Consider the following 72,089-nt stretch of genomic DNA (forward strand, 5'->3'; position numbering starts at 1 on the left):
AGCCGTCCGCCATTGGGGCCTCTGCGACACTTCCTGCCCTCTCAGACACGCGGCAGGACGCCGCCATCTTGGGTGTGGTCGCAGCCGAACAGCGGGAAGCCGCCATCTTGTAGCCACCACGGCGGGAAGCCACCATCTTGTCGCCGCCATGGCAGGAAGCCGCAATCTTGTCGCTGCCGCATGGGACACCTGCATCGGAAGACAGCAGCTCGGGGACTCGCAGCCATCGCCTGACGACGATTAAAGAATTCTCAGTTGGAGGAGATTGGAGCGCATTTGCGTGGCGTTTTGAGTCGGCCGTCCGATCCGCCAAGTGGACGGATGCGGAGGCCTTGGAAGTTCTGCCGACGCTCCTGGATGACAAGTCTTTGAAATTCTTCCGCTCCATCGTGGCCGCAAAAAAGGCGACGCTAAAAGGGGCGTTCGACGAAATGGCGAAAGCGTACGAGCCTCCGGATGACGCACACCACAGATTCGTCCAGAGGCAACGGGCGCCGGAGGAATCGCCTGTGGCCCTCCGGGGTGCTGTGCTTGAGCTGGCCATGGCCGTGTATCCAGAGACGGAGCCCGACTTGTTGGAGCCCTTGATACTGGGTAAGATGTTGGAGCTGTCCAAGGACTTGGGCATTCCGCTGCCGGTGTGCGGCCATGAGCAGCTAACCTCCCGGATGGCAGCCAAGTGCCTCGACGCGCAGTTCAACTTGCGCCGTTGGGGGCAGATGACCACCTGGATGGGGAGCCCGACCGTGGAGGGAGACGCCGTCGGGTGGACTCCGTCAAAGGCCGTCTTTGTGCCGGACGAGAGAGGGCCTGGCGATCTCACTGCGGCGGCGGGCCAGTGGGTTCCTCGAGGGGGAGCGGTGTCACGCTCCGGGCCACCGCCGACGGATCGCCGGGACGCCAGGGGAGCCGGGTGGCGGGCCGACTTGGCGTGTTACCGCTGCGGACGTCTTGGACATTTCGTGCGTGACTGCCGGAGTCGCCCTCGTTCGCCTCTTCAGCCGGAGTCCCCGACCAGGGATGTGCCATCAACGCCGGAGAGTCAACCATGTCAGGCAAGTCGGTACGCATCAGACACCCGGCAAGGCCTGTCATCTCATGCATCACCGTCGGTATGCGTTTCGGGGGCCTGTTCTAACGGGGGAACTCTAAGGGATCCGCGTCGCTCGCTGACACAGTGGCGGAAATTGGCTCGGAGGGTGGTCGCAGCCGCTACTGGGTCGTCGACCGTGCCGGGTTCGATACAGGGGATTGACGTGCGGATTTTGGTCGATTCGGGCGCGTCCGCAACTATCATCTCAGATGTGATATTCCATCTCCTGTCCATTCCGCCGTCGCGGGTACGACCGGTTTTCGATTCATGTGTTGCTGCTAACGGGGGGAGTATGGGCATTGTGGGTCAGGTGGAGGCACGTATTTCGGTTGGGGATGTGTCGGCTTCGGGGACGGTGTTAATCTCCAGGTCCCTCGCTGTGCTGTGCTTATTGGGGACCGATTTCCTGGCAAAGATGCCCATTCAGATAAGGGTAGATCAGGACTTGTATTGAGTTACCGGCGGGCCAGAAGATTTTCTTTTTGCCGTCGCCGTGGGGCCGGTCCGCCCCGGACCGCCAGGTGCAGGCGCTGTCCGACGTTTCGGTCGACATTCCACATGGCTCGCAGATGCTCATTCCACTGCATTATCGGAAGCCCGTGCCTGGGGTTGAGGGGGCGGTGGGGATGTTGTTGTTCCTGTTCAACGCGGTTACGGGTGGCCTGGCGCTGGTCGCGGCACGGACAATTGTTCGGCCGGGTCAGCCTCCGTTTTTGCAAGTGTTGAATGGAGGCGCGGACAATGTCGTCATGCCGGCCGGCACAGTTCTGGCCCATGCCACGACCGCCTTCACGGCCCATGACGATCCGGCCCACTGGGGCCTCGTAGCGGGGGTTTCGGCCTCGACGTCGCAGGACGATCGATGGATCGCCGGGTTGTGTCAGGAAAACGCGTCCCTGACTACGTACCAGTGGTCCGCGCTTCGCGCGCTGCTGGCAAAATATTCTGACGTCTTTAGCAAAGATGATTTTAATCTGGGACGCACCTCATTGCTCTCCCACCACATTGATACCGGGGATGCTAGTCCCATTCGGATGAATCCGCATCGGTTGAGCCCGGCGGAGAGGGATCATGTACGCGGCGCGGTGGATGATATGCTAGCCGCTGACATTATCTCTCCGTCCAACAGCCCATGGGGCGCTCCGGTGGTCCTGGTGAAGAAAAAGGATGGTAATCTGCGGTTTTGTGCTGATATTCGGAGGTTAAACAAGGTGTCGGTTGCGGACGCTTACCCCCTGCTGCGTATGGATGATTCCCTCGATGAATTGTCTGGGGCGAAATTTGTTTCCACTCTTGACCTCTCTTCGGGGTTCTGGCAGCTCCCTCTGGACAAATCATCGAGGGAAAAGACGGCTTTCCATATGCCGCAGGGCCTGTTTCAGTTTAATTGTCTCCCCATGGGGTTGAACGCCGCCCCTGCTACATTCCAGAGGTTGATGGAACTCGTGTTGACCGGTTTGCAGTGGGACACGTGCCTGATATAATTGGACGATGTTATTGTGTTCAGCCGCACGTTTGAGGAGCATCTTCAGAGATTGGATGCTGTTTTTGATATGGTGCGTTCCGCCAATTTGAAATTTAAGCCCAAGAAGTGTTACCTTTTGCAATGATCCGTGCGCTATTTGGGCCACATTGTCAGCTCTGACGGTGTGGCCACGGACCCCGAGAAAACGGCGTGCGTTCGGGACTGGCCAACTTCCGCCACGGTGGGTGACGTGCGTCGATTTGTCGGGTTCACTTCCTATTATCGCAGGTTCGTTCCAAATTTTGCTATGATCACTAGGCCGCTGCACCTCCTTACGGCAAAGAACCGGAGATTCAGTTGGGGGCCGGCGGAGGAGGTGGCTTTTCACGGCCTACGCGATCGCTTGGCGTCAGCACCGACGCTGGACTACCCTGATTTCACTCTGCCTTTTATTCTAGATACCGACGCTAGTGACACGGGGATTGGTGCCATTATATCGCAGTTTAAGGGTGGCGACGAGTGCGTTGCGGCTTTCGGGAGCCGCGTTCCATCTCCGGCGGAGACCCGCTACTGCGTTACCCACCGGGAATTGTTGGCTATTGTGCATTTTGTCCGTCAATACCGGCCGTATTGTATGGCCGCAAATTCATTGTGCGCACGGACCATGCGGCTTTGCAATATTCCCTGAAAGTTGACCAGCCGTCTGGCCAATTGGCGCGATGGCTGGAAACTTTGCAGGAGTTCTCGTTTGAGATTCAATAGCATTAAGGGGTCTCGTCACGCTAATGCGGACGTGCTCTCCCACTTGCCGCAGGGATCCACCTGCGCCTGTGCCTCTGGCACAAATAGGTGCACGCGGGTTCCACAGCCCCCGCATCCTGTCATGTCTGCTGTGGAGATGCCCGGGGCTTCCACGTGTCTGGAACCAGCCGACGGAGTTTTAAATTTGCCGCGTTCCGTGTGGGTTCGAGAACAATTGCTCGATGATTCGCTGGGGGCCTTACGGAGTCGGGCTGCGAAGGAGAGGGGATATCCGTCGTCTGATGGGATGCCGGGAGCGGCTCTCCGTGACGGTTTGTTGATGTGGAGGGAAGGCTTGCACGATCGCTGGCGTCTTGTTGTGCCGTCGTTGTTGCGATATGAGTTGATTCGGATTCTGCACGCTGAGAAGTTGTTACATCTCGGAGGGCAGAAAACCTTGTTGACGTTGCAGCGAGATTATTTCTGGCACGGCATGACGACTGACGTCGTCGGGCATATTTGGGCGTGCTTCGACTGTGCCCGGCGGAAGCCACCCAAGCAACCGTATGTTCCCCCAGTGCAGTCGATACAAGTGTCGCAGGTTAACGAGTTGGTGGCATTGGATATTCTGGGGCCCTATCCCCCATCCGCTCGGGGGAATACATTTTTGTTGGTCGGGGTTGAAGATCTTTCCCACTGGCCGATGGCCTGGCCTTTGCCCGACCAGTCGGCAGCGTCTATCACGGAGGCATTTCTGTTCGGATATGTGATGGACAAGAGGGCGCCGGAAAGGTTGCTTACAGACCAAGGGCAAAATTTTTATTCCAACCTATTGCGGGATGTGTGCGACACACTGGGGACTAAGAAGGTTCGGACGTCTCCCTACCATCCACAAACTGATGGGATGGTTGAACGGTTGAACCGGACCCTGTCGGCCATGCTCTGTCATACGGTTAGCGAGAAGCAGGCCGATTGGGATTTGCATATCCCTGGGGTGCTCTCCGCTTACCGGATGGCGCCACATGCGTCAAAGGGGTACTCACCCTTCTTTTTGATGTACGGCCGCGAGAATGTGCCGCCGGTGGAAGTGCAACTTGGCACGCGGGCGAGGGGTCCTGTTAAGCCCCTCCCCGAGTATATTTGTGACGCTGCTCGACGCGTGGCGGAGGCGTGGGAGGCGGCCCGATTGGCTACGGCCAGGACCCATGCCCGGAACGAACATTGCGCCCGGCGCTCTCATCGTGGGTCCCCCTGGCGAGTGGGGGACATGGCCTGGCTCCACTGCCCACAGGTACCGGTGGGGACCTCCCCTAAGTTGCACAAACCCTGGCAGGGGCCGGTTGTGCTTATTCAGGTCCCTAGCCCGCAGTCCGCGCGTGTTCGGGTCGGATCGCGACGTTGGTACGTTTACACGTCCCGATTGAAACCCTACGTGGCCCCGCGAGTGGATGCGTCATCTCCTAACGTTGCCTTGCCGGTGTCTGTCGCATCCGACGCGCCACTGACTTTGCCTGTTCAACCTGCAAGCGCGCCTGTCGTGCCTCCTGTAGACGGGGCGGCTGTGATCCTGCCAGACACAGGGATTCCTGCACCGGGTGGGCCTACCACAGCGATGGGGACACTTGGCCCCGCTGCCCCTCCAACCCCGCCGCGGTTGCAGTTGCAGGGGGCCCCAACTACGGACCTCTCTGGGGAACGGGGTGCTGGGACGGACAGGCCTCCACCAGTGGCGGATGGTTCCGGTTCCGCCGCTCCTAAAACCCTGTCAAGACTGCGACCTTTGAGGGCGCCGCTTCTTGTGAAGGACGTGCCGGCGACCCGCACTCGTTCCAAATCCCTTCCCTTTCGTTAAGTGTGTTGTTGTTATACTCTGCGTTGTGTCTGGTGATTCCTGATTGTGATGCTGTCGCTCGCATTATTTTGTCCTATCGCAGCCGGGACGGCTGGCTTTTTCATCAGGGGGGGAGGGTCATGTATGCGAGCGTAAATGGGGTTGTTGCTGGGCTCTGGTCCAATCACACGGCCCAGGGTATTGGGGGGCGGAGCCTGGTCTGCGGGGCGTGTGGGAAGGGCCACCGTTCACCTCGGCTCCAATGGGAGGCGAGGTGAATGAGGGCGGAGCCAGCGGGGTAGTATGGGAAAGCCGGATCTAACGATCCGGAAGGGGAGGAGTCAGGGTCACGTGGGGGGAATGGATATAAGTGAGAGCCGGGAAGAGATCGGGGCAGTCGGGGAAGTTAAGAGTCTGAGCCACGTTGGGTGGTGAGAGAGATCCGCGCCATCGGCCACGTGGCCGAAGGACCTCAGCACGCCGTCGGCCAGCGGTGTGCGGAGTGTGGGAGTAGAGGAGCTAATGGAGGAGCATGCGTGGCACGCGAGAGGGAGCGTACGCGGCACGCGGAAGGAGACGACGCTGGTCCGAGGAGGAGATCAGCGGGGTGCGGAGAAGAACCTGAATAAAAGACAAGCGGAGACCAGCAGTGCCTGACGGAGTCTTTTATTACACCTATATAGCCTCTTGATATACTGGTAGGAACCTCCTGGTTACACCAGCCCACAGGGGATTATTGTGTCCGTCCGTCCGTCGTGCAGGAGGGGCTGGGTGGGGAGGGTGGGGCTGGGTGGGGGGTGGGAGGGGTGGGACTGGGAGGGGAGGGGCTGGTCACCCCGTGGTGCCCTTATAAAACTCAACGTTTAACCTACTCACGCCGGTTTGTGCCCGCCCTCACCATGCCGCCGTTGACCCTGGACATTGACCGAGCAACCCAACAACGTTCCTACCAGCTCCCTCCGCAGCAGGAATGTGTTTACTAGCAGCCCTTTTGCCCACTTCAGCAATTGTTTCTTGCTGTGGTTGTCCCACCTGATGACGGACGCTTGTGTTGCACCCAAAACGTCGTGATTTAATTTCGTATATTTTCTACCCACGTAAATTTACCGACAAAACCAAAGAGTTTACACTGCCAGCATAAACAATCACGCAACCTTCTGCTGTCTCGTTCCTCAGTCAGAAAGTTCTACGTCCAAATGCGGTTCGATGCCGATGCAAATGTCTCCCTGCTGGACGCCAAGATGCAGATCACAAACCTGGTGAGATCACAATCCTGGTGAGATCGCAATCCTGGTGAGATCACAATCCTGGTGAGATCACAATCCTTGTGAGGTCACAATTCTGGTGAGATCACAATCCTGGTGAGATCACAATCCTGGTGAGATCACAATACTGGTGATGGGGGTGGTGGTAGTGGTGGTGATGGTGGTGATGGTGGTGGTGGGGGTGGTGGTGGTGGTGGTGGGGGTGGTGGTGGTGGTAGTAGTGGTGGTGATGGTGGTGGGGGTGGAGGTGGTGGAGATGGTGGTGGTGGTGGTGATGGTGCTGGTGGTGGTGATGGTAGTGGTAGGGGTGGTGGTGGTGTTCGCCAACGTCCTCCAACGTGACCTCTCTCTGTGTCTCTGTGTCTCTGTGTCTCTCTCTGTCTCTCTGTGTTTCTGTGTCTCTGTGTCTCTCTGTGTCTCTCTCTGTCTCTCTCTCTGTCTCTGTGTCTCTCTATCTCTGTCTCTCTGTGTCTCTGTCTCTCTGTCTCTGTCTCTCTGTCTCTGTGTCTCTGTCTCACTCTGTCTCTCTGTGTCTATGTGTCTCTCTGTCTCTCTGTCTCTCTGTCTCTGTCTCTCTGTGTCTCTGTGTCTCTCTATCTCTGTGACTCTGTCTCTCTCTGTCTCTGTGTCGCTCTATCTCTGTCTCTCTGTGTTTCCGTGTCTCTGTGTCTCTCTATGTCTCTCTCTGTCTCTCTGTGTCTCTCTGTGTCTCTGTGTCTCTCTGTTTTTGTCTCTCTGTGTCTCTGTTGTAGATGAAGACGCTTCAAGGCTCCCTGAACGTCACTCTCCCCGGAGCGCTGCTCACGCGCGTCAACGTCACCGTCGTCTTGTGAAGGAGGCGTGGCCTCGTGTACGTGTGTGTGTACGTGTGTGTGTACGTGTATGTGTGTGTGTAATAAAGCTCGTTGAGACGACTTCTGGAATCCGCCTTTTGTTCAACTTATGTTACATTTACTTCACGCTGCTGATAGGCAGCGTGAGAGGGACAGATAGAGAGAGAAACGCACTGCCACGTGGCAACTCGGAGCCCCGATCCCGCGTGGTCCCCTTCCTCTGTTCGTTCCCGTTCTGACCACGTGTCGTTCGTCTCCACCCCTATTTAAATCCCAACTCACGTGGTACGGTTCCACCAATCCTCGTTAGCCTGCATGGAAACTTCCAGGCTCCCTCGTCAGCTCCCGGGACCACGCCCCTGACTCATCTCCCCATTGGCTGTGGCTAAAGCCAGCAGAACCAATCCTTATAGCTGTCACCTTTCCATCACGTCAGGGCCATGCCCCCAGGCTTCCCCCCATTGGCTGTAAACCAGGACTGGCAGAGCCAATCACCATGACGAGTTGTGATACGTCAGTGAGCCGGATATATCCTCATATAACATCACCCCCCCCCCCCCCCCCCCCCCTGGTGTAAAAAGTCAGCCGTCTCGGCTGGGAAAAGGGTGACAAGCCAAATCCAATTTAGATAAATATTAGGGCGTCTGAGATGCATTAACAAGGTAAGGGGGGGAGTAGGCATCTACGCGCCGAGGAATTCAAAACATTAAACAACAGACATACATTAGGGCGCCCCTGTAGCGCAGTAACAACAGGGTAACAGACCGCAAGGCAATCATTACTAACGAAACGGAAGAGATTTCGACCGCGTACGCGATGCAGGACCCTCTTCGTTTTTCGCGCATGGTCGCCTCGCCGCCCGATCTGCAGGAGGTGGTTGCTGTGGAGAAGAATAAGTTTCGGTTTCGGTCATATCTGGGATAGGTCCCGTTGGAGGAGGGACGTCCGGGGTCTCGTCCCTCAAAACCTGTTCATCTGCGGGGGGTACAACACAGCCCCGCTGGGGATCAACGGGCGAGGCAAGTGGCACATTCGGCACGCCAGACCCCGGCAGGTCAACAAGTGGAGATGAGGGGCCAGCACGCGGGTCAACGTAGGGTTTGAGTCGCGACGAATGGACATACCAACGACGTTGGCCGTACTGGATGCGAACACTCTGGGGGTTCCGAATGTCCACCAGCCTCACAGCCCCCCGCCAAGGCCTGTGCAGTTTAGGGGACGTTCCCACTGGTACCTGAGGGCAATGGAGCCATGCCAGATCGTCCACCGACCAAGGCATGTCAGTTCGCGATCGACGCGCATACCTCTCGTTCCTTGCCTGCGTACGGGCTGTCGCACATCTGGTGGCCTCTCGCGCCTCTGTAAGCCATTTAAGCGAGTCCCGTACGTGATCAGACAAGGAAGGGGACGGTTGTTTACCCGCCGTACCCAGTTTCACATTAATCGGGGGTACATGCTCACGGCCATACATCAGGAAAAATGTCGAATATCCTGTGGACGCGTGCGGAACCATGCGGTATGCCGCCAGGATGCCCGGTATGTGCAAGTCCCAATTGGTTTGTTTTTCACTTACCGTGTGACACGGCATGACCGAAAGGGTGTGGTTAAACCATTCCACCATGCCATCCGTTTGCGGATGGTAAGGGGAAGTGCGGATTTTCTTTGTGCCCAGCGCAGTGCATACATCCTTGAGCAATTTGGAGGAGAAGTTATGTCCCTGATCCGTGAGCAGCCCTTCGGGTGCTCCTTTATCCATGACGTAAGCATTCAAGAAAGCCTCGGTGATGGACGCGGCCGTTTGGTCAGGCAGAGGGAAGGCCATAGGCCATCGAGAAAAATATTCGACCCCGACCAAAAGGTATTTGTTTCCCCTAGCTGATGGAGGAAACGGGCCCAGAATGTCCAGAGCAACTAGTTCATTGATACGAGATACCTCAATCGAACGTAGTGGCGGAACATAATGTTGCCGAGGCGGCTTCCTCTTCGCACAATCATGGCATGACCAGACAAAGTCAGTGACATCTGCCGTCATGCCGGGCCAAAAGAAATCCGGCTGCATCGTGGCCAACGTTTTCTGCACGCCGAGGTGCATCAATTTGTCAGTGTGCAGAGCGCGGAGCAGGTCGTGGCGAAGGGATGTCGGCACGACCAGGCGTGAACGGTCAGACAATCCATCCGTACACATCAATAGTCCCGCCTGGCCCTGGAACATATGCCATTTCCATCCCGCCAAATGAGCTCTCGGTTTCCCGATCAGTTTCCGCAGCGGAGCCAGAGAGGCATCGGCCTCCTGCTCGCGTAGCCACACCGAGTGCGGCAAACGCAGTGTATCGTCGGCGCCAACGGGTACATCCTGGCCTTCATCGTTCGACATTGCCCCCATAACCGGACAAGGCGAGGTAGGCAGCGGTGCGTACCCGTCAGACAGGCGTAGGGAGGAGTGGGTGGCAACCTGGAGAGAGCGTCCGCGTTGCCATGGCGAGTACCCTTGCGGTACGTGATATCGAAGGAAAATTCCTGTAACGATTCCAACCACCGAGCTAATTGCCCGATGGTTGGCCCAATTTCAGCTAATATTGCAAGGCCGCGTGGTCAGTGCGCACGAGGAATTTCCTTCCATACAGGTACGGCCAGTACTGGCGAACAAAGTGTACGATCGCTAACAGTTCCCGTCGCGTCACGCAATATCGCGTTTCGGCAGGGGACAGAACCCTGCTGCCGTATGCCACCACCCGCTCGACTCCGTCTTTCAGTTGCAACAAAACGGCTCCTATGCCGATATCACTAGCATCCGTGTCAAGGATGAATGGCTGGGAAAAGTCTGGGTAGTCGAGCGTAGGCGCCGTGGCGAGGTGATCCCGAAGAGATTGAAAAGAGCGTTCCTCTTCTGGGCCCCATTTAAATCTCGGATTTATCTCCGTCAGAACATGCAGTGGCTTAGCCAGTGTCGCGAAGTTCTTAACAAAACGGCGATAGTAGGATGCAAACCCAATAAACCGCCATACGTCGCCCACTGAAGTGGGCGTGGGCCACTCTCGGACACACGCCGTTTTCTGAGGGTCCGTGGACATGCCGTCCGAACTGACGATGTGACCCAAGGTATCGGACGGACCGTTGCAAAAGGTGGCATTTCTTTGGTTTAAATTTGAGGTCAGCCGAGCGCATCCTCTGAAAGACAGTCTCTAGGCGTTGGAGGTGTTCCTCGAACGTGCGGCTGAATACGATGATATCGTCCAAATATATGAGGCATGTTTCCCACTGCAACCCCGCTAGCACCAGTTCCATCAGGCGTTGGAACGTCGCCGGTGCCGCATTCAAGCCCATAGGTAAACGGTTAAACTCAAAGAGGCCTTGTGGCGTGCGGAACGCCGTTTTCGGTTTTGACACGTCATCGAGGGGAAGCTGCCAAAACCGAGACGACAGGTCGAGGGTGGAGAAAAAATTTGCCCCTGACAAAGCATCCAATGGATCGTCCATCCGTGGCAAGGGGTATGCGTCTGCCATGGATATCTTATTCAATCGGTGGAAATCCACACAAAACCTCGTCACAACATCTTTTTTCTTAACCAGCACCACCGGCGCCCCCCAAGGACTGTTGGACGGCGAAATAATATCAGCCGCCAACATATCGTCCACCGCGCCGCACACGTGTTCCCTTTCAGCAGGGCTCATGCGATGCGGGTGCATACAAATCGGTCCCTCCGCACCGGTGTCAATATGGTGCGACAAGAGCGAGGTATGGCCGAGATCCAAATCGTTTTTACTGAAAACGTCAGCGTCCTCTAACAGTAATGAATGCAAAGCGCTCCTTTGCATGGTCGACAAAGACGTATTCTCCCCGCACAAATCCGCGATCCATCGATCCTGTGAACGATCGCATCGAGGTCCCTCAGCGGTTATTTTAGTGGGTAGTTGACCCTCAAAGCTGGCGAAATCGGTAGTAGTAGCGTGAGCCAATTCCGATCCAGACGGAATGACGACCCGGTCCGGGCCCCCGTTCAACACTTGCATGAACGGGCCTGACCCGGCCAAACGATAGTTTGAGCCGCTACCAGGGAAAAAGATTTAGCCACCGAAATCGACGGGGATAACAGCACACCCGTCGCACCGTCCGCAGCATCCAAAGGCTTTCGGTAACGCAGCGGAATAAGCATTTGCGAGCCCGACGGCACCTCTACTGTGGCAGCAACAATGGCGTTAACTTCGTTACCCAGGGGCGAACGGCCCAACAGGGAAGGCAGGAACGACATCCTACGGCCCCCTGGCATTTCTAAGCAACCTTGGTCGACAAGTATCTTAACTGGCATGCGGCGCAATAAATCGGTGCCTAATAGGCATGGGACAGCCAGTGAGCGAGAAATCAACACTGGTCCCTCCGCGGTAATATTCCCGATAGCAATGCGCACATCAACTTGCCAGAAAATACCCATGCTACCCCCATTAGCAACAACACACGCGTCATTAACCGGTCGGATCCGTGACGTGAGAATGGACAGGAGAAAAAAAATGAAATAAAAAATGATGGTGGCAGACGTGCCTGTGTCCACCAAAATACGGACATCAATCCCATCGATGGTACCTCGTACCGTCAATGAGCCCGACGGGGCAGCTACCACTCTACGGGCCAATTTTTTCCATTGTGTCGTAGAGTGTGGCATCAACACAGGTGTACAATAATTTCCGTCCGGAGCGCCAACATGTGTGCGAGTGGATGGGTGATGTGACAAGACCTGCCGGGTGTCCGATTTGTGCTGACTCGCCCGAGGGTGTCGTGGATCCGCGTCCGGTGGAGGAGATGGAAGCCGACCCGACGGGAGCTGAGAAGGCAGAGGTCGGCAGCGGCAATCCCGGGCGAAATGGCCCCATCGGCCACACTTGCACGTGGTCGACCCATATCATCATGCTGGTCACGCAGCCGGCGTTTTGGGACCCAGTGAGGAACAGCAGCCATCACCTCGTCGTCGCCGGAGTCATCGGAGCAGTGGATGACCCGACGTGGAGACCACCCCAATGGTGGACCGTCTATTTTGGGATTCCCCGTCCATGCCGCCATCTGATCCCAGCGCTTCAGGTTGAACTTAGCGTCCAAGCAGCGCGCCGCCCATCGCGACGTGAGCGGTTCATGGCCGCATACCGGCAACGAGATGTTCAGTTCCTGGGATAGCTCAATCATTCTGGAAAGGATGAGAGGATCCAGGAGATCAGCCGACGAGTCAGGGTAGGCGGACATGGCCAAAGCTAACAGTGCCCCCCGGTAGGCCAAGGGCGATTCCTCTGATCCTCGACGACGTGACATAAATTTTCTGGTAGCTGCCGTCGGCGGGTCGTAAAACTCCGCCATTTCTGTGAAAGCATCACGAAGCGTCTTCTTCTTGGTCACCAGGATGGATCCGAAGACCGTCAGGGAGACATCATCCAGCAGCGTGGGCAGCGCCTCCAGTCCCTCCGCCTCCGTCCATCGTACGGATCTAAAGGCCGACTCGAAGCGCCACGTGAAGGCACTCCAATCGCCCCCGGCGATAAATTCCTTGATTTGAGGAAGGCGATGTCCGCGGTGAATGTCCGACGCCTCGAGCGTTTCCATTCCCGCTTCTTGCGTTCTTCGCGGCTCCGTCAAAATGGCGTCCGGCGGCCGCGTGGTGACAGCCCCGCCCAAGATGGCGTCCGGCGGCTCCATCGCAGCAGCTCCGCCCAAGATGGAGGCCTCTCCCGCGCGGCAGGAGCAATGGCGGACGTCGATTCCCGCTGGAAATCTTGGTCATCGGCACTCGGCTGAAACCCACGCGGCCGACCAAGGGCCGCTGAGGATGCGACCGCCATCACCAGATTCAGTAAAATCGCGCGGAGCGACTCGATCTGCTCCGCGAGTCGCCGCCATCCCTCGTACACAGTCGAGGCCGTCGCTTCTCCAGCCTGTCGGCGATGAGCGGCGTCGAGGAGAGCAGCAGCCGGAGGCAGAGGACCCGCAGCTCCCAGCAGTTCGTCCTCGTCCGCCTCAACTTCTTCCTCCGACGGAGGGTCCGGTGGATTCTTCTTCCTGAGGTGCTTGGACATCTTGAAGGATCATCCAAACAGTCTCAAAAGATACTTCTGACACCAATGTTATGAAGCTCGTTGTGACGACTTCTGGAATCCGTCTTTTATTCAACTTATGTTACAGTTTACTTCACGCTGCTGACAGGCAGCGTGAGAGGGACAGATAGAGAGAGAGATGCACTGCCACGTGGCAACTCGGAGCCCCGCTCCCGCGTGGCCCCCTTCCTCTGTTCGTTCCCGTTCTGACCACGTGTCGTTCGTTTCCACCCCTATTTAATACCCGGGTCACGTGGTACAGTTCCGCCAATCCTCGTTAGCCTGCATGGAATCTTCCAGGCTCCCTCGTCAGCTCCCGGGACCACGCCCCTGACTCATCTCCCCATTGGCTGTGGCTAAAGCCAGCAGAACCAATCCTTATAGCTGTCACCTTTCCATCACGTCAGGGCCATGCCCCTAGGCTTCCCCCTATTGGCTGTAAACCAGGACGGGCAGAGCCAATCACCATGACGAGTTGTGATACGTCAGTGAGCCGGATATATCCTCATATTACAGTAGGATCGTTTTTAATGTTGGAGTAACTCCCATCATTAAGTAGGTCCAGGATTTTGTTGTTGTATGAATCTTTATCCATGATGACTGTGCCATTGCCCTTGTCTGCCGAGAGGATTACTATATTATCTCTCTTTTTTAGGTCCGCGAGCTCAGCGCGTTCGTTTTTGCCAATGTTACTAGTGGGTTTCTTAGCATTCTTAAGAATAGTGGCTATTTCAGTTCTTGCCACATCAGCGTTAATGTGTCCTATGCCTCTGAGGGCTACATCAATCTGAGAAATCACATCCTCTGCTGGTATATATTTAGGGGTGACAGCGAAATTTAGGCCTCTGGCTAATACCGTCTTCAGATTGCCAGAAATTGGGATGTTACTCTGATTAATAACGGTCTTGTTGACATCCAGCTTTGTGATGTGTGGCTCTGGTTTCTTCTTAGATAGGAGGTTGAATTTAGAAATTAGGTTAGCTTTGCATTTGGCTGACATTGAGTCAGCAGAAGCAGAAGTCATGTTCTCAACGTGGTTCCAATCGGAAGGGGACATTTTTTGTGTTAACATTAAATGTGTTTGTAAGAGAGTCTTGTCTAAATTATCGAGTTCAGATCGAAGTAATCTTATTCTCTCCGAGATTAGTGATAGGCTAGCTTTAAATAAAATCTGTTCAGAATTCGGTGACGACACAGCAGCAGATGTGAGTGTGAAAGCGATGGGTATTACCTTGTTATCTTGACATCTCTTTAGGAAGGCCAGCGTCTCGAGAATGTCCCCTTCCGATTGGAACCACGTTGACAACATGACTTCTTGTGGTGTTTATTTTTGCGGTATTTATTTTCGTGTTGTTTATTTTTGTGGTATTTATCTTGGTGGTATTTATTTTTGGTGGTATTTATTTTCGTGGAATTTATTTGCGTGTTGTTTATTTTTGTGGTGTTTATTTTTGCGGTATTTATTTTCGTGTTGTTTATTTTTGTGGTATTTATTTTGGTGGTATTTATTTGGTGGTATTTATTTTCGTGGTATTCATTTTCGTTGTTATTTATTTTCGTGGTGTTTATTTTCGTGGTGTTTATTTTCTTGCTGTTTCTTCATTTCCGTGGTATTTAAAACAGCGGGCAAACTCCGCCCCAAAGCGAGCGCGCGCCTAGCAGGGGATGATCTTGAGACGTGGGGCTGCTGCACGCACGCAGACAGCCGCAGTAGCATCCACAGCAGCAGTAGCAGCAGTAACAGCAGCAGCAACAGCAGCAGTAACAGTAGTAGCAGCAACAGTAGCAGTAGACGTAGCATCAGTAGCAGCAGTAACAGCAGCAGTAGAAGTAGCAGCAGCAGTAGTAGCAGCAGCAGTAGCAGCAGTAGCAGTAACAGTAGCAGTAGTATAAGCAGTATCATCAGCAGCAGCATCAGCTGCGCCGTTTCAACTCCTCATCATCATCAGCAGCAGCAGCATCAGGAGCTCCACCGTGGGAGGCGACTGACAAGGCGAGAGTGGTGCAGGCAGCGATAATGATGAAGATGATGATGGTGGTGGTGGTCGTGGTGGTGGTGGTGGTGTCTGCCTAGCCTCGCATCAGCAGAGGGTCGAGGCGGTGAGAGACGCGGTGCTGTGGGTGAGTTTGGGTGGGTGGGTGGGTGTGTGTGGGTCAGTGTGTGTGGGTGGGTGTGTGGGTGAATTTGTGTGGGTGGGTGGGTGTGTGGGTGAGTTTGGGTGGGTGAGTGGGTGAGTTTGTGTTAGTGTGTGTGAGTTAACGTGGGCGAGTGTGTGTGAGTGTGAATATGTGGGTGAGTGTGGGTGAGTGTGGGTGAGTGTGTGGGTGAGTGTGTGGGTGAGTGTGTGGGTGAGTGTGGGTAAGTGTATGCGCTGTGTGCGATTGTGGAACCCCCTAATAGAATATCTTCGCCGGTTAGAAAAATTTAGGCTGGCCTGCCTACGATCCATCCTGGGTTTAACCAGGCTGGATTGTGGGAGGAGCTCACAAATCCTTGAAAGATTTGGGCAAAGTCCAATCGGTGAGCTCCTCCAGCAGGCAAGGCTGCTTTGGCTGGGTCACGTAGCCCGCATGCCCAGCCACCGCATGCCTAAACAGCTTTTGTTCGGCCGGATCGAGGGGGCTAAACGGACACGGCACGGGCTAGAGAAGAGATGACGTGATGTGGTACAGAAGGACGTGGGGCTGAGTGGACTTGCCGATGGCTGGTACCGGCGGTGTCAAGATCGGCCTCTGTGGAGGAGGCTCGTGAAGGACGCTACTGGGCAGTTGGAGGCAGTCGCCCTCCAACAACAACGGAGGGTGGAGGATTGACGCTCACAACAACGAGCGGAGCGCCGGGTGGCTAAAGCACAGCAAGTTTGTACAGTAGGGGGCACAGGTGGTGCATCAGCCAGTCATCTCGGTCATCTCAGTCAGTGGCGAATAGCGCTATGAATGTCCACGTGATGAACCCACCCACTTGAGCTGTCATTTAGGATAGCCAGCGTCGTTTCACTGGGTGCAATACTTGGTGTTTAATAACACGCGAGAGTTCGTTGTAAATGTGTAGCGATGATAAACGAGCCGGGCCCAGTCAGTCCTCTGTATTCGGTACTCCGACTGCTTTTTCAGTGTCTCTGTCATTATTAGTATTACTGTAGTGGTGGTATTGACGTGCGCCGACTGTGACAGTGATGGATCACGGGGCGGCGCGGGGTGCGGGGTTGGGCACGCGTTGTGGGCGTGGTGTGGACGCGCGCGCCGGGAGTGACAGATGACGAGGCGGCGCGGAGTGAGTGGTGAGGCACGATGAGATGTGGGAAAAGAGGATCGTAGCCAGCACCCGGCGATTGGTCGAATAAGTGGGTGCTCGCAGCGACGTCCGCAGGTGGGGTATAAAGGGGGACGCGCGAGAGCACTCGGGGAGAGTTACCCAGTTGAAGACCCGAAGACGGAGCTGAAGACCTAGTGAAGCCGAGTAGCTCAGTGGCGTTAGTCGCCGAGTAGCTAAGTGGATGTTGGTCATCCGAGTAGCTCAGTGGCGTTAGTCGCCGAGTAGCTAAGTGGATGTTGGTCATCCGAGTAGCTCAGTGGGCGTTAGTCGCCAAGTAGCTAAGTGGGTGTTTGTCACCCGAGTACTAAGTGGATGTTGGTCATCCGAGTAGCTCAGTGGCGTTAGTCGCCAAGTAGCTAAGAGGATGTTGGTCATCCGAGTAGCTCAGTGGGCGTTAGTCGCCAAGTAGCTAAGTGGGTGTTTGTCACCCGAGTACTAAGTGGATGTTGGTCATCCGAGTAACTCAGTGGGCGTTAGTCGCCAAGTAGCTAAGTGGGTGTTTGTCACCCGAGTACTAAGTGGATGTTGGTCATCCGAGTAACTCAGTGGGCGTTAGTCGCCAAGTAGCGAAGTGGGTGTTTGTCACCCGAGATACAAAGTAGGTGTTAGTCACCTGTAACCAAGTTTGATAAAATAAAGAGTGTGTTACCCGTGAAGTCGTCTCCCGTGGAGTTACTACATTACAACTGGCGTCAGAAGTAAACCTGTCTTCAAGAAGTATGGACACAAGGAAGACTACCCGTACCCACGAGCGAGGTCGGGATGACGACGGCGTACCGGGGACACCGACCTCGGGAGTAGAGGACGAGGAGTTGCCGCCGATGCAGCACTTCGCGGTGATGGCCGACGCTCCGCTTGCCTCCGACACCGGCCTCCAGGACGCGCACGCCCGCTTGGCGGAGTTGCTACTCGCCGCCGCCGCTGTCTTGGCCGACATCTCCGTTCCGGCGAGGGGAAAAACGGCTGCGGGGGTCGTGGAGGAAGCGACGGTGGAGGATTCCCGCCAAAGGGCGCTTCGCGCCAAAAGCCTGGAAGTTGCCGCCGTTTTTGGGGGGCCGCCACCGATTGGCGGGAAAGACGGACGCCACGTGGCCGGACACCTCCGCGCAGCGCAGCCCACGTCATCGGCGCGCGCCGGAGCCCTCCATTTTGCGCCTGACAACCGAGCCGACATTTTACACAACCCCAGCGGAGCGCGGGAAAATCTCTCCGACGTCGACGACGATCGGGTCCTCCAGCAAAGATTGCCCGCGCTGTCGGCGTTCAAGGCGGATGGGGGCGACTGGGGAGCCTTCCAACGAAGGTTCCTCGCTCATCAGGAGATGTCGGGGTGGTCCGACACCACTGCCCTGCGTGCGTTGCCAGCGATGCTTGACGACGACGCGCTTGCAGCCTTCACATCTGCTGCAAGGTCGTCCCGCTCTACGCTCCAGGCCGCACTACACCTGATGGCGAAGGTGTTCGGGCCGCCCTCCACGTGCCGCCACCAGTTCTACGATCGGCGGAAGGTGGCTGGGGAAACGACGCTAGCCTACCGCACGGCACTGCTCGCCTTGGCGGACGCGGCTTTTCCCCGCATGGATAAGGAGGGGAAGGACGCCATGGTGACGGAGCAGCTGCTGGTGTTGGCCCACGAGTTGGGGGTCCCCATCAACGTGGCAGACGAGATGGAGATCTGCTCCCTGGCGATCGCCACGAGCATTCACGCGTACGAGGTCCTCAAACGCAAGCCGGGGGTCGTCTGCAAATGGCCGGGGAATGCGGCACTGGCCGCCACGATCGCCGAACCTCAGCCAGCTGCGGTGCAGGAGCGGGCCTTCGCTGCACCGTGTCCGGGGGAGTGGAGAACGGGAGGTCGTTCGCCCACACGTTCGCCCCGCAAGCTGGAGCAACCGAAACCTACGACGTCCGTCGTCTGCTACAACTGCGGCCTTCGGGGTCACGTCGCAGCCGGGTGCCGGGCCCCGCGTCCGCGCACCGCAGGACCACGTCGGGACGACGACCAGGGCCACAAGTCATCCCAACAAAACCCGGCAAGTCGCGGCACCTCACACGTTCGGTCCACAAACACGGCACATTCGGGTCGCCGCTTCGCGGTGGGGGGTTCGCGGCTGGGTGCCGGGGGTTCAATTCGGCGGGGGGGGTCCGTACGCGGCCCGCAAGCAGTCGAGTGGTCCGAATTGGCCCACAGGATCGTGGCTGCGTCAGCCGGGTCGTCCGTGGTAACGGGGTTCATTGACGGGGTTGAGGTCCGGGTGCTTGTTGACACGGGTGCGTCGGCCACCATCATCTCGGACCTTATTTATAACATCCTTCCCGTCCAAAGTAGACCCCTTCTGCCGGTAGACGTGCCATTTTATGCGGCGAATGGGGGATCCCTGGGGATCATCGGCCAGATTCGGGCGACTATTTGCATTGGGGACATTAAATTAGCGGGCCCTATTTTTGTATCATCATCGCTGGCCGTTCCCTGTTTGCTAGGTACGGACTTTTTGTCAAAAATGCCCATCAAAATTCTTATTGATCAGGCCTGCATAGAGCTTCCGTCAGGTCGGCGGGTTGCCTTCTTGTCGAGCCCTATCAAAGTGCGCACGGTTTGTGCGACGGTGCAGGCGCTGGCGACTCACACTGTACGGGTACCCCCGGGATCGCAAATGTTAGTACCCCTTCGGTTCAGGAAGCCACTCGAGGTGGGTGCGGAGGCACAGGGGGTGCTGTTGGGGCCGTCAAACAGAGCCAGTAAGGGCCTCGACTTAGCGGTTGCTCAAACCATGGTGAGAGGGGACAGTGAGCCGTTCGTAATGGTCCTGAATACGGGGTCGCGGCCGGCCGTAATTGCGCAGGGAACGGTGCTGGCTCACGCCGCGCCGCTGCCCGTTGAGGAACGGCTCGTGGCTCAAGCAGATTTTACTGTCGAGTCGCATCCTCAAAGTGATGAGGGGACTGAGTGGTTGGACTCGCTGTGTGCGGGTTCTGCTAACTTGTCCGGGGTGCAATTGGGAGCATTGAGGGGTTTGCTCATCGAGTTTGCTGACGTGTTCAGCAAACATAAGTACGATATCGGCTGCACTGACCTGTTGCGCCACCACATAGCTACAGGGGACGCGGCCCCTATTCGTCAGAATCCTTTCCGGCTCAGCCCGGCCGAGAAGGAACATGTGCAATCGGCGGTTAATGATATGTTGGCGGCCGATATCATTTCGCCCTCTTCTAGTCCGTGGGGTGCTCCTATTGTCCTAGTAAAGAAACAGGACGGGTCCTTGCGGTTTTGTGTCGATTTCCGCCGCTTAAACAAAATCTCGATGGCGGATGCGTATCCGCTCCCCAGGATGGATGAGTCGCTGGATGCCTTGGCGGGAGCGCAGTTTTTTTCCACACTCGATCTGCTTTCTGGATTTTGGCAATTGCCACTCGATAACGAGTCTAAACCTAAAACTGCTTTCCGCACACCTGGGGGCCTTTTTGAATTCAACCGTTTGCCCATGGGCTTACATTCCGCCCCCGCCACGTTCCAGAGACTCATGGAATTGGTTTTGTCAGGCCTCCAATGGGATACCTGTTTGATTTATCTTGACGATATTATCGTCTTTAGTCGGACTTTCGAGGAGCACCTCCAGCGACTGAGAGCGGTGTTCCTCAGGATGCGTTCCGCTAAGCTAAAATTTAAACCGGCTAAATGTTTTCTGCTTCGGGAATCTGTCAGGTATTTGGGCCATATCGTGAGTCGTTCAGAGATCTCGACGGACCCTGCTAAGACGCATTGCGTCAGCTCATGGCCAACGCCAACCTCGGTCACGGAGGTTCGTAGTTTCATTGGTTTTGCCTCCTATTACCGTCGTTTTGTCAAGCAATTTGCCACCATAGCCAAGCCCCTGCACGCTTTGACGGCTAAGGGTGTGAGGTTTCACTGGGGGGCAGAGGAGGAGGATGCGTTCTGCTCCCTCCGTGACGCTTTGGTGCAGGCTCCCCCCTTGTGTTACCCCGATTTCACACAACCGTTTTTGCTTGACACGGACGCCAGCAATACGGGTATCGGGGGGGTGCTCTCACAGTTGGTCGGGGGGGTTGAACGGGTGGTCGCCTACGGTAGTAGGGTTCTTTCCCCCGCAGAACAACGCTATTGCGTAACTCGTCGTGAATTGTTAGCCATTGTGTTTTTTACACAGCAATTCAGGCCGTATCTTTACGGCCGTCATTTTACGGTCCGGACGGACCATGCGGCTCTACAATACGCTATGCGCGTGGCGCAGCCATCGGGCCAATTGTCCCGATGGTTGGAGGTCCTTCAAGACTACCAATTCACGACGATTTACCGAAAAGGGTTGCGGCACTCAAACGCGGACGCCTTGTCGCGGTTGCCGCCGTGCACGGACTGCACATGTTTGTTGGGATCAGCGCGGTGCAAACCCCCGGTCGCCGGCGCCCCGGGAGTTGCGCTCGCCACCACTGACACCCCGGGAGAGGACGCCCCCACGGGGAGGGATTCGCTGTTGTCGTTGCCCCTCATTGAGTGGGGCCGCCTCCAGATGTCCGACAGCTCCCTACTTACGCTGCGTCGGAAAGTTGGCGCTCCCGAACAAGGGGAGGCGCGGGTCGGTTCCTGGGTGTGCAGACAGGGCCTGTTGATGAGGTGGGACAACATGTCCCGGCGTCACGTGCTCGTGGTGCCTGTTGCTATGCGGGGTAGGATTGTTCTGGCAGCTCATGAACGGCTCATGCATCTGGGTTTTCACAAAACGCTCGCCCTAATCCAGCGAGACTATTATTGGCCGGGGATGGGTAACGACGTGGCGAATATTCTTAAGAGATGCGTAGAGTGCGCCAAAAGGAAACCGCCACCATTGGCGGCTAATCCACCGCTGCAATCCATTCAGGTTTCGCGTATAAACGAATTGGTAGCGTTGGACATCTTGGGGCCCTTTCCGGTTACACCAAGGGGAAATAGGTTCCTGCTGGTTGGCGTGGAATACTTCACCCGATGGCCTATGGCATGGCCGCTCGCCAACCAGTCGGCTGCGGCGGTGGCGGACGCCTTTGTCCAGGGTTATGTGTTGGACAAGGGCGCCCCCGAACGCTTGCTGACGGATCAAGGGAAGAATTTTTCGAGCGTTTTGTTGCGCGAGGTGTGCGACCTGTTGGGTACAAAGAAAGTGCGTACTTCCCCCTACCACCCGCAGACTGACGGGATGGTTGAGCGTCTGAACAGAACGATTACGTCTATGTTGTGCCAACAGGTCTGCGACGATCAGGTTGATTGGGACTTACAGGTGCCGGGGGTACTCGCGGCCTATCGAATGGCCCCTCATGCGGCGACAGGGTTTTCCCCATTTTTTCTTATGTATGGGCGGGAGGCCGATCCGGCCATGGACGTCCAACTGGGGATTTCCCAGCCACGTGCAAAATCTAAATTGGCAGACCACATCAAATTTAATATCGCCAAATTGACTGAAGCGCGGGAGGGGGCAAGGTTGAATTCGCGGTCGCGGCAAATTGCAAACGAGAAATTGCATGAGCGGAGGGTGCATACGCATGATTGGAAACCAGGCGATAAGGCCTGGCTGCATTGTCCACATGCACCGTTGGCTACGTCCCCCAAGTTGTTGAGACCTTGGAGGGGACCGGTGGAAATTGTGCGGGTTGCACGGCCCCAGAGTATACAGATTAAATGGGGGAAACGCCGTTGGTATGTGCACCCCTCCCGACTGAAGCCCTATGCGGCACCGTGTGACCCCGTTCTGTGCCGTGACGACCGGGCGTGTGATGTGACCGTCGACTCGGGGAGGGAGGTGTCGCAGGCTGATCCTCACGTGTCTCCACCTGACCCACCCCCAGGTGCCTCGGGCTTGACGGCTGCTGACCATCGAGAGCCTGAACCCCGGGGCACGCACGAGTCCTCGATGCCTGGCCGATGTCTTCCTGAACCGCCGGCACCACCGGACGTTCAACCGCGTCTGGTGCCGTACGACGGACCGGCAAGGCGGACTCGGGCTAGGTCTCAACAATTTTCATGAGGACGGGTTTTTTTTGTGCTCTACACCGAGCTCGCCCGGTGTTCCCCTCTGCCGGGATAATGTCCCGTTGTAGGGACGCTCGGAAGAAAAGGGGACACTGCACGAGTCGGAAGGAAAAAAAAAAATTTCCATTTATTTTTTTTGTATACACATTGCTATTGTCACTCGCCGGTTTGTATATATTGTTCTGTTGTCGCGGTGGCATTGGTTGAGGGTTGCGGATGGTGGTGTTCGCGTCGTATTGTGTTGTTAGCTTAGTTGTTGTTCTTGTTGTTGTGTTGTGTTACGGGGCACACAGGGAGGGTTTGTAATTTTTGTAGCAGCCGGGGCGGCTGCGAGCTATGTGGTAGGGGGTGATGTAGTGGTGGTATTGACGTGCGCCGACTGTGACAGTGATGGATCACGGGGCGGCGCGGGGTGCGGGGTTGGGCACGCGTTGTGGGCGTGGTGTGGACGCGCGCGCCGGGAGTGACAGATGACGAGGCGGCGCGGAGTGAGTGGTGAGGCACGATGAGATGTGGGAAAAGAGGATCGTAGCCAGCACCCGGCGATTGGTCGAATAAGTGGGTGCTCGCAGCGACGTCCGCAGGTGGGGTATAAAGGGGGACGCGCGAGAGCACTCGGGGAGAGTTACCCAGTTGAAGACCCGAAGACGGAGCTGAAGACCTAGTGAAGCCGAGTAGCTCAGTGGCGTTAGTCGCCGAGTAGCTAAGTGGATGTTCGTCATCCGAGTAGCTCAGTGGCGTTAGTCGCCGAGTAGCTAAGTGGATGTTGGTCATCCGAGTAGCTCAGTGGGCGTTAGTCGCCAAGTAGCTAAGTGGGTGTTTGTCACCCGAGTACTAAGTGGATGTTGGTCATCCGAGTAGCTCAGTGGCGTTAGTCGCCAAGTAGCTAAGAGGATGTTGGTCATCCGAGTAGCTCAGTGGGCGTTAGTCGCCAAGTAGCTAAGTGGGTGTTTGTCACCCGAGTACTAAGTGGATGTTGGTCATCCGAGTAACTCAGTGGGCGTTAGTCGCCAAGTAGCTAAGTGGGTGTTTGTCACCCGAGTACTAAGTGGATGTTGGTCATCCGAGTAACTCAGTGGGCGTTAGTCGCCAAGTAGCGAAGTGGGTGTTTGTCACCCGAGATACAAAGTAGGTGTTAGTCACCTGTAACCAAGTTTGATAAAATAAAGAGTGTGTTACCCGTGAAGTCGTCTCCCGTGGAGTTACTACATTACATTACTACTACAGGGACTCTTCTACTTATAGACATTCGATTTACAAACCTTCAGAGATATGAACAAACCTGTCCCTATGTGTCCAGTGGCCTGTTCGGATTGAGATGCGTAAGTTGAACTGCCGCGCAATAAATGGCGGTGGTGGCATCTACATCTGAAAAACGTGAAGAATCAGTGGGATCTACATCTGCAGAACGTGAAGAACCAGTGGCATCTACATCTGCTGAACATGAAGAACCAGTGGCATCTACATCTGCAGAATATGAAGAACCAGTGGCATCTACATTTGCTGAACATGAAGAACCAGTGGCATCTACATCTACAGAATATAAATAACCAGTGGCATCTACATCTACAGAATATAAATAACCAGTGGCATCTACATCTGCAGAACGTGAAGAACCACTGATATTTACATCTGCAGAACATAAAGAACCACTGACATCTACATCTGCAGAACGTAAAGAACCAGCAGCATCTACATCTGCAGAGCGTGAAGAACCAGTTGTATCTACATCTGTAGAACGTTATGAACCAGTGGTATCTACATCTGCAGAACGTGAAGAACCAGTGGCATCTACATCTGCAGAACGTGAACAACCAGTAGCATCTACATCTGCAGAACGTGACGAGTCAGTGGCATCTACATCTGCAGAATGTGAAGAACCAGTGGCATCTACATCTGCAGAACGTGACAAACTAGTGGCATCTACATCTGCAGAACATGAAGAACCAGTGGCATCTACATCTGCAAAACATGAAGAACCAGTGGCATCTACATCTGCAGAACGTGAAGAACCAGTGGCATCTACATCTGCAAAATGCGAATAACCAGTGGCATCTACATCTGCAGAATATGAAGAACCAGTGGCATCTACATCTGAAGAACGTGAGTAACCAGTGGCATCTACATCTGCAAAATGCGAATAACCAGTGGCATCTACATCTGCAGAATATGAAGAACCAGTGGCATCTACATCTGAAGAACGTGAAGAACCAGTGGCATCTACATCTGCAGAACGTGAAGAACCAGTGGCATCTACATTTGCAGAACGTGAAGAACCAGTGGCAACTTCATCTGCAGAACGTGAAGAACCAGTGGCATCTACATCTGCAGAGCGTGAAGAACCAGTTGCATTTACATCTGCAGAACGTGAAGAACCATTGGCATCTACATCTGCAGAACGTGAAAAACCAGTGGCATCTACATCTGCAGAACGTGAAGAACCAGTGGCATCTACATCTGCAAAATGCGAATAACCAGTGGCATCTACATCTGCAGAATATGAAGAACCAGTGGCATCTACATCTGAAGAACGTGAGTAACCAGTGGCATCTACATCTGCAAAATGCGAATAACCAGTGGCATCTACATCTGCAGAATATGAAGAACCAGTGGCATCTACATCTGAAGAACGTGAAGAACCAGTGGCATCTACATCTGCAGAACGTGAAGAACCAGTGGCATCTACATTTGCAGAACGTGAAGAACCAGTGGCAACTTCATCTGCAGAACGTGAAGAACCAGTGGCATCTACATCTGCAGAGCGTGAAGAACCAGTTGCATTTACATCTGCAGAACGTGAAGAACCATTGGCATCTACATCTGCAGAACGTGAAGAACCAGTGGCATCTACATCTGCAGAACGTGAAGAACCAGTGGCATCTACATCTACAGAAACTGAATAATCAGTGGCATATACATCTACAAAACGTGAAGAACCAGTGGCATCTACATCTGCAGAACGTGAAGAACCAATGGCATCTACAGAACGTGAAGAACCAGTGGCACCTACATCTGCAGAACGTGAAGAACCAGTGTCATCTACAGAACGTGAAGAACCAGTGGCATCTACATCTACAGAACGTGAAGAACCAGTGGCACCTACATCTACAGAATGTGAAGAACCAGTGTCATCTACAGAACGTGAAGAACCAGTGGCATCTACATCTGTAGAACGTGAAGAACCAGTGTCATCTACAGAACGTGAAGAACCAGTGGCATCTACATCTGCAGAACGTGAAGAACCATTGGCATCTACAACTATAGAACGTGAAGAACCAGTGGCATCTACATCTGCAGAATGTGAAGAATCAGTGGCATCTACATCTACAGAACGTGAAGAACCAGTGGCATCTACATCTGCAGAACGTGAAGAACAGTGGCATCTACATCTACATGAGAATATACAACTTTTACAGCCTTCCCACGTGTTTAGTGCACACAGCACGATGTTGGACTTAAGAACAATTCGACTTACGAGCAGACCCTCTGGAAACTGAACTCGTTCGTAAGTAGAGGGGTGGTCGGGTGGGGTGTGATGGGGTGGGGGAATTCCCTTTTCACTACCAAAACGCCTTCTGAACTTTTATTATTCTGCCATTTCAATTCGAATGTGATGTTGACTTTGTTTCCGCGCACACAATCCTGTTAAGCCAGTTAACCCACTCGGGTGTTTGCGCGTTCGCGTGTGTGTTGTAGCAATGCCCCGAAGCCGCTACCTACCAAAGTGCCATTTGATTTGACACATAGTAGGAGCAGCAGGGCTCTGGGCGACTAATATTTCCATAGTAGAGGGGTGGGGGTTTTTAGGTTCTTTAGATTCTTTAGATTTCCGTGAATATAAATGTCGCATCGTTAAACCCAACCAACACCACACAGCACAGCCAATAAGAATAGCTGCCAACCCAGATGGCTTACCCCGTGTTCCTGTTCAGGGAAATTGAGTTTGCAGGTCCGTATGGCGTACTGCCGTTTCAACACGGGCATAAAATAAAAAAGTTTATTTTTGTGTTTTTCCCTCGTGATGTGATTTATAGGACTAACGTTGAGATTTATAAAGGGGTACGGGGTGACCTTTAATGTCTGAATGTGTCTGTAATGAGGTAGGCACTGATAATGTGTGTGCAGATATGGAGACCCACGTAGACCCACAGAGATACACAGAGACCCACAGACACACACAGAGACCCCACAGAGACCCACAGAGATACATACCTGTCAACTCATACGGTTTAATCGTTTCAATACGGGCACAAAATAAAAAAAAAGTGTCTATTTGTTTCTCCCATGTGATGGAACTTTGTGTCGGATGAACGTTGACATTTATAAGGGGAACGGGTTGACCAATAAGGTTTGAATTGGTCTTCAATAAGGTAGGGCACTGAGAAGGGGTTGACAGGTATGAATTAGTAAGCGATTTGGGTCACGTGAACATAGACGTGACCAATTAGTTACTTAGTTCAGCACTAAGCGGTTGTGTGTTGGATAATAAACCCACTACAACTTTTACAATAATAGTGTAGTGTATAGTGTAGTGTATAGTGTAGTATACTAGTTCAGCACTAACCGGTTATGTGTTGGATAATAAACCCATACAACTACATTTACAATAATAGTGTAGTGTATAGTGTAGTGTATAGTAGTATATAGTAGTGTATAGTGTAGTGTAAAGTGTAGTGTGTGTCGTGTATGTATTGTATAGTGTAGTGTATAGTGGAGTGTATAGTGGAGTGAATTGTGTAGTGTAGTGAATTGTGTAGTGTATAGTGTAGTGTGTAGTGTAGTGTATAGTGTAGTGTATAGTGTAGTGTATAGTGTAGTGTGTAGTGCTGTGTATTGTGTAGTGTATAGTGTAGTGTATAGTGTATAGTAGTGCAGTGTATAGTGTAGTGTATAGTGTATAGTAGTGTAGTGTATAGTGTAGTGTATAGTATAGTGTAGTGTATAGTGTATAGTAGTGTAGTGTATAGTGTAGTAGTGTATAGTGTAGTGTATAGTGTAGTGTGTGTCTTGTATGTAGTGTATAGTGGAGTGTATAGTGAAGTGTATAGTGGAGTGTATAGTGTAGTGTATAGTGTAGTGTGTGTAGTGTATGTAGTGTATAGTGTAGTGTATAGTGTAGTATACTAGTTCAGCACTAACCGGTTGTGTGTTGGAGAGTAAGCCCACTACAGCTTTTACTATTCGAGTACATTCTAGATTTGAAGCTTTCGTGACTGCACGGATCCATACTCTTGGTTCTTTCGGTAAAGTGACGTGGGTGAAGATAATAAAACAAATAAAAGATACAAAATAAATTACGACGTTTCGATTGCAACACAAGCAATCATCATCAGGTGTGACAACCACAGCAAGACATTTTACCGATGATTGCTTGTGCTGCAATCGAAACGTCGTGATTTGATGTAATATATTTGTTTTTTATCTTTTATTTTTTTATTTTCTTAACCTACGTGACTTTACCGAAAGAACCAATAGTATACATTCGAGTACAATAGTAGTATTTCACAGTTGTAAATGTTGTATAGTTGTGCATGTTGTGGGTTTTTAACACTAGTAGTATTGTAGTATTGTATGTCTGTTAATGTTGTAGGTTGTTAACACTAGTAGTATTATAGTATTGTATAGTTGTTAATGTTGTGGGTTTTTAACACTAGTAGTATTGTACAGCTATGAGTCAGCCAAGGGGGTCTCACCTGGAGACGCAGATTGTGGATTGTGCTCAGGGCGCTCTCATTAACTCACTTGGTCACGCCGCGCATGCCACCACACCGGTATTTGTGGGTGGCTGGAAGGGGGTGGATGTGGGTGGGTGAGTGTGGGTGAGTGTGGGTGTGTGTGGGTGGGTGTGTGTGGGTGGGTGAGTGTGGGTGGGTGGTTGAGTGTGGGTGGGTGGGTGGGTGAGTGTGGGTGGGTGGGTGAGTGTAGGTGGGTGAGTGAGTGTGGGTGGGTGAGTGAGTGTGGGTGGGTGAGTGTGTGTGAGTGGGTGGGTGTGTCTGGGTGGGTGAGTGCGGGTGGGTGAGTAGGTGTGGGTGGGTGTAGGTGGGTGAGTGTTAGTGGGAGAGTATGGGTGGGTGTGGGTGGGTGGGTGAGTGTAGGTGGGTTGGTGAGTGTTGGTGGGTGGGTGGGTGAATGAGTGTGGGTGAGTGTTTGCCTGGGTGGGTGAGTGTGGGTGGGTGAGGGAGGGTGAGTGTGGGTGGGTGAGGGAGGGTGAGTGTGGGTGAGTGTGGGTAGGTGGGTGAGTGTGGGTGGGTCGGTGTTGGTGGGTGGGTGGGTGGGTGGGTGAGGGTGGGTGAGTGAGGGTGGGTGAGTGAGTGAGTGAGGGTGGGTGAGTGAGTGTTGGTGGGTGGGTGGGTGAGTGAGGGTGGGTGACTGAGGGTGGGTGAGTGAGGGTGGGTGAGTGAGTGAGTGAGTGAGGGTGGGTGAGTGAGTGAGGGTGGGTGAGTGAGTGAGGGTGGGTGAGTGTGGGTGGGTGAGGGTGGGTGGGTGAGTGTGGGCAGGAGACTACCAAACAACAGGGAATGGCTCTTCTTCTGAACAAAATAATGAAGGGGGCATTGGAGAGTGGCGGTTTGGGAAGCTGTAAGCCCCAGGCGACTTTGGGCTCACCTTCCCATCAGCCAGATGCGAGGAGTGGTGGTCATGGTTACTTATGCCCCCACCGAAGACGAACATCCATGGAGGGATACAGGCAAGGCCGATGAGTGAGATGCTTTCTGTGACCTCATGTCACAGGTGCTAGCTAAAGTGGCACTTCGGGATAGAGTCATCTTGTTGGGCGACTTCAATTCCAGAGTTGGTCATGATGCTGGCACCTGGTCTGGAGTGATTGGAAGGCATAGGCCAGATCAGCTCAATAACAACGGTAGGAGGCTGCTAGATTTTTGTGCAGCCCATGGGCTTGAAATTACCAACACGCTGTTCCGGCATCGGCGCATCCACACAACATCATAGATGCATGTCGGGTCCAAGCAAGAACATCTGCTGGACTACATAGTGACGGACCAGCGGATGCGAGGACATGTCATTGACACCAGAACCGACCGTGGAGCTGATCTGCCCACTGACCATCAACTTGTCATCTGTAAGATGCGCCTGCCATTCTTCCACTCCGGTGGTGGGTGTACACCCAGGACCCCATTTAAACCCATAGTGGTCTGGTCTCAACTAGCTGATGAAAGTTGCAAGCGAGAATTTAATCATCGCTTGCGGCTGGGGTTGGCATTGTCCCCCACTCCTGGTGATGTTGAGGGGAAATGGGCGAGGTTTACGACTGTGACTCATGCAGCTGCAACGGCTGCTTTGGGTACGTGGTTCAGACCTCCCCAGAGACCCTGGCTGACAGAGGAGGTGTTCAGGCTGGCTGAGAAAAATCTACAGGCCCACTCTCATCGTCTACAGAATCCCACGTCAGAGAATGAGGAGGCTTATCGCAGCCTTTGCTCGGAGGTTCGGAGAACCGTGAGGTGCTGCAAGGATGGGTGGTGGTCGCGGGTTGCTGAAGAGATGGAGTCTGCCTCAAATGCTCGCGATCACAAATCGCTCTTTAATTCCATCAAAAAGTAATCTGCAGCGCCACACCTATTACCATCATTAGGGGAAAGAACGGTGATCCAATCTCCGACCCCCAGGAACAGGTTTGCAGATTTGCTGAGCATTTCTGTGAGGTCCTGGGGGAGGGGAATTTCCTCAGCCTAGAAAACATCGTGGGACAAAGTGGGGATGACCCTGCCGAGGCTGCGGTGCCTCAAATATTGGAAGAAGAAGTCACCCCCTGTGAGTGGCTGGCTGAGGTGCCATTTGTTGAGGAAGTATTGAAGGCGATCCAGATGTCTGAGACCAGGAAAGGCACTGGGCAGAGATGATCTCCCAAGCAAAATGCTGAGGGAGGGTGGCGTTTGTGCACAGACTGCCCTACATGACGTCATAACAACAGTCTGGACCACAGGATGGGAAGGATGCCCTGGTGGTCTCCCTCTTTAAGAAGGAGGACCTTACAGACTATAACAACTACAGGGGCATCTCACTACTCAGTTTGTCAGGAAAAGTCCAGGCAAGGTTATTCAACTTCGCCTTGCTAGGCACGCTGAGTAGAGGCTTGCAGAGCCCCAATGCGGTTTAAGGAAAGGGCGGTCATGAACAGATGCCATATTTTCCGTCCGTCTGCTACAGCAGAGGTGTACGGAATTCCAACAAGACCTACATCTCTGCTTTATTGACCTGGTCAAGGCCTATGATACCATCAGTAGTCCTGGGCTCTGGGTTGTTCTTGGTGCTTTCGGAGTCCCTGACCCTCTGCTCACGATCGTTAAGGACCTTCATGATGGTGAGCGGGCCCGGGTAAAACTACGTGGCCGGGAGTGGGAGCCATTCCCTGCACACCTTGGGGTGCGACAGGGAAGTCATCTGGTTCCCACATTAGTTAACATCTATTTTGGCCACGTAGTTCGTGAAGCCTATAATAGCCGTACCAGAGGAATTTCCATCTGGTACAGATACAATGGGAGGCTGATCGATGCCCGGGTGTGGTCAAGGGATGGCTCCCTATTGCTCAACCATGTTACGTATGCCAATGATCTGGTAATTGCTGCTCACTCAGAGGAGGAGATGAAGGTGCTGCTGTTGAACCTGGAGCTTGCCACCAAGAGGTGGGGCCTTACCATCTGCCCCACCAAAACTAAGCACCTGCCTCTGTATTTTGAACGATCAGACACTCCACAACTCCCAATCGGTGATGGCGAAGTTGTGGAGAGAGTGAAGAGTTTCCCATATCTGGACAGTTTGATCATGACCAGCTCCCGTTTAACAACAAAGGTCTCACTCCGAATCAGTTGAGCGCCAATATATTTTAATCGGTTACGTAACGCCTTGTGGAGGCTACCTGCTCGCTCCACACGAAGCTTCAGGTCTTCTCGGCCACGGTCATTCCCTCCCTTCTCTACGCTTGCCAAACGTGGACCCCCCTAATGGAACATCTTCGCCGGTTAAAAACATTTAGACTGGCCTGCCTACGATCCATCTTGGGTTTAACCAGGATAGATTGTGTGAGGAGCTCACAAATCCTTGAAAAATCTGGACAAAGTTCCATTAGTCAGCTCCTCCGGCAGGCAAGGATGCGTTGGCTGGGTCATGTAGCCCGCAATGCCCAGCCACCGCATGCCTAAACAGCTTTTGTTCGGCCGGATCGAGGGAGCTAAACAGGCGCGGCACGGGCTAGCAAAGAGATGGAGTGATGTGGTACAGGAGGACGTGGAGCTGAGTGGACTTGCCGATGACTGGTACCAGCGGTGTCAAGGTCGGCCTCTGAAGGAGGCTCGTGAAGGACGCTACAAGGCAGTTGGCGGCAGTCGCCCTCCAACAACAACGGAGGGCGGAGGAGCGACGCTCACAACAACGAGCAGAGCGCCGGGTGGCTAAAGCACAGCAAGTTGGTACAGTAGGGGGCACAGGTGGTGCATCAGCCAGTCATCTCGGTCATCTCAGTCAGTCGACCCGTGGCACCTGCTGGGTCTGCCCCGTGACCTCCTGCCAGCGGGCGTTCGACACTTCACGTGGCCTCAAGGTGCACATGGCCTGGCACAAGCGTCGTGGTGACGTCACCGCCACTTAGTGGCGAATGGCGGTTGTTGTGTGAGTGAGTGTGTGAGTGTGTGTGATTGTAAGTGAGTGTGAGTGTGTGAATGAGTGAGTGTGAGTGAATGAGTGAGTGTGAGTGAGTGTGAGTCTGACTGAGTGTGAGTGAGTGTGAGTGAGTGTGAGTGAGTGAGTGATCTCCCCCTGCTCTGCATGGGCACCCTCCAGGGTCTCCGCTCCCCTCCCACAGCTAAACCCACACCCACAGTGGAACTGGTAGCGGCCACATCCACACCCCCACTGCTCAACAATTCCCTGCAACAAACCCCTCGACTGGGATCTCACAGCAGCAGCAGCAGCATCGCCACCCCTTACTGACATACTGATGCACAGAGACAGCTGCCGCTGAGGGTGCCCCTAGGCCAGACCCACACAGCAGCAGCACCTGGGCAGGAGCCTCTTGACAACGATGCTCCGAGACTCTGCGGGGAATCACAGCAAGCGGCGATGTCCGTGGTGCCGGTTTCATGTCGCAGCGGAACGTGCCCAGCCGTGAGCTCCGGCGCAAGACGACGAGGAAGAGGACGAAGAGGAGGAAGAGGAGGAGGTGAGTGGTGAGGAGGAGGAGGGGACGAGGTGAGCGAGCAAGGAGGAGGAAGAGTCAGCGATGTGGTCCGTGGGGATCTCCCGTGCGGGGAGTCGAACCTGGGCCTGGACGCTGCTGTGGGGATGGGGACTCCTCGTGGCACCAGTCGGTACTGGTGACGGCATGGCGACAGCAGGTGACCCTACACACACTCACACACACTTACACACTCACTCATACACTCACACACTCACACATTCACACACTCACTTACACACACTTACACACACTTACACACACTCACACACACTTACAGCGAGGGGAAAAAGTATTTGATCCCATGCTGATTTTGTACGTTTGCCCACTGACAAAGAAATGATCAGTCTATAATTTTAATGGTAGGTTTATTTAAACAGCGAGAGACAGAATAACAACAAAAAATCCAGAAAAACGCATGTCAAAAATTTTATAAATTGATTTGCATTTTGAGGAGGGAAATAAGTATTTGACCCCTCTGCAAAACATGACTTAGTACTTGGTGTCAAAACCCTTGTTGGCAATCACAGAGGTCAGACGTTTGTTGTAGTTGGCCACCAGGTTTGCACGCATCTCAGGAGAGATTTTGTCCCACTCCTCTTTGCAGATCTTCTCCAAGTCATTAAGGTTTTGAGGCTGACGTTTGGCAACTGGAACCTTCAGCTCCCTCCACAGATTTTCTATGGGATTAAGGTCTGGAGACTGGCTAGGCCACTCCAGGACCTTAATGTGCTTCTTCTTGAGCCACTCCTTTGTTGCCTTGGCCGTGTGTTTTGGGTCATTGTCATGCTGGAATACCCATCCACGACCCATTTTCAATGCCCTGGTTGAGGGAAGGAGGTTCTCACCCAAGATCTGACGGTACATGGCCCCGTCCATTAATCTCTGAGGCTCACAGAGCCAGACTGAGGCTCCCACAGGGTTCAGTGTTAATCACTGAGGCTCACAGAGCCAGACTGAGGCTCTCACAGGGTTCAGTGTTGATCACTGAGACTCACAGAGCCAGACTGAGGCTCCCACAGGGTTCAGTGTTGATCACTGAGACTCACAGAGCCAGACTAAGGCTCCTACAGGGTCCAGTGTTAATCACTGAGGCTCACAGAGACAGACTGAGGCTCCCACAGGGTTCATTGTGAATCTCTGAGGCTAACAGAGCCAGACTGAGGCTCCCACAGGGTTCAGTGTTAATCACTGAGACTCACAGAGCCAGACTGAGGCTCCCACAGGGTTCAGTGTTGATCACTGAGACTCACAGAGCCAGACTAAGGCTCCTATAGGGTCCAGTGTTAATCATTGAGGCTCACAGAGCAGACTAAGGCTCCCACAGGGTTCAGTTAACCACACACACACACAGACAACCACACACACGGTCATGATCACACTGCCCAGGTATGGGAAACTCTTCACTCTCTCCACAATTTCGCCATCACCGATTGGGAGTTGTGGGAGTGGAGTGTCCGATCGTACAAAATACCGAGGCAGGTGCTTAGTTTTGGTGGGGCTGATGGTAAGGCCCCACCTCTTGGTGGCCAGCTCCAGGTTCAGCAGCAGCACCTTCAACTCCTCCTCTGAGTGAGCAGCAATTACCAGATCATTGGCATACTAACATGGTTGAGCAATAGGGAGCCATCCCTTGACCGCACCCGGGCATCGATCAGCCTCCCATTGTATCTGTACCAGATGTAAATTCCTCTGGTACGGCTGTTAAAGGCTTCACGAACTTCGTGGCCAAAATATATGCTAACTAATTTGGGAGCCAGAGGACATCCCTGTCGCACCCCAAGGTGTGCAGGGAATGGCTCCTATGCCTGGCCACGTAGTTTTACCCGTGCCCGCTCACCATCATGAAGGTGCTTAATGATCGTGAGCAGAGGGTCAGGGACTCCGAAAGCACGAAGAACAACCCAGAGCCCAGGACTACTGATGGTATCACACGCCTTTACCAGGTCAATAAAGCAGAGATGTAGGTCTTGTTGGAATTCTCTACACCTCTGCTGTAGCAGACGGACAGAAAATATGGCATCTGTTCAGGACCGCCCTGGCCTGAAACCGTATCGGGACTCTGCATGCCTAGCAAGGCGATGTTGAATAACCTTGCCTGGACTTGTCCCGGCCAATTGAGGAGTGAGATGCCCCTGTAGTTGTTACAGTCTGTGCGGTCCCCCTTCTTAAAGAGGGGGACCACCAGGGCATCCTTCCCATCCTGCGGAACCCGTCCAGTGGTCCAGACTGTTGTTATGACGTCATGTAGGGCAGTCTGTGCACAAACGCCACCCTCCCTCAGCATTTTGCTTGGGAGATCATCCCTGCCCTGGGAGATCATCTCTGCCCTGGTCTCAGACTCTGGATCGCCTTCAGTACTTCCTCAACAGATGACACCTCAGCCAGCCACTCACAGGGGGTGACTTCCTCCTCCAATATTTGAGACACCGCAGCCTCAGCAGGGTCATCTCCACTTTGTGCCATGATGTTTTCCAGGCTGAGGTATTCCCCCTCCCCCAGGACCTCACAGAAATGCTCATCAAATCTGCCAACCTGTTCCTGGGGGTTGGATAATTTATCACCGTTCTTTACCCTAATGATGGAAATAGATGTGGCGCTGCATGTTACTTTTTTGATGGAGTTAAATAGGGATTTGTGATCGCGGGCCATTGAGGCAGACTCCATCTCCTCAGCAACCCGCAACGACCACCCATCCTTGCAGCGCCTCACGGCTCTCTGAACCTCCGAGCGAAGGCTGCGGTAAGCCTTCTCATTCTCTGACGTGGGATGCTGTAGCCGATGAGAGTGGGCCTTTTGCTTTTTTTCGACCATCCTGAACACCTCCTCTGTCAGCCAGGGTCTCAGGGGAGGTCTGGACCGTGTACCCAAAGCAGCCATTGCAGTAGCATGAGTCACAGTCCTAAACCTCGCCCATTTACCCTCGACATGAGGAGGAGTGGGGGACAATGCCAACCCCAGCCGCAAGCGATGATGAAATTCTCGCTTGAAACTTTCATCAGCTAAATGAGACAAGGCCACCTTAGGTTGGAATGGGGTCTTGGGTGTACACCCACCACCGGAGTGGAAGAATGGCAGGCGCATCTTACAGATGACAAGTCGATGGTCAGAGGGCAGATCAGCTCCACGGTTGGTCCTGGTGTCAAGGACATGGGCTCGCATCCGCTGATCCATCACTATGTAGTCCAGCAGATGTTCTTCCTTGGACCCGGCATGCATCCATGATGTTGTGTGGATGCGCCGATGCCAGAACAGCGTTTTGGTAATTACAAGCCCATGGGCTGCACAAAAATCTAGCAGCCTCTTACCGTTGTTATTGAGTTGATCTGGCCCATGCCTTCCCATCACTCCAGACCAGGTGTCAGCATCATGACCAACTCGGGCATTGAAGTCACCCAGTAAGATGACTCTATCCCGAGGGGCCACTTTAGCCAGCACCTGTGACGGGAGGTCATAGAAGGCATCTGACTCATTGGCCTTGCCTGCATTCCTCGACGGATGTTCGTCTTCGGTGGGGGCATAAGTAACCACGACCACCACTCCTCGCCTCCGTTTAATTGGAAGGCGAGCCAAAAGTAGCCTGGAGCTAACAGCTTCCCACACCTCACCACCACGCTCCCACGCCCCTTCATTTTTTTGTTCAGAAGAAGAGCCACACCTTGTTGTTTGGCAGTTTCCTGCCCCGAGTAGAGGACTGTCCACCCCTCATGGTGGCAGGAGCAAGAGCCGGTCCACCCGACCTCCTGAATGCCACAGAGATCCAGGCGGTACCTGTCCAGCTCCCGACAGAGGAGTGGCAGTCTCTCCTCCGCAGTGAGCGTTCGATCATTCCACGTGGCCATCCGTAGTGGCTTGTCGTTGTTTCTGGAGGAGCCCCGAGGGTAAAGATTAAATCTCCTGGCTCCGCCAGATGGGGTTTGGCCAGGAGACGTCATAGACGCCTGTCCCCCCGGGGCCTCCGACACAAGCTTATTAGTTGGATATTTTAGTCGTGGCTTCGTGGTCATTTATTGAAGGTGGAGGGGTTACCAGCCCCTCGCACCCATCCAGAGCCCCCGTTTAGCGACTGTGGTGGTCACAGACGCCATGAGGGGAGAGGGCCAATCGGAATTGGCCCTCCCCCCACAGCACTGTCCACGACAAAGTTGCCTGTCCGGCACTGCAAGGAGGTAGGGGGTTGTTTTGCCGGACCTATATATATACACACATATATACACACATATATATACACATATACACACATATACATACATACACATACATACCCTTGTATATACACACGCATATATAAACATTTAACACACTTATACACACGCTCTTATATATAAAAACACACATATAAGTGCGTGTGTGTATATTTACACTGATATAAGTGGTGAATATTACATAAGTGTCTGTGTATATATTGACAATTGTTAACAGTGCTGTAGTGAATGGAGTGTATAGTGGTGTAGTGAATAGTGGTGTAGTGAATAGTGGTATAGTGAATTGTGTGAATTGTGGTGATTTACTTTCAATGTCTTACAGGAATCTCAACAACCAGATCATCAGCAACAGTGCCAGCGACTCCATCCATAGTAACAACAACAACACGGACGACAACAACAACAACATCAGCAGTGCTTTCCACAACAATTACAAACACCATGCCACCACCAAACACTGCAGGAGCAGCAGCAGAAACAACATCAACACAACCAAACATGATGCCATCGCTGGCAACAACGCAGGGACAAGTCGCAGCAGCTTATAACACTCCTAACAACTCATCAACAACAGCTCCACCAAAAGTAGCTCCAACAATAGCAGCTCCAACAACAGCTCCAACAACAGCAGCTCCAATAACAGCAGCTCCAACAATAGCAGCTCCAACAACAACTCCAAAAACAGCAGCTCCAACAACAGCAGCTCCAACAACAACAGCAGCTCCAACAACAGCAGCTCCAACAACAGCAGCTCCAACAACAGCAACTCCAACAACAACAGCAGTTCCAACAACAGCAGCTCCAACAACAGCAGCTCCAACAACAGCAGCTCCAACAACAGCAGCTCCAATAACAGCAGCTCCAACAACAGCAGCTCCAACAACCCCAGGTCCAACAACAGCAGCTCCAACAACAGCAGCTCCAACAACCCCAGGTCCAACAACAGCAGCTCCAACAACAGCAGCTCCAACAACAGCAGCTCCAACAAATCCAGGTACAATAACAGCAGCTCCATCAACAGCAGCTCCAACAACAGCAGCTCCAACAACAGCAGCTCCAACAACTCCAGGTCCAACAACAGCAGCTCCAACAGCAACAGCTACAACAACAGCAGGTCCAACAACAGCAGCTCCAACAACAGCAGCTACAACAACAGCAGCTCCAACAACTCCAGGTCCATCAATAGCAGCTCCAACAACAGCAGCTCCAACAACAGCAGCTCCAACAACAGCAGGTCCAACAACAGCAGCTCCAACAACAGCAGCTCCATCAACAGCAGCTCCAACAACAGCAGGTCCAACAACAGCAGCTCCAACAACAGCAGCTCCATCAACAGCAGCTCCAACAACATCAGCTCCAACAACTCCAGGTCCATCAACAGCAGCTCCAACAACAGCAGCTCCATCAACAGCAGCTCCAACAACAGCAGGTCCAACAACAGCAGCTCCAACAACAGCAGCTACAACAACAGCAGCTCCAACAACTCCAGGTCCATCAACAGCAGCTCCAACAACAGCAGCTCCAACAACAGCAGCTCCAACAACCCCAGGTCCAACAACAGCAACTCCAACAACAGCATCTCCAACAACAGCAGCTCCAACAACAGCAGCTCCAACAACCCCAGGTCGAGCAACAGCAGCTCCAACAACAGCAGCTCCAACAACGGCAGCTCCAACAACAGCAGCTCCAACAACAGCAGCTCCAACAACAGCAGCTCCAACAACAGCAGCTCCAACAACAGCAGCTCCAACAACAGCAGCTCCATCAACAGCAGCTCCAACAACAGCAGGACCAACAACAGCAGCTCCAACAACAGCAGCTCCAACAACAGCAGCTCCATCAACAGCAGCTCCAACAACAGCAGCTCCAACAACAGCAGCTCCAACAACAGCAGCTCCAACAACAGCAGCTACAACAACAGCAGCTCCAACAACTCCAGGTCCATCAACAGCAGCTCCAACAACAGCAGCTCCAACAACAGCAGCTCCAACAACCCCAGGTCCAACAACAGCAACTCCAACAACAGCATCTCCAACAACAGCAGCTCCAACAACAGCAGCTCCAACAACCCCAGGTCGAGCAACAGCAGCTCCAACAACAGCAGCTCCAACAACGGCAGCTCCAACAACAGCAGCTCCAACAACAGCAGCTCCAACAACAGCAGCTCCAACAACAGCAGCTCCAACAACAGCAGCTCCAACAACAGCAGCTCCATCAACAGCAGCTCCAACAACAGCAGGACCAACAACAGCAGCTCCAACAACAGCAGCTCCAACAACAGCAGCTCCATCAACAGCAGCTCCAACAACAGCAGCTCCAACAACAGCAGCTCCAACAACAGCAGCTCCAACAACAGCAGCTCCATCAACAGCAGCTCCAACAACAGCAGGTCCAACAACAGCAGCTCCAGCAACAGCAGCTCCAACAACAGCAGCTCCATCAACAGCAGCTCCAACAACCCCAGGTCCAACAACAGCAGCTCCAACAACAGCAGCTTCAACAACAGCAGCTCCAACAACAGCAGCTCCAACAACACCAGGTCCAACAACAGCATCTCCAACAACAGAAGCTCCAACAACAGCAGCTCCAACAACAGCAGCTCCAACAACAGCAGCTCCAACAACCCCAGGTCCAACAACAGCATCTCCAACAACAGCAGCTCCAACAACAGCAGCTCCAACAACAGCAGCTCCAACAACAGCAGCTCCAACAACCCCAGGTCCAACAACAGCATCTCCAACAACAGCAGCTCCAACAACAGCAGCTCCAACAACAGCAGCTCCAACAACAGCAGCTCCAACAACAGCAGCTCCAACAACCCCAGGTCCAACAACAGCATCTCCAACAACAGCAGCTCCAACAACAGCAGCTCCAACAACAGCAGCTCTAACAACAGCAGCTCCAACAACAGCAGCTCCAACAACAGCAGCTCCAACAACAGCAGCTCCATCAACAGCAGCTCCAACAACAGCAGCTCCAACAACAGCAGCTCCAACAACAGCAGCTCCATCAACAGCAGCTCCAACAACAGCAGGTCCAACAACAGCAGCTCCAGCAACAGCAGCTCCAACAACAGCAGCTCCATCAACAGCAGCTCCAACAACCCCAGGTCCAACAACAGCAGCTCCAACAACAGCAGCTTCAACAACAGCAGCTCCAACAACAGCAGCTCCAACAACCCCAGGTCCAACAACAGCATCTCCAACAACAGCAGCTCCAACAACAGCAGCTCCAACAACAGCAGCTCCAACAACAGCAGCTCCAACAACCCCAGGTCCAACAACAGCATCTCCAACAACAGCAGCTCCAACAACAGCAGCTCCAACAACAGCAGCTCCAACAACAGCAGCTCCAACAACCCCAGGTCCAACAACAGCATCTCCAACAACAGCAGCTCCAACAACAGCAGCTCCAACAACAGCAGCTCCAACAACAGCAGCTCCAACAACAGCAGCTCCAACAACCCCAGGTCCAACAACAGCATCTCCAACAACAGCAGCTCCAACAACAGCAGCTCCAACAACAGCAGCTCCAACAACAGCAGCTCCAACAACCCCAGGTCCAACAACATCATCTCCAACAACAGCAGCTCCAACAACAGCAGCTCAAACAACAGCAGCTCCAACAACAGCAGCTCCAACAACCCCCGGTCCAAAAACAGCATCTCCAACAACAGCAGCTCCAACAACAGCAGCTCCAACAACAGCAGCTCCAACAACAGCAGCTCCAACAACAGCAGCTCCAACAACCCCAGGTCCAACAACAGCAGCTCCAACAACCCCAGGTCCAACAACAGCAGCTCCAACAACAGCAGCTCCAACATCAGCAGCTCCAACAACAGCATCTCCAACAACAGCAGCTCCAACAAGAGCAGCTCCAACAACAGCAGCTCCAACAACAGCAGCTCCAACAACAGCAGCTCCAACAACAGCATCTCCAATAACAGCAGCTCCAACAACAGCAGCAGCTCCAACAACAGCAGCTCCAACAACAGCAGCTCCAACAACTCCAGGTCCAACAACAGCAGCCGCTCCAACAACAGCAGCTCCAACAACAGCAGCTCCAACAACAGCAGCTCCAACAACAGCAGCAGCTCCAACAACAGCAGCTCCAACAACAGCAGCAGCTCCAACAACAGCAGCTCCAACAACAGCAGCAGCTCCAACAACTCCAGGTCCAACAACAGCAGCAGCTCCAACAACAGCAGCTCCAACAACAGCAGCTCCAACAACAGCAGCTCCAACAACAGCAGCTCCAACAACAGCAGCTCCAACAACAGCAGCAGCTCCAACAACAGCAGCAGCTCCAACAACAGCAGCTCCAACAACAGCAGCTCCATCAACAGCAGCTCCAACAACAGCAGCTCCAACAACAGCAGCTCCAACAACAGCAGCTCCAACAACAGCAGCTCCATCAACAGCAGCTCCAACAACAGCAGCTCCAACAACAGCAGCTCCAACAACAGCAGCTCCAACAACACCTGGTCCAACAACAGCAGCTCCAACAACAGCAGCTCCAACAACAGCAGCTCCAACAACAGCAGCTCCATCAACAGCAGCTCCAAAAACAGCAGGTCCAACAACAGCAGCTCCAACAACAGCAGCTCCAACAACTCCAGGTTCAACAACAGCAGCTCCAACAACAGCAGCTCCAACAACAGCAGCTCCAACAACAGCAGCTCCATCAACAGCAGCTCCAACAACAGCAGCTCCAACAACAGCAGCTCTATCAACAGCAGCTCCAACAACAGCAGCTCCATCAACAGCAGCTCCAAAAACAGCAGCTCCAACAACAGCAGCTCCAACAACAACAGCTCCATCAACAGCAGCTCCAACAACAGCAGCTCCATCAACAGCAGCTCCAACAACAGCAGCTCCATCAACAGCAGCTCCAACAACAGCAGCTCCATCAACAGCAGCTCCATCAACAGCAGGTCCAACAACAGCAGCTCCAACAACAGCAGCTCCATCAAAAGCAGCTCCATCAACAGCAGCTCCATCAACAGCAGCTTCATCAACAGCAGCTCCATCAACAGCAGCTCCAACAACAGCAGCTCCAACAACAGCAGGTCCAACAACAGCAGCTCCAACAACAGCAGCTCCAACAACTCCAGGTCCAACAACAGCAGCTCCAACAACAGCAGCTCCAACAACAGTAGCTCCAACAACAGCAGCTCCAACAATAGCAGCTCCAACAACAGCAGCTCCATCAACAGCAGCTCCAACAACAACAGCTCCAACAACAGCAGCTCCAACAACAGCAGCTCCAACAACAGGAGCTCCAACAACACCTGGTCCAACAACAGCAGCTCCAACAACAGCAGCTCCAACAACAGCAGCTCCAACAACAGCAGCTCCAACAACAGCAGCTCCAACAACAGCAGTTCCAACAACAGCAGTTCCAACAACAGCAGCTCCAACAACAGCAGCTCCAACAACAGCAGCTCCAACAACAGCAGCTCCAACAACCCCAGTTACAACAACAGCAGGTCCAAGAACAGCAGCTGCAACAACAGCAGCTCCAACAACAACAGCTCCAACAACAGCAGTTCCAACAACAGCAGCTCCAACAACAGCAGCTCCAACAACAGCAGTTCCAACAACAGCAGCTCCAACAACAGCAGCTCCAACAACAGCAGTTCCAACAACACCTGGTCCAACAACAGCAGCTCCAACAACAGCAGCTCCAACAACAGCAGCTCCAACAACAACAGTTCCAACAACAGCAGTTCCAACAACAGCAGCTCCAACAACAGCAGTTCCAACAACACCTGGTCCAACAACAGCAGCTCCAAGAACAGCATCTCCAACAACAGCAGCTCCAACAACAGCAATTCCAACAACACCTGGTCCAACAACAGCAGCTTCATCAACAACAGCTCCAACAACAGCAGGTCCAACAACAGCAGCTCCAACAACAGCAGCTCCATCAACAGCAGCTCCAACAACAGCAGCTCCAACAACAGCAGCTCCAACAACAGCAATTCCAACAAAACCTGGTCCAACAACAGCAGCTTCATCAACAGCAGCTCCAACAACAGCAGCTCCAACAACAGCAGCTCCAACAACAGCAGCTCCATCAACAGCAGCTCCAACAACAGCAGCTCCAACAACAGCAGCTCCAACAACAGCAGCTCCAACAACAGCAGTTCCAACAACACCTGGTCCAACAACAGCAGCTTCAACAACAGCAGCTCCAACAACAGCAGCTCCAACAACAGCAGTTCCAACAACAGCAGCTCCAACAACAGCAGCTCCAACAACAGCAGCTCCAACAACAGCAGTTCCAACAACAGCAGCTCCAACAACAGCAGCTCCAACAACAGCAGCTCCAACAACAGCAGCTCCAACAACAGCAGCTCCAACAACAGCAGCTCCAACAACCCCAGTTCAAACAACAGCAGCTCCAACAACAGCAGCTCCAACAACAGCAGCTCCAACAACAGCAGCTCCAACAACCCCAGGTCCAACAACAGCATCTCCAACAACAGCAGCTCCAACAACAGCAGCTCCAACAACAGCAGTTCCAACAACAGCAGCTCCAACAACAGCAGCTCCAACAACAGCAGCTCCAACAACAGCAGTTCCAACAACAGCAGCTCCAACAACAGCAGCTCCAACAACAGCAGCTCCAACAATAGCAGCTCCAACAACAGCAGCTCCAACAACAGCAGCTCCAACAACCCCAGTTCAAACAACAGCAGCTCCAACAACAGCAGCTCCAACAACAGCAGCTCCAACAACAGCAGCTCCAACAACCCCAGGTCCAACAACAGCATCTCCAACAACAGCAGCTCCAACAACAGCAGCTCCAACAACAGCAGCTCCAACAACAGCAGCTCCATCAACAGCAGCTCCAACAACAGCAGGTCCAACAACAGCAGCTCCAACAACAGCAGCTCCAACAACTCCAGGTCCAACAACAGCAGCTCCAACAACAGCAGGTCCAACAACAGCTGCTCCTACAACAGCAGCTCCAACAACCCCAGGTCCAACAACAGCAGCTCCAACAACAGCAGCTCCAACAACAGCAGGTCCAACAACAGCAGCTCCAACATCAGCAGCTCCAACAACAGCAGCTCCAACAACAGCAGCTCCAACAACAGCAGCTCCAACAACCCCAGGGCCAACAACAGCATCTCCAACAACAGCAGCTCCAACAACAGCAGCTCCAACAACAGCAGCTCCAACAACAGCAGCTCCATCAACAGCAGCTCCAACAACAGCAGGTCCAACAACAGCAGCTCCAACAACAACAGCTCCAACAACTCCAGGTCCAACAACAGCAGCTCCAACAACAGCAGGTCCAACAACAGCAGATCCAACAACAGCAGCTCCAACAACCCCAGGTCCAACAACAGCAGCTCCAACAACAGCAGCTCCAACAACAGCAGCTCCAACAACAGCAGCTCCAACAACAGCAGCTCCAACAACAGCAGCTCCAACAACCCCAGTTCAAACAACAGCAGCTCCAACAACAGCAGCTCCAACAACAGCAGCTCCAACAACAGCAGCTCCAACAACCCCAGGTCCAACAACAGCATCTCCAACAACAGCAGCTCCAACAACAGCAGCTCCAACAACAGCAGTTCCAACAACAGCAGCTCCAACAACAGCAGCTCCAACAACAGCAGCTCCAACAACAGCAGTTCCAACAACAGCAGCTCCAACAACAGCAGCTCCAACAACAGCAGCTCCAACAACAGCAGCTCCAACAACAGCAGCTCCAACAACAGCAGCTCCAACAACCCCAGTTCAAACAACAGCAGCTCCAACAACAGCAGCGCCAACAACAGCAGCTCCAACAACAGCAGCTCCAACAACCCCAGGTCCAACAACAGCATCTCCAACAACAGCAGCTCCAACAACAGCAGCTCCAACAACAGCAGCTCCAACAACAGCAGCTCCATCAACAGCAGTTCCAACAACAGCAGGTCCAACAACAGCAGCTCCAACAACAGCAGCTCCAACAACTCCAGGTCCAACAACAGCAGCTCCAACAACAGCAGGTCCAACAACAGCAGCTCCTACAACAGCAGCTCCAACAACCCCAGGTCCAACAACAGCAGCTCCAACAACAGCAGCTCCAACAACAGCAGGTCCAACAACAGCAGCTCCAACATCAGCAGCTCCAACAACAGCAGCTCCAACAACAGCAGCTCCAACAACAGCAGCTCCAACAACCCCAGGGCCAACAACAGCATCTCCAACAACAGCAGCTCCAACAACAGCAGCTCCAAAAACAGCAGCTCCAACAACAGCAGCTCCATCAACAGCAGCTCCAACAACAGCAGGTCCAACAACAGCAGCTCCAACAACAGCAGCTCCAACAACTCCAGGTCCAACAACAGCAGCTCCAACAACAGCAGGTCCAACAACAGCAGCTCCAACAACAGCAGCTCCAACAACCCCAGGTCCAACAACAGCAGCTCCAACAACAGCAGCTCCAACAACAGCAGGTCCAACAACAGCAGCTCCAACATCAGCAGCTCCAACAACAGCAGCTCCAACAACAGCAGCTCCAACAACAGCAGCTCCAACAACAGCAGCTCCAACAACAGCAGTTCCAACAACAGTAGCTCCAACAACAGCAGCTCCAACAACAGCAGCTCCAACAACAGCAGCTCCAACAACAGCAGCTCCAACAACAGCAGCTCCAACAACAGCAGCTCCAACAACAGCAGCTCCAACAACCCCAGTTCAAACAACAGCAGCTCCAACAACAGCAGCTCCAACAACAGCAGCTCCAACAACAGCAGCTCCAACAACAGCAGCTCCAACAACAGCAGGTCCAACAACAGCAGCTCCAACAACAGCATCTCCAACAACTCCAGGTCCAACAACAGCAGCTCCAACAACAGCAGGTCCAACAACAGCAGCTCCAACAACAGCAGCTCCAACAACCCCAGGTCCAACAACAGCAGCTCCAACAACAGCAGGTCCAACAACAGCAGCTCCAACATCAGCAGCTCCAACAACAGCAGCTCCAACAACAGCAGCTCCAACAACAGCAGCTCCAACAACCCCAGGTCCAACAACAGCATCTCCAACAACAGCAGCTCCAACAACAGCAGCTCCAACAACAGCAGCTCCAACAACAGCAGCTCCATCAACAGCAGCTCCAACAACAGGAGGTCCAACAACAGCAGCTCCAACAACAGCAGCTCCAACAACAGCAGCTCCATCAACAGCAGCTCCAACAACAGGAGGTCCAACAACAGCAGCTCCAACAACAGCAGCTCCAACAACAGCAGCTACAACAACAGCAGCTCCAACAACAGCAGCTCCAACAACTCCAGCTCCAACAACAGCAGCTCCAACAACAGCAGCTCCAACAACAGCAGCTCCAACAACAGCAGCTCCAACAACAGCAGCTCCAACAACAGCAGCTCCAACAACAGCAGCTCCATCAACAGCAGCTCCAACAACAGCAGCTCCAACAACAGAAGCTCCAACAACAGCAGCTTCAACAACAGCAGCTCCAACAACAGCAGCTCCAACAACAGCAGCTCCAACAACTCCAGGTCCATCAACAGCAGCTCCAACAACAGCAGCTCCAACAACAGCAGTTCCAACAACAGCAGCTCCAACAACAGCAGCTCCATCAACAGCAGCTCCAACAACAGCAGCTCCAACAACTCCAGGTCCAACAAAAGCAGCTCCAACAACAGCAGCTCCCACAACAGCAGCTCCAACAACAGCAGCTCCAACAACAGCAGCTCCATCAACAGCAGCTCCAACAACAGCAGCTCCAACAACTCCAGGTCCAACAAAAGCAGCTCCAACAACAGCAGCTCCCACAACAGCAGCTCCAACAACAGCAGCTCCATCAACAGCAGCTCCAACAACAGCAGCTCCAACAACAGCAGTTCCAACAACAGCAGCTCCAACAACAGCAGCTCCATCAACAGCAGCTCCAACAACAGCAGCTCCAATAACTCCAGGTCCAACAAAAGCAGCTCCAACAACAGCAGCTCCCACAACAGCAGCTCCAACAACAGCAGCTCCAACAACAGCAGCTCCCACAACAGCAGCTCCAACAAAAGCAGCTCCAACAACAGCAGCTCCAACAACAGCAGCTCCAACAACAGCAGCTCCAACAACAGCAATTCCAACAACACCTGGTCCAACAACAGCAGCTCCAACAACAGCAGCTCCAACAACAGCAATTCCAACAACACCTGGTCCAACAACAGCAGCTCCAACAACAGCAGCTCCATCAACAGCAGTTCCAACAACAGCAGCTCCAACAACAGCAGCTCCAACAACAGCAGCTCCAACAACAGCAGTTCCATCAACAGCAGCTCCAACAACAGCTGCTCCAACAACAGCAGCTCCAACAACAGCAATTCCATCAACACCTGGTCCAACAACAGCAGCTCCAACAACAGCAGCTCCATCAACAGCAGTTCCAACAACAGCAGCTCCAACAACAGCAGTTCCAACAACAGCAGCTCCATCAACAGCAGCTCCAACAACAGCAGCTCCAACAACAGCAGCTCCAACAACAGCAGTTCCAACAACAGCAGGTCCAACAACAGCAGGTCCAACAACAGCAGCTCCAACAACAGCAGCTCCAACAACAGCAGCTCCAACAACAGCAGCTCCAACAACAGCAGCTCCAACAACAGCAGCTCCAACAACAGCAGCTCCAACAACAGCAGCTCCAACAACAGCAGCTCCAACAACAGCAGCTCCAACAACAGCAGCTCCAACAACAGCAGCTCCAACAACAGCCGCTCCAACAACAGCAGCTCCAACAACAGCAGCTCCAACAACAGAAGTTCCAACAACTCCAGGTCCAACAACAGCAGCTCCAACAACAGCAGCTCCAACAACAGCAGCTCCAACAACAGCAGCTCCAACAACAGCAATGCCAACAACACCTGGTCCAACAACAGCAGCTCAAACAACAGCAGCTCCAACAACAGCAGCTCCAACAACAGCAATTCCAACAACACCTGGTCCAACAACAGCAGCTCCAACAACAGCAGCTCCATCAACAGCAGCTCCAACAACAGCAGGTCCAACAATAGCAGCTCCAACAACAGCAGCTCCAACAACTCCAGGTCCAACAACAGCAGGTCCAACAACAGCAGCTCCAACAACAGCAGCTCCATCAACAGCAGCTCCAACAACAGCAGGTCCAACAACAGCAGCTCCAACAACAGCAGCTCCAACAACAGCAGCTCCATCAACAGCAGCTCCAACAACAGCAGGTCCATCAACAGCAGCTCCAACAACAGCAGCTCCAACAACTCCAGCTCCAACAACAGCAGCTCCAACAACAGCAGCTCCAACAACAGCAGCTCCAACAACAGCAGCTCCAACAACAGCAGTTCCAACAACAGCAGCTCCAACAACAGCAGTTCCAACAACAGCAGCTCCAACAACAGCAGCTCCAACAACTCCAGCTCCAACAACAGCAGCTCCAACAACAGCAGCTCCAACAACAGCAGTTCCAACAACAGCAGCTCCAACAACAGCAGCTCCAACAACAGCAGCTCCAACAACAGCAGCTCCAACAACAGCAGCTCCAACAACAGCAGCTCCAACAACAGCAGTTCCAACAACAGCAGCTCCAACAACAGCAGCTCCAACAACAGCAGCTCCAACAACCCCAGGTCCAACAACAGCAACTCCAACAACAGCATCTCCAACAACAGCAGCTCCAACAACAGCAGCTCCAACAACAGCAGCTCCAACAACCCCAGGTCCAACAACAGCAACTCCAACAACAGCATCTCCAACAACAGCAGCTCCAACAACAGCAGCTCCAACAACAGCTTCTCCAACAACAGCAGCTCCAACAACCCCAGGTCCAACAACAGCAACTCCAACAACAGCATCTCCAACAACAGCATCTCCAACAACAGCATCTCCAACAACAGCTTCTCCAACAACAGCAGCTCCAACAACAGCAGCTCCAACAGCAGCAGCTCCAACAACAGCAGCTGCAACAACATCAGCTCCAACATCAACAAATACATCAACACCACCACATACTACAACACTTGCAACAACAACAAATACAACAACACCTACAACAACAACACTTCCATCAACACAACCACCTACAACAACACCACCACCTACAACAACATCTTCTACAACACCATCACCTACAACAACAAATACAACAACACCTACATCAACACCACCTACAACACCACCTACAACAACACCACCTACAACACCACCTACAACAACACCACCTACAACAACACCACCACCTTCAACAACAACACCCCCTACAACAACACCTACAACAACACCTACAACAACAACACCACCTACAACAACAACACCTACAATAATATCACCTCCAACGACGACACCCTTCCCACCAACACCCCAACCCCAAACTGCTTCAGCGAGAACGTCACCATCATACCCCGTGTGGAACACGACCCAGACACCGACAGCTCCGCTCCCACCAACATTCGCTGCGACCACGACAGCGGTTGCCCGCACGACCAGAGCCGCCGCCGTCACCGGAGCATCGACAGCCAGAGTTGGAGCCAACGAAACAACAGCAACAACAGTGGCAGCAACAACAACAACAACAGCAACAACAGCAGCTCTATCGACAACAACATCTGGACCACCCGCAACAGCTGGACAGACGGCAACAGCTTCGCCGCAAGGTGATACAACGGTTGCATCAGCGGCACGCGCCACCGCACTCGTTTCTCCGTCTGCATCAACATCGTCATCTCAGTCATCATCAACATCGTCATCATCAACATCATCATCATCATCAACATCATCCCAACGATCATCAACATCGTCATCACAACCATCATCATCCCAAGCATCATCATCAACATCATCAACATCGTCATCCCAACCATCAGCATCAACATCGTCATCCGAACCATCATCATCATCAACATCATCCCAACGATCATCATCAACATCGTCATCATCAACATCGTCATCATCAACATCATCCCAACGATCATCATCAACATCGTCATCATCAACGTCGTCATTTCAATCATCATCAACATCGTCATCTCAGTCATCATCAACATCGTCATCATCAACATCGTCATCCCAATCAACATCATCGTCATCAACATCGTCATCTCAGTCATCATCAACATCGTCATCATCAACATCATCCCAACGATCATCATCATCATCGTCATCATCAACGTCGCCATCCCAATCAACATCATCATCAACATCGTCATCTCAACTGTCATCATCATCAACATCATCCCAATGATCATCATCAACATCGTCATCATCAACGTCGCCATCCCAATCAACATAATCATCAACATCGTCATCTCAACTGTCAACATCATCATCATCAATATCATCCCAACGATCATCATCATCATCGTCATCACAACCATCTTCATCATCAGCATCATCATCCCAACCATCATCATCATCAACATCGTCATCACAACCATCATCATCCCAAGCATCATCATCAACATCATCAACATCGTCATCCGAACCATCATCATCACAACCATCATCATCAACATCAGTAACATCATCATCCCACTCATCATCAACGTCGTCGTCACCATCACCAACATCATCATCCCAACCATCATCATCCCAACCACCATCATCACAACCATCATCATCAACATCATCATCCTCACAACCATCATCATCATCAACATCGTCATCACAACCATCATCACAACCATCATCATCAACATCATCAACATCGTCATCCGAACCATCATCAACGTCGTCGTCACCATCACCAACATCATCATCCCAACCATCATCATCACCAACCATCATCAATGTCACCATCATCAGCAGCATCATCATCCCAACCATCATCATCACCAACCATCATCATCCCAACCATCATCATCCCAAGCATCATCATCAACATCATTAACATCGTCATCCCAACCATCATCATCCCAACCATCATCATCAACATCGTCATCCGAACCATTATCATCAACATCATCAACATCATCCCACTCATCATCAACGTCGTCGTCATAATCACCAACATCATCATCACCAACATCATCATCACCAACCATCATCATCATCCCAACCATCATCAACATCGTCATCACAACCATCATCATCCCAAGCATCATCATCAACATCAACATCGTCATCCGAACCATCATCATCAACATCAACATCATCAACATCATCATCCCACCCATCATTAACGTCGTCGTCACCATCACCAACATCATCATCCCAACCATCATCATCACCAACCATCATCATCACAACCATCGTCATCACAACCATCATCATCCCAATCATCATCATCACAACCATCGTCATCACAACCATCATCATCACAACCATCATCATCATCACAACCACCGTCAGCGTTGCTTCATGCGAGTGCACAACTGACCGTGGCATCATCACGAGAGCCACCCTCGCCCAACACCCTCATCATCAGCATCAACAACAGCCACGACAACACCCCTCTCATCAACAACACCACCATCAACCACATCACCAACCTCAACATCGACACCTTTAACAACCCGCCCATCAGCCACAACGACACGTAAACTCAATCTAGATTTGAAGTTTCCGTGACTGCAGGGATCCATACTCTTTGGTTCTTTCGGTAAAGTCACGTGGGTAGAAAATAAACTAAATTAAATCACGACGTTTCGGGCGCAACACAAGCGTCCGTCATCTGGTGGGACAACCACAGCAAGAAACAATTGCTGAAGTGGGCGAAAGGGCTGCTAGTAAACACATTCCTGCTGCGGAGGGAGCTGGTAGGAACGTTGTTGGGTTGCTCGGTCAATGGCCAGGGTCAACGGCGGCGTGGTGTATTCCGCAAATATGCCCGACTGTGAGGGCGGGCACAAGCCGGCGTGAGTAGGTTAAACGTTGAGTTTTATAAGGGCACCACGGGGTGACCAGCCCCTCCCCACCCAGCCCTACTCCTCCCACCCCCCACCCATATAAATATAATTTCGTATATTTTCTACCCACGTGACCTTACCGAAAGAACCAAAGAGTACACACTGCCAGCATCAACAATCACGCAACCTTCTGCTGTCTCGTTCCTCAGTCAGGAAGTTCTACGTCCAAATGCGGTTCGAGGCCGATGGAAATGTCTCCCTGCCAGACGCCAAGATGCAGATCACAATCCTGGTGAGATCACAATCCTGGTGAGATCATATTCCGGGTGAGGTCACAATCCTAGTGAAGTCACAATCCTGGTGAGATCACAATCCTGGTGAGATCACAATCCTGGTGAGGTCACAATCCTGGTGAGATCACCATCCTGGTGAGGTCACAATCCTGGTGAGATCACAATCCTGGTGAGATCTCAATCCTTGTGAGGTCACAATCCTGGTGAGGTCACAATCCTGGTGAGGTCACAATCCTGGTGAGATCACAATCCTGGTGAGATCTCAATCCTTGTGAGGTCACAATCCTGGTGAGGTCACAATCCTGGTGAGATCACAATCCTGGTAGGTCACAATCCTGGTGAGGCCATAATCCTGGTGAGATCACAATCCTGGTGAGGTCACAATCCTGGTGAGGCTGCCTCCTCCTGCCGCAGCGTCTCTCGCTGGGGTGGGCGGAGGTGATGGAGGTGGTGGTGGTGATGGTGGTGGTGGAGGTGATGGTGATGGTGGTGGAGGTGGTAGAGGTGATGGTGGTGGTGGTGGTGGTAGTGATGGTGGTGGTGATGGTGGTGGTGGTAGTGGTGGTGGTGGTAGTGGTGGTGGTGGTGGTGATGGTGGTGGTGGTAGTGATGGTGGTGGTGATGGTGGTGGTGGTAGTGGTGGTGGTGGTGGTGGGGGTGGTGGTGGTGTTCGCCAACGTCCTCCAACGTGACCTCTCTCTGTGTCTCTGTCTCTCTGTGTCTATGTGTCTCTGTGTCTCTCTGTGTCTCTCTGTGTCTCTCTGTGTGTCTCTCTGTGTCTCTCTGTGTCTTTGTGTCTATGTGTCCCTGTGTCTCTCTGTGTCTCTCTGTGTCTCTGTGTCTCTCTGTGTGTCTCTGTGTCTCTGTGTCTCTCTGTCTCTCTGTGTCTCTGTGTCTCTGTATCTCTGTGTCTCTCTGTGTCTATGTGTGTCTATGTGTCTCTGTGTCTCTCTGTGTCTCTCTGTGTCTATGTGTCCCTGTGTCTCTCTGTGTCTCTCTGTGTGTCTCTCTGTGTCTCTGTGTCTCTGTTGCAGATGAAGACGCTTCAAGGCTCCCTGAGCGTCACTCTCCCCGGAGCGCTGCTCACGCGCGTCAACGTCACCATCGTCTTGTGAAGGAGGCGTGGCCTCGTGTACGTTGTGTGTGTGTGCGTGTGTGTGTGTGTGCGTGTGTGTGCGTGTGTGTGTGTGTACGTGTGTGTGTGTGTACGTGTGTGTGCCTGTGTGTGTGTGTATACGTGTGTGTGTGTGTGTACGTGTGTGTGTGTGCGTGTGTGTACGTGTGTGTGTGTGTGTGCGTGTGTGTGTGTGTGCGTGTGTGTGTGTGTACGTGTGTGTGTGTGTACGTGTGTGTGTGTGTGCGTGTGTGTGTGTGTATACGTGTGTGTGTGTGTACGTGTGTGTGTGTGCGTGTGTGTGTACGTGTGTGTGTGGGGAGCGGTGGTGTAGAGGTTAGCGCTACGCTGCGCTATGAACCTGGCGAGCCGAGTTCAATTCCCGCTCACGGCCAACACCAGTGACGATTATCTGAACCGGTCCTGGGCCTCCCCTAGGTCGACTCAGCCTCAAATGAGTACCTGGTGAGGTGTGTAAACATCCCCACTGGGGAGACAAAGGCGGTCCGGCGTGGTGCTGGCCATCCACCCCCTCGTGTACCGTTCCGGCCTTCATAGGTGCTCGCTAACAGCACTTGCCCCAACAGTCTGTTAAGGCTATATGGGGAGGTCTTTGTCTTTGTACACGTGTGTGTGTGTGTACACGTGTGTGTGTACACGGGCTAGAGAAGAGATGGAGTGATGTGGTACAGGAGGACGTGGAGCTGAGTGGACTTGCCAATGACTGGTACCAGCGGTGTCAAGATCGGCCTCTGTGGAGGAGGCTCGTGAAGGACGCTACTGGGCAGTTGGAGGCAGTCGCCCTCCAACAACAACGGAGGGCGGAGGAGCGACGCTCACAACAACGAGCGGAGCGCCGGGTGGCTAAAGTACAGCGAGTTGGCACAGTAGTGGGCACAGGTGGTGCATCAGCCAGTCATCTCAGTCAGTCGACCCGTGGCATCTGGGTCTGCCCCGTGACCTCCTGCCAGCGGGCGTTCGACACTTCACGTGGCCTCAAGGTGCACATAGCCTGGCACAAGCGTCGTGGTGACATCACCGCTACTTAGTGGCGAATGGCGGTTGTTGTTGTTGTGTTCATGTGTGTGTACGTGTGTAGTGGCGTAACGCGCGCAGGGTTCGCAAACAGCAGTTGCATTCAGACGGCGAGGTCATCTCAGGTCCAGCAGGTGCAGGCGGGTTGCCTTGGTGACGTCAGACGGCGAGGTCAACTCAGGTCGAGCAGGTGCAGGCGGGTTGCCTTGGTGACGTCAGACGGCGAGGTCAACTCAGGTCGAGCAGGTGCAGGCGGGTTGCCTTGGTGACGTCAGACGGCGAGGTCAACTCAGGTCGAGCAGGTGCAGGCGGGTTGCCGGGGTGACAGCTCACAGAGAGACGACAGCAATTAGGGACAGAGGCGATGATTGGCTGGCTGCGAATGCAAACGCGCGAGGGGGTAGGCGCCACGGAGGCGAGAGATGGTGGCGATAGGGGGCCGAGAGAGAGAGAGAGCGCCTGCGAGAGGCGTCGGGGAAGACGCCGGCTTGACGAGGAGGTGGACACTTTATACCTACGAAAGAGTACATATGAATTATATGTATGTAATATATACATTATATCTCGAGGTGTACGTTTTACATTACTTGTAAGTTAAACTAAAATAAACAAAAAATAATGACCGGGCGCAGATTTGTTGAAGATTGTTCCGTCGACTTTTGTGACGAATGAATTATTTGAAGACGACACTAGATTTGAAGCTTTCGTGACTGCAAGGATTCATATTCTTAGGTTTTTTCGGTAAAGTCACGTAGGTAAAAAATTAAAATTAAAATTAATAAAAGTAAAATAAAAATAATATTTTTATTTTTTATTTAACTTTTATTAATTTAAATTTTTTACCTACGTGACTTTACCGAAAGAACCTAAGAATATTGGAAGACGACTCTGGCTCGAATCGCGAGGGGTGTCCACGTCTCCTCCTCGTGAGGTGCCAGGGGCAATGCGGGGCCTGGGTTCAACTCCCAGGTCGGACGCGTCTCTGTGTGGGAGTGAGCGTGTGTGTGGGCTACCCCTGTTCTACACAGTGAGTGTGAGAGTAAATAGGTGAGTGTGTGTGTGTGAGTGTGGATGTGAGAGTGAGTGAGTGTGTGAGTGAGTGTGTGAGTGAGTGAGTGTGTGAGTGAGTGAGTGTGTGAGTGTGTGAGTGAGTGTGTGAGTAAGTGAGTGTGTGAGTGAGTGAGTGTGTGAGTGAGTGTGAGTGAGTGAGTGTGTGTGAGAGTGAGTGTGTGAGTGTGTGAGTGGGTGTGAGTGTGTGAGTGAGTGTGGGTGTGAGTGTGTGAGTGAGTGAGTGTGTGAGTGTGTGAGTGAGTGTGTAAGTGAGTGTGTGAGTGAGTGTGTGAGTGTGTGAGTGAGTGTGTGAGTGTGTGAGTGGGTGTGAGTCTGTGAGTGAGTGTGGGTGTGAGTGTGTGAGTGAGTGAGTGTGTGAGTGTGTGAGTGAGTGTGTGAGTGAGTGAGTGTGTGAGTGAGTGTGTGGGCTACCCCTGTTCTACACAGTGAGTGGAGTGTGATTATCTCGGCATCGCTGTGCACTGCGTTGCACCACTATCCGAGTAGTCAACCTCGCATTCAATAAACCTTCAGAGCCAGGGTGAACATCCGACTCCAAACGTATTTAATAAATTGAACGAGGTAAAACTGATGGGAAAACACAGCACAAATACAGCATCTGTTAATACTTGGAAATATCAATACAATTAATGAATACTACAGCACCAAAACATTGTCTTAGATAACATGAAACTCAACAATAGATCCTGGATGGACCATGCACCGACATTAGCGCTGAATAGCTACACAAGAGAATAAGCTGCTGTGTAAGCAAGAGCACATCGTGTCATCACCATACTGCAGCCTAAATGTACAGCGCTGCACACAACACTGAACTGTGGATGAGATACTTCTTCATCCTTGCTCTCAAGATTGTATTAAAGTTACATGGGCACAAGTCTGACTCGACTTATTCGATTGCAAGTAACATTCACAATAAGGCAAGTGGCAAGCTTCGTTGTTAACTAGGCCTCATATCTATCATAACGATTTAACAGCATTATAAAGGCATTTACAGCATCATAACGGCCATTCTAACATTATAACAGCATTCCCAGTATTATGAGAACATAAACGAACTTACAGACAATGCTTCTTAAAGTCCCACAATGAACAGATGCACCTGTCTTCACTGGGACGCTATTTGTGCCTCCATTTTGTACTCTGTGTAATGGCTGATACCCTGCCTCGTGGCTTAGAGGATGTCAAATCGTCACTTCCTGGTCACGTGACCAAACTCAACATCCAAACAGGAAATTCCTCTGTACACACACCCGCACACCTGCCCTGAGGCAGAACAGTGAGTGTGGGAGTGAGTGTGTGGGATACCCCAGTTCTACACAGTGAGTGTGTGTAAGTGTGGGAGTGAGTGTGGGTGTGGGAGTGAGTGTGTGGGCTACCCATGTGCTACACAGTGAGTGTGAGTGAGTGAGTGTGTACGAGGTCAATGCACTATCAGGGCATTTATATCTCGGGGTGAGCAGCTAAAAAATGGGACCTTCTTTTGATACCGGCAAAAAAAAGGTTCCATTTTGGAGCACGTTGTCAACATTTATTCATGTCGATTTATTTTTCTTTGCAATTATTGTTTTTCTTGTCGCGTGTCTATAAATATATTTCTCTCTTTCTCGTTATTTGCGTGTAATTTTTTTTTTCATTTGCTAGTAGCGGCAAACCGCATAATTGATGTGCAGCGTTACGGGATGCGATTTCCGCGAATGATGCTCGATGAAATGGCATTGTTGGTCACGTGTTAGTGTTACTAAGATGATGAACACGTGGTCACCGCGGTCCGTGAATCGCGGCCGATCTCATCGACTCCGCTCGCTCGGTTCCTGAAAATGTCCCCCACGGATTTTTTTTGTCAATTGTGAATTACATTCCGCGCTTCTTATTGACCAACTAAAGACCGTGGGTCTGACCCTGGGGTGGGAGGGGGGGGGGCTGAAGACCGCCCCGTCATGGCGTGGCCACGGCTTGCGGCCTCACACTCCACAGGGAGTGAAGAGGAGGAAGGAAGGGGCATCCAGGCGCTTCACGGGGAACTTGAAAGCATACTCTTAGTTCTTTCGGTAAAGTTAAAAATTAATAAGAATAAAACAATAAAATCACGACGTTTCGGAGGCAACACAAGTCTCCGTCATCAGGTGGGACTGTCACAGCCAGATTTGCTGCATCAAGTGAGGCAAGGATTCAAGATGCAAGCCCTTAAATACAAGTTGAGGGGGGAGGAGAGGGGGGGGGGAGCTTATCAGAATGTGGTAGCCAATGAATGGAACGTATCGGGAGGGGGGGGCGGGGCTAAAAGAAGGCACAAAGTGCTACGTAGAACGTATCGGGAGGGGGGGGAGGCTAAAAGAAGGCACGAAGTGCTAACTTGGAAGCAACGCCGTCTGAATGTCCTGCACGGACGTGTCCTGTCGCTGTGCCTGCAAAGCGATGTTACGGCAATTGCAAACTCTCTGGTTCTTTCGGTAAAGTCACGTGGGTAGAAAAAATAATCATAAAAAGAACTCGACGTTTCGGTCGCAACACAAGCGTCCGTCATCAGGTGAGAAAGAATGAGCCGCTGCTTTAAATAGGCACGGGAGGGGGGGGGCGAGGGGTTGGGGTTTTGTGAAGTTGTGCCACAGGAGATCACGGGGAGGGGGGCGTGGAGAAGGTTTGTGGCGTGCAGGGACGGGTGGGGGCTGGAGAAATCAGCATGTCAATGAGCTTGAACTAGTAGACGAAAACAGCACGGGCGTCAGTGAGAATCACGGCAGTTACAACTTGACGCGGTTTATCACGTCCTTCCAATGGCTGCTCAATCTGAATCCATCTTCTCGATCGAAGTTTTGTCTGCGTTTGTGTATCTGGATGGCTTCATGAACAAACCTCTGATGGTAGCCCGAGGATTTGCAGAGTACCTTGGTCTCGGGAAAAAACAATGTCATCACGTGTGCCCACAGTTAGGCCTCGGCAAGGTAAGGTAATTTACCCTTTTTACCGGGTAAAAGGGTAAAGGTAAAGGGTAAAGGTGTTGACATGCCAAGGGGTAAGGTAAAGGGAAGGGTAAAGGTAGCTCGGAAGAATTACCCGGTAGGGTAAAGGTAGCGCGAAGTATTACCCGGTAAATACGGTACCTTGTTTACCGCTAGAAGCTCCGTGGCGCAGTCCGTGGCCTCCATTTAATAAGTAAAACATTTTTTTTTTACTTTTTTTTAAAACACGCTTTTATGAAATGTACGAGTAATGGCAGAACTCCACGACTCCAGGAAATGGCCCCGAAGCTTGCCACAACGTAAGGGGCCGTGGCCAATTACAGCCAACGTCAGTTGAGCGTGGACAATTAGACCCAAGCCGAAACATAACATATAAAAAAGAATGTTTAAAAACATATATTTTTATGATAGACTATAGTGTTTTCATCAGTATGACATAATTATACTAAGTTTTCAGTCGATACTACATTGGGAAGTGGGTAATAATTTATTTACAAGATTTGAGGATACAACAACGACAACAACAACAACAGACAGAGTGAGTTCAAAGAAAGCGTGTAAAATTGGAATCGAAAGTATTCTATATGTATAAAGCGCTCTACCTTATAGCATTTACTGTTATAAACCTTTCTCATATGTAGTACCCCAGTATTTACCCTGTAATCGGGTAATTTGTATGGCGTAAGGTTAAAAGGTAGGGTAAAGGTAGGCTCGTTGCTTTTTACCTTTTACCTTACCTGCTAAAGGGTAAAAGGTAGGGTAGAGTGATTGTATTGTGGTAAGGTAAAGGTAGGCTTGTTTTTTTACATTTTAACTTTTACCTTACCTTGCCGAGGCCTACCCACAGCGTTGAAACACAGCGATTGTCTGATTGATATCATGGCCGTGATCTTGGGGTGTTCCCGGTGAACCCACTCCACCTGGCCTCTCTGTGAGTGTCAGATGTTGCGTGACACCTCCATCACTTTCATTCTCACGAACTCATTCTCACGAACTCATTCTCAAGAACTCACTCTCATGAACTCACTTTCATTCTCACGAACTCATTCTCACGGACTCACTCTCATCCTCACGAACTCACTTTCATTCTCACGAACTCACTCTCACGAACTCATTCTCACGAACTCACTCTCATTCTCACGGACTCATTCTCACGAACTCAGTCCCATTCTCACGAACTCATTCTCACGAACTCAGTCCCATTCTCACGAACTCATTCTCACGAACTCATTCTCACGAACTCATTCTCACGAACTCACTCTCATTCTCATGAACTCATTCTCACGAACTCAGTCCCATTCTCACGAACTCATTCTCACGAACTCATTCTCACGAACTCAGTCTAAATATCACGAACTCATTCTCACGAACTCAGTCCCATTCTCACGAACTAATTCTCATGAACTCATTCTCACGAACTCAGTCCCATTCTCACGAACTCATTCTCACGAACTCATTCTCACGAACTCAATCTCACGAACTCATTCTCACGAACTCAGTCCCATTCTCACGAACTCATTCTCACGAACTCAGTCCCATTCTCACTTTCATTCTCACGAACTCATTCTCACGAACTCATTCTCACGAACTCAGTCTAAATCTCACGAACTCATTCTCACGAACTCAGTCCCATTCTCACGAACTAATTCTCACGAACTCACTCTCATTCTCATGAACTCATTCTCACGAACTCAGTCCCATTCTCACGAACTCATTCTCACGAACTCATTCTCACGAACTCAGTCCCATTCTCACGAACTCATTCTCACGAACTCATTCTCACGAACTCATTCTCACAAACTCAGTCTCAATCTCACGAACTCATTCTCACGAACTCAGTCCCATTCTCACGAACTCATTCTCACGAACTCACTCTCATTCTCACGAACTCATTCTCACGAACTCACTCTCATTCTCATGAACTCATTCTCACGAACTCAGTCCCATTCTCACGAACTCATTCTCACGAACTCATTCTCACGAACTCAGTACCATTCTCACGAACTCATTCTCACGAATTCACTCTCATTCTCACGAACTCATTCTCACGAACTCACTCTCATTCTCACGAACTCATTCTCACGAACTCAGTCCCATTCTCACGAACTCATTCTCACGAACTCATTCTCACGAACTCAGTCCCATTCTCACGAACTCATTCTCACGAACTCAGTCCCATTCTCACGAACTCATTCTCACGAACTCAGTCCCATTCTCACGAACTCATTCTCACGAACTCAGTCTCAATCTCACGAACTCATTCTCATGAACTCAGTCCCATTCTCACGAACTCATTCTCACGAACTCAGTCCCATTCTCACGAACTCATTCTCACGAACTCACTCTCATTCTCGCGAACTCATTCTCACGAACTCACTCTCATTCTCACGAACTCATTCTCACGAACTCAGTCTCAATCTCACGAACTCATTCTCACGAACTCAGTCCCATTCTCACGAACTCATTCTCACGAACTCAGTCCCATTCTCACGAACTCATTCTCACGAACTCATTCTCACGAACTCAGTCTCAATCTCACGAACTCATTCTCACGAACTCAGTCCCATTCTCACGAACTCATTCTCACGAACTCACTCTCATTCTCACGAACTCATTCTCACGAACTCAGTCTCATTCTCATGAACTCATTCTCACGAACTCAGTCTCAATCTCACGAACTCATTCTCACGAACTCATTCTCACGAACACATTCTCACGAACTCAGTCCCATTCTCACGAACTCATTCTCACGAACTCAGTCCCATTCTCACGAACTCATTCTCACGAACTCATTCTCACGAACTCAGTCTCAATCTCACGAACTCATTCTCACGAACTCAGTCCCATTCTCACGAACTCATTCTCACGAACTCACTCTCATTCTCACGAACTCATTCTCACGAACTCACTCTCATTCTCACGAACTCATTCTCACGAACTCAGTCTCATTCTCATGAACTCATTCTCACGAACTCAGTCTCAATCTCACGAACTCATTCTCACGAACTCATTCTCACGAACTCATTCTCACAAACTCAGTCCCATTCTCACGAACTCATTCTCACGAACTCAGTCCCATTTTCACGAACTCATTCTCACGAACTCATTCTCACGAACTCAGTCTCAATCTCACGAACTCATTCTCACGAACTCAGTCCCATTCTCACGAACTCATTCTCACGAACTCACTCTCATTCTCACGAACTCATTCTCACGAACTCAGTCACATTTTCACGAACTCATTCTCACGAACTCAGTCTCAATCTCACGAACTCATTCTCACGAACTCAGTCCCATTCTCATGAACTCATTCTCACGAACTCACTCTCATTCTCACGAACTCATTCTCACGAACTCAGTCCCATTCTCACGAACTCATTCTCACGAACTCATTCTCACGAACTCAGTCCCATTCTCACGAACTCATTCTCACGAACTCACTCTCATTCTCATGAACTCATTCTCACGAACTCAGTCCCATTCTCACGAACTCATTCTCACGAACTCATTCTCACGAACTCATTCTCACGAACTCAGTCTCATGAACTCACTTTCATTCTCACGAACTCATTCTCACGGACTCACTCTCATCCTCACTAACTCACTTTCATTCTCACGAACTCATTCTCACGAACTCACTCTCATTCTCACGAACTCACTCTCATTCTCACGAACTCATTCTCACGAACTCAGTCTCAATCTCACGAACTCATTCTCACGAACTCAGTCTCAATCTCACGAACTCATTCTCACGAACTCAGTCCCATTCTCACGAACTCATTCTCACGAACTCATTCTCACGAACTCATTCTCATGAACTCACTCTCATTCTCACGAACTCATTCTCACGAACTCAGTCTCAATCTCACGAACTCATTCTCACGAACTCAGTCTCAATCTCACGAACTCATTCTCACGAACTCATTCTCATGAACTCACTTTCATTCTCACGAACTCACTCTCATTCTCACGAACCTTCACTCATTCTCAAAAACTCTATTTCATTCTTATGAACGCACTCTCATTCTCACGAACCTACACTCATTCTCAAAAACTCTATTTCATTCTTAAAAACTCTCTTTCATTTTCGTGAACCCACTTTAATTCTCACAAACTCACTTTAATTTTCAAGAACTCACTTTCATTCTAACGAACTCACTTTGATTCTCACGAACCTACACTCATTCTCAAAAACTCGATTTCATTCTCACGAACTCACTTTCATTCTCACGAACTCACTCTCATTCTCACGAACCTCCACTCATTCTCACGAACTCTCTTTTCATTCACTTTCATTCTGTCGCACGTTCACACACTCTCACTTTCATTCTCTGTGAGCGCGTGAGCATTTTTGGCGATATGGTCACTAGAGGGCAGTGTAGTGTGTACTTTGTTGCGTGACAAGGCCACATTCATCCATTGCCTTACGTTTCAACTAAAACTATAAATGATGTTTGTATTTTACCGGGTAGGGCCCCACTGAGCTGTGTAACTCTTTTTCAGAAGCGGCCTGGTTATCACAAATGAAAGCATCTCAACGAAGGGGGCTTATCATGATCATCATCATTGCCACGTGGAGATTCATAGCAGAAGCCCAATACTCTAAACGCGTGGTGGTGGTGTCGATTCTAAACGTGGAGCGGAGGACCAGGAGACAAAATCCACGCGACCACGGGGAGAGACACGCAAACTCCAAATCTACAGCAGCAGCACGACCTCCTGTATACCAGGCGAGGTAGTTAACATCTCCTAGCCACCGTGATGACGATGAGAGAGAGAGAGACGCAGACTCCAAATATACAGCAGCAGCGGCAGGCGTCGTCAGGGTCGAGATCAAACCCACGGCATTTCTCCACCAAGGCGCGTTCAAGAAGTGAAAACTCGCGGACTTTATATACATTGTGAGTTTCGTGATTCCCGTTGTTTGCCCAGGAAAGCTTCACAGCCATCAAAGGATTCACGAACTACGTGGTCGAAAAGATGTTAAATAATGTGGGAGCCAGAGGACATCCCTGTCGCACGCCAAGGTGTACAGGAAATGGCTCCGACTCCCGGCCACGTAGTTTTACCCGGGCCCGCTCACCATCATAAAGGTTCTTAATGATCGTGAGCAGAGGGTCAGGGACTCCGAAAGCACGAAGAACAACCCAGAGCCAGGCCTACTGATGGTATCATAGGCCTTGACCAGGTCAATAAAGCAGACATGTAGGTCTTGTTGGAATTCCCTACACCTCTGCTGTAGCAATGGACAGAATATATGGCATCTGTGCAGGACAGTTCTTTCCTGAAACCGCATTGGGGCTCCGCAAAGCCTCTCCTCAGCGTGGCGAGCAAGGCGATGTTGAATAATCCTTGCCAGGACCTTTCCCGGCACACTGAGGAGTGAGATGTCCCTGTAGTTGTTACAGTCTGTGCGGTCCCCCTTCTTAAAGAGGGGGACCATCAGGGCATCCTTCCAATCCTGCGGAACCCGTCCAGTGGTCCAGACTGTTGTTATGATGTCATGTAGGGCAGTATGTGCACAAACACTACCCTCCCTTAGCATTTCGCCTGGGAGATCATCTCTGCCCTGGTCTCAGACTCTGGATCGCCTTTAGTACTTCATCAAGAGATGGCACCTCAGCCAGCCACTCACAGCCACACACACACACATACAAACTCACGCACACACACACGCACACACAGACACACACACAGACACACACACAAACACACAGACACACACATAGACACAAACAGACACACATACAGACACACACACAGACACACACACAGACACACACATAGACACACACAGAGACACACACATAGACACAAACAGATCCACACACAGACACACACACAGACACACACACATAGACACAAACAGACACACACAGACACACACACATACACACACAGACACACACAAACACACACATTGACACAAACAGACACACACACATAGACACACACACAGACACACACACAGACACAGACAAAGACAAAGTGCAGCGCTAACCGCTACACCACCGCTCACCACAGACAGACACACAGAGACACACACACAGACACACACACAGACACACAGACACACACACAGACACACACTCACAGACACACACTCACAGACACACACTCACAGACACACACACAGACACACACACACACAAACACACACACAGACACACACACAGACACAGACACACACACACACACACAGACACACACAGACACACACACAGACACACAAACACACACACAGACACACACTCACAGACACATACTCACAGACACACACACAGACACACAGATACACACACACAAACACACAGACACACACACACACAGACACACACACAGACACAGACACACAGACACACAGACACACACACAGACACACACACAGACACACACAGACACACACACAGACACACACACAGACACACACAAACACACACACAGACACACACACAGACACACACACATAGACACAAACAGACACACACACAGACAGACACACAGACACACAGACACACACACACAGACACACACACACAGACACACACATAGACACACAGACACACACACACACAGACACACACACATAGACACAAACAGACACACAGACACACACCCACCCAGACACACACACAGACACACACACGCCAACATGAAGAGTGAGCAGTTTTTCGTCCTCCCAAAGAGCGCCATCGCTACCTCCTTTCTCATGCTAATCTCTCTCTCTCCTCTCGCTCGTCTCGCTCCCCCTTCCTACTGCCACGCCACATAAAGCGGCCCCCGGAGCGGGGGGGGGGGTCCCACAACCGCCATGGAGACGGAGAGACAAAGACGCCGGGCGGCCTGGAATGCGCACGGCCAGAGATTTAGGAGGAGAGAGGAGAAAGAGAAGAGAGAAGAGAGAGACTTCAAATAAAGAACATTGGGTGGTTGTGGTGGTGGTGGGGGAGATGGTGGCCGTGGTGGTAGTGGACATGGTGGTGGTGGTGGTGGTGATGGTGGTGGTGGGGGAGATGGTTGTGGTGGTGGAGATGGTGGTGGTGGTGGTCGAGATGGTGGTGGTTGTGGAGATGGTGGCGGTGGAGATGGTGGTAGTGGTGGTGGAGATGTTGGTGGTGGAGATGGTGGTGGTGGAGATGGTGGTGGTGGTAAAGATGGTGGTGGTGGTGGTGGTGGAGATGGTGGTGATGGTGGAGATCGTGGTGGTGGTGGCGGTGGTGGTGGAGATGGTGGTGGTGTTGGTTGTGGTGGTGGTTGTGGTGGTGGTTGTAGTGGTGGTGGTGGTGATGGTTGTGGTGGTGGTGGTAGTTGTGGTGGTGGTGTTGGTTGTGGTGGTGGTTGTGGTGGTGGTGTTGGTTGTGTTGGTGGTGGTTGTGGTGGTGGTGTTGGTTGTGGTGGTGGTGGTGTTGGTTGTGGTGGCAGTGATGGAGGAGGAGGGGTTCGTGGTTTTTCCTGGCCAAATCGACTCTCTTTCACAGGTCTGCTGAGCGCGCAAACATTAAGCCGGGGGGATACAAAGACGGCGTGTGGGAAGGCGTGGGGAGAGGGTTGATGGGTGGGATTTAGTGTGTCTATGTGTGTGTGTGTCTGTATGTGTGTCTGTGTGTGTGTCTGTGTGTGTGTCTGTGTGTGTGTCTGTGTTTGTGTGTCTGTGTGTGTGTCTGTTTGTGTGTCTGTGTGTTTGTGTGTGTCTGTTTGTGTCGGTGTCTGTGTGTCTGTGTGTGTCGGTGTGTTTGTGTGTGTCGGTGTGTCTGTGTGTGTCTGTGTGTGTGTCTGTGTGTGTGTCTCTGTGTGTGTGTGTCTGTGTGTGTCTGTGTATGTCTGTGTCTGTGTGTCTGTGTGTGTCTGTGTGTGTCTGTGTGTCTGTGTGTGTCTGTGTGTCTGTGTGTCTGTGTCTGTGTCTCTGTGTGTCTGTGTGTGTGTCTGTGTGTGTCTGTGTGTGTGTGTGTCTCTGTGTGTCTGTACGTCTGTCTGTGGTTAGCGCTGCACTACGACCATGGAGGAAACCCGGGTTCGATTCCCGCTCACAGCCAACAACACCGGTGACGATCATTTAAACCGGTCACGGGCCTCCCCTAGGTCGACTCAGCCTCCAATGAGTACATGGTGTGGTGCGTAAGCATCGCCGTTGGGGAGACAAAGGCGGCCGGGCGTAGTGCTGGCCACCCACCCCCTCGTCATAGGTGCTGCTCGCTCACAGCACTTGCCCCAACAGCCTGCCAAGGCTATAGGGGGGATCTTTGTCTTTGGTGTGTCTACACGTGGAGGAAGATCTGGGCAAAGTCCCATCGGTGAGCTCCTCCGGCAGGCAAGGCTGCGTTGGCTGGGTCATGTAGCCCACATGCCCAGCCACCGCATGCCTAAACAGCTTTTGTTCGGCCGGATCCAGGGGGCTAAACGGGCGCGGCACGGGCTAGAGAAGAGATGGAGTGATGGTTGAGTGGGTGAGTGGGTGGATGGCACGGGTTAGAGAAGAGATGGAGTGATGGGTGAGTGGGTGAGTGGGTGAGTGGGTGGGTGAGTGAGTGAGTGAGTAGTACGGGTTAGAGAAGAGATGGAGTGATGGTTGAGTGGGTGAGTGGGTGGGTGGCATGGGCTAGAGAAGAGATGAAATGATGGGTGAGTGGGTGGGTGAGTGAGTTAGTGAGTGGTACGGGTTAGAGAAGAGATGCAGTGATGGGTGAGTGGGTGAGTAGGTGAGTGGGTGGCACGGGCTAGAGAAGAGATGGAGTGATGTGGTACAGGAGGATGTGGAGCTGAATGGACTTGTCGATGACTGGTACCAGCGGTGTCAAGATCGGCCTCAGTGGAGGAGGCTTGTGAAGGACGCTGCTGGGCAGTTGGAGGCAGTCGTCCTCCAACAACAACGAAGGGCAGAGGAGCGACGCTCACAACAACGAGCAGAGCCCCGGGTGGCTAAAGCATAGCAAGTTTGTACAGTAGGGGGCACAGATGGTGCATCAGCCAGTCATCTCGGTCGTCTCAGTCAGTCGACCCGTGGCACCTGGGTCTGCCCCGTGATCTCCTGCCAGCGGGCGTTCGACACTTCACGTGGCCTCAAGGTGCACATGGCCTGGCACAAGCGTCGTGGTGACGTCACCGCCACTTAGTGGCGAATGGCGGTTGTTGTTGTTGTCTGTGTGTGTCTCTGTGTGTCTGTGTGTGTGTGTCTGTGTGTGTTTTGTGTGTGTGTGTGTCTGTGTGTGTTTTTGTGTGTGTGTCTGTGTGTGTGTCTGTGTGTGTCTGTGTGTGTGTCTGTGTGTGTTTCTGTGCGTGTGTGTCTGTGTGTGTTTCTGTGTGTGTCTGTGTGTGTCTGTGTGTGTGTCTGTGTGTGTGTCTGTGTGTGTGTCTGTGTGTGTGTGTCTGAGTGTGTTTTGTGTATGTGTCTGTGTGTGTCTGTGTGTGTGTCTGGCAAAAACAACCCCCGACCTCCTGCTGGATGCGCAACGCTGTCGTGGACAGTGCTGTGGGGGGGAGGGCAAATTCCGATTGGCAATTGCCCACCACAGCGGCCAAATGGGGGCTCTGGACGAGTGCGAGGGGCTGGTAACCCCTCCACCTTCAATAAATTACGACAAAACCACGTAAAAAATATCTAATTAATAAGCTTGTGCCGGAGGCCCCGTGGGGTCATCCGGACTACATAGTGATGGAACAGCGGATGCGAGCCCATGTTCTTGACACCAGGACCTACCTTGCAGCTGATCTGCCCTCTGACTATCGACTTGTCATCTGTAAGATACACCTGCCATTATTCCACTCCGGTGGTGCGTGTACACCCAGGACCCCATTCAAACCTAAGGTGGCCTGATCTCAGCTATCTGATGAAAGTTGCAAGCGAGAATTTCATCATCGCTTGCGGCTGGGGTTGGCATCGTCCCCCACTCCTCTAGATGTCGGGGATAAATGGGCGAGGTTTAGAACTGTGACTCAGGTAATGGCTGCTTTTGGTGCACGACCCAGACCTCCCCAGAGGCCCTGGCTGACAGAGGAGGTGTTATCAAGGAGGCCTCTCTCCAGGGCTATGTCCTGGAAAAGGCTGCTCCCGAACGACTGCTGACCGACCAAGGGAAGAACGTCTCCTCTACCTCGTTGCGTGACGTGTGCAACCTGCTGGCCACGCATAAAGTTCGCACTTCGCCATATTATCCACACACGGACGGTATGGTCGAGAGCCTCCACAGAACACTCACCTCCATGCTGAGCCATCAGGTGTGCGAATCGCAAGTAGATTGGGACCTGCATATTCCCGGAGTCCTGGCCGCGTGTCGAATGGCGCCTCATGCGGCAACTGGGGTTTCACCTTTTAATATTCTTAAGTTTTTTCGGTAAAGTAACGTAGGTAAAAATAAAAATTCATAAAAATAAAATAAAAATAAAATAAAAATCACGACGTTTCGGAGGCAACACAAGCTTCCGTCTTTAGGTGGAACCATTTTAATTTTTTATTTTTTTTTATTTTACTTTTATTAATTTTAATTTTTTACCTACGTGACTTTACCGAAAAAACCTAAGAATATGGGTTTTCACCGTTCTACCGAACGTATGGCAGGGAAGTCAACCCCCCAGTAGACGTCCAATTGCGCGTCAGGCCGCCCGGACCTAAATCTAAGATCGCCGACCACGTTCGGGTTAATGTAGAGAGGTTGGTTGATTAGCGGCAGGCCGCTAAATACAACTCAGAGTCGCGTCAGCTGGCCAACGAACACATCTGCGGGGCCTTCGTACGTCCAGTCGTGACTGGGTTGAAGGGGACAAAGCTCGGCTCCACCGCCCCCAGGTGCATCTGGGGACTTCCACAAAATTGCTGAAACGTTGGCGGGGCCCCGTGGAGATTTTCCGGGTTGTCAGGCCTCAATGTGTTCAGATCCAGTGTGGTAGGCACCGCTGGTACGTCCACCTGTCGCGCCTTAAACTTTTTGTCACGCCGCACACTCCACCCACACTTCACGGGGGCCGAGAGCGTGATGTGTCCGACGGGCCAGGCAGGGAGTGCCTAAACCTCAACCCTGCCGTGTGCGCCCTCTGATGTCGCAGGAATGACACCTTCTTGGTTCTTTCGGTAAAGTCACGTAGAAGGGAAATAATAAAATACTAAAAATAAAACATAATAAAATAATTCTCACGACGTTTTGGCCACAACGCAAGCAGCCGTCCTCAGGTGAAGAACAGGTCTGTCGGAAAGACAGCGTCTGAATGGCTTTCCGACAGCCCTGTTCTTCACCTGAGGACGGCTGCTTGCGTTGTGGCCGAAACGTCGTGAGAATTGTATTTTATGATGTTTTATTTTTATTATTTTATTATTTCCCTTCTACGTGACTTTACCGAAAGAACCAAGAAGATGAATCCCTGCAGTCACGAAAGCTTTAAATAGGAATGACACCGTCGCAGCCGTCCACGCCGGCTGCTCCTGCTGCAGGGCAGCCGCCCGCAACAGCCGCCGGCCCCGCAAGTGGCCCCTGTCCCTGGGGACCCGCCACCCCAAACTCCTGCTGCTCCTGATGGACCAGCAATGCGGACTCGCTCAAGAACTCTGAAGTTGTCACACTGCACTACGACCATGGAGGAGACCCGGGTTCGATTCCCGCTCACAGCCAACAACACCGGTGACGATCATCTAAACCGGTCACGGGCCTCCCCTAGGTCGACTCAGCCTCCAATGAGTACATGGTGTGGTGCGTAAGCATCGCCGTTGGGGAGACAAAGGCGGCCGGGCGTAGTGCTGGCCACCCACCCCCTCGTCATAGGTGCTGCTCGCTCACAGCACTTGCCCCAACAGCCTGCCAAAGCTATAGGGGGGATCTTTGTCTTTGGTGTGTCTACACGTGGAGGAAGATCTGGACAAAGTCCCATCGGTGAGCTCCTCCGGCAGGCAAGGCTGCGTTGGCTGGGTCATGTAGCCCGCATGCCCAGCCACCGCATGCCTAAACAGCTTTTGTTCAGCTCCTGATGGACCAGCAATGCGGACTCGCTCAAGAACTCTGAAGTTCTCACAAGACATACCCCCACTTGCACGGGCTCCGCACCGCGCACCAACCCTCACGTCCGACTGGCAGTTTCTTTCTGCAGTTGTCTTACCTTCGTCTTGCGGTCGGCCGGCCGTCTCGTCTATTGATCGGTTGCGCGGGTGCCGTTGGACGTGCGTCCGCTTGTAAATATGTGTTCAGTGTATGTTTGTACAGGTGGGCTGGGGTATTTATGTTGGGGCCACTTGTTGTTGTTGTTGATTGTTGTTGTTCTCGTTTTATTGAGGCGCACGTACTCGTTTTTTGGTTAGTTCACGGGTTTTATTGTTATTTTGACAGCCGGGACGGCTCGATGCTACAAGGGCAGGGGGGGGGGGGGTGATGTAGCGCCATGAGCAGACTGCGGTAACTTACCTGCAATAGCAGACATATGTCAGCAGGGGGTGGCATGTGGACTGCTAGGGTTCCCCAGACCCCAAAAGGGGGGGCTGGGGGATTACTCCAGCATCCCCAAGAACACTCAAGAGGGGGGCTGGGGGGATACTCCAGGATCTTCTAGAACACTCAAGAGGGGGGCTGGGGGGATACTCCAGGATCTTCTAGAACACTCAAGAGGGGGGCTGGGGGGATACTCCAGGATCTTCTAGAACACTCAAGAGGGGGGCTGGGGGACTACTCCAGGATCTTCTAGAACATTCAAGAGAGGGGCTGGGGGGATACTCCAGGATCTTCTAGAACACTCAAGAGGGGGGCTGGGGGGACTACTCCAGGATCTTCTAGAACACTCAAGAGGGGGGCTGGGGGGATACTCCAGGATCTTCTAGAACATTCAAGAGGGAGGCTGGGGGAACACTCCAGGATCTTCTAGAACATTCAAGAGGAAGGCTGGGGGACTACTCCAGGATCTTCTAGAACATTCAAGAGGGGGGCTGGGGGACTACTCCAGGATCTTCTAGAACATTCAAGAGGGGGGCTGGGGGACTACTCCAGGATCTTCTAGAACATTCAAGAGGGGGGCTGGGGGAACACTCCAGGATCTTCTAGAACATTCAAGAGGGGGGCTGGGGGGATACTCCAGGATCTTCTAGAACATTCAAGAGGGGGGCTGGGGGACTACTCCAGGATCTTCTAGAACACTCAAGAGGGGGGCTGGGGGACTACTCCAGGATCTTCTAGAACACTCAAGAGGGGGGCTGGGGGGATACTCCAGGATCTTCTAGAACATTCAAGAGGGGGGCTGGGGGACTACTCCAGGATCTTCTAGAACATTCAAGAGGGGGGCTGGGGGGATACTCCAGGATCTTCTAGAACACTCACGAGGGGGGCTGGGGGACTACTCCAGGATCTTCTAGAACACTCAAGAGGGGGGCTGGGGGGATACTCCAGGATCTTCTAGAACATTCAAGAGGGGGGCTGGGGGACTACTCCAGGATCTTCTAGAACATTCAAGAGGGGGGCTGGGGGATACTCCAGGATCTTCTAGAACATTCAAGAGGGAGGCTGGGGGAACACTCCAGGATCTTCTAGAACATTCAAGAGGGGGGCTGGGGGACTACTCCAGGATCTTCTAGAACATTCAAGAGGGGGGCTGGGGGATACTCCAGGATCTTCTAGAACATTCAAGAGGGGGGCTGGGGGAACACTCCAGGATCTTCTAGAACATTCAAGAGGGGGGCTGGGGGGATACTCCAGGATCTTCTAGAACATTCAAGAGGGGGGCTGGGGGATACTCCAGGATCTTCTAGAACATTCAAGAGGGGGGCTGGGGGGATACTCCAGGAT

General features: G+C 52.3%; 1 long non-coding RNA gene and 2 pseudogenes across 1 annotated transcript; all 3 read left to right on the forward strand.

The window, feature by feature from the left end:
• The first annotated feature begins 11,564 nt into the window (after positions 1 to 11,564).
• On the forward strand, positions 11,565 to 45,607 carry LOC144737346 (uncharacterized; annotated as a pseudogene).
• A 1,341-nt stretch (positions 45,608 to 46,948) lies between these two features.
• Positions 46,949 to 49,669, forward strand: LOC144737347 (uncharacterized; annotated as a pseudogene).
• Positions 49,670 to 52,085: 2,416 nt separating this feature from the next.
• On the forward strand, positions 52,086 to 54,933 carry LOC144737340 (uncharacterized). Its single transcript, XR_013588942.1, has 2 exons — positions 52,086 to 52,157; positions 53,193 to 54,933. It is a non-coding gene; the product is annotated as an uncharacterized LOC144737340 (long non-coding RNA).
• The last annotated feature ends 17,156 nt before the right edge of the window (positions 54,934 to 72,089 follow it).

This window comes from Lampetra planeri, chromosome 68 (assembly GCF_965212315.1).
Source record: "Lampetra planeri chromosome 68, kcLamPlan1.2.h2, whole genome shotgun sequence".
NCBI lineage: Eukaryota > Metazoa > Chordata > Hyperoartia > Petromyzontiformes > Petromyzontidae > Lampetra > Lampetra planeri.